This window comes from Engraulis encrasicolus, chromosome 16 (genome assembly GCF_034702125.1).
Source record: "Engraulis encrasicolus isolate BLACKSEA-1 chromosome 16, IST_EnEncr_1.0, whole genome shotgun sequence".
Taxonomy (NCBI): Eukaryota; Metazoa; Chordata; class Actinopteri; order Clupeiformes; family Engraulidae; genus Engraulis; species Engraulis encrasicolus.
The window spans coordinates 23,748,148-23,812,001 of NC_085872.1; the positions used below are offsets into that span (position 1 = coordinate 23,748,148).

The 63,854-nt window shown below is 41.6% G+C and overlaps 3 protein-coding genes across 5 annotated transcripts; 1 reads left to right on the plus strand and 2 right to left on the minus strand.

Moving 5' to 3' along the window:
* Positions 1-853: 853 nt before the first annotated feature.
* urod (uroporphyrinogen decarboxylase) lies at positions 854-8,977 on the minus strand. Its single transcript, XM_063219049.1, has 10 exons — positions 8,814-8,977; positions 7,789-7,901; positions 7,497-7,576; positions 7,274-7,336; positions 6,692-6,889; positions 4,548-4,709; positions 3,472-3,609; positions 2,712-2,812; positions 2,435-2,501; positions 854-1,428 (listed from the first exon to the last, which is right to left on the minus strand). The coding sequence occupies exons 1-10, from the start codon at positions 8,834-8,836 to the stop codon at positions 1,270-1,272; spliced, it is 1,104 nt and encodes a 367-aa protein (XP_063075119.1). The 5' UTR covers positions 8,837-8,977; the 3' UTR covers positions 854-1,269.
* Positions 8,978-14,716: 5,739 nt separating this feature from the next.
* Positions 14,717-27,627, minus strand: lyn (LYN proto-oncogene, Src family tyrosine kinase). 3 transcript variants are annotated; one of them, XM_063219047.1, is made up of 13 exons: positions 27,468-27,627; positions 24,622-24,695; positions 24,198-24,249; positions 23,700-23,805; positions 23,257-23,355; positions 23,065-23,168; positions 22,056-22,205; positions 21,776-21,928; positions 18,864-19,046; positions 18,227-18,303; positions 17,510-17,663; positions 16,724-16,855; positions 14,717-15,977 (listed from the first exon to the last, which is right to left on the minus strand). In XM_063219047.1, the coding sequence occupies exons 2-13, from the start codon at positions 24,688-24,690 to the stop codon at positions 15,775-15,777; spliced, it is 1,482 nt and encodes a 493-aa protein (XP_063075117.1). In that variant the 5' UTR covers positions 24,691-24,695; positions 27,468-27,627; the 3' UTR covers positions 14,717-15,774. The 3 variants fall into 3 exon arrangements, with proteins under 3 accessions (XP_063075117.1, XP_063075115.1, XP_063075116.1); XM_063219045.1 differs by having other exon boundaries at positions 24,565-24,695; XM_063219046.1 differs by lacking the exon at positions 27,468-27,627 and having other exon boundaries at positions 24,565-24,746.
* A 22,702-nt stretch (positions 27,628-50,329) lies between these two features.
* On the plus strand, positions 50,330-57,905 carry tmem68 (transmembrane protein 68). The gene is made up of 8 exons (XM_063219050.1): positions 50,330-50,427; positions 51,058-51,114; positions 51,845-52,245; positions 52,561-52,728; positions 53,557-53,750; positions 56,578-56,638; positions 56,760-56,899; positions 57,626-57,905. The coding sequence occupies exons 3-8, from the start codon at positions 51,918-51,920 to the stop codon at positions 57,728-57,730; spliced, it is 996 nt and encodes a 331-aa protein (XP_063075120.1). The 5' UTR covers positions 50,330-50,427; positions 51,058-51,114; positions 51,845-51,917; the 3' UTR covers positions 57,731-57,905.
* Positions 57,906-63,854: the final 5,949 nt, after the last annotated feature.

A 63,854-nucleotide genomic window follows, 5' to 3' on the forward strand; every position in this document is an offset into this window, starting at 1 on the left:
AGACAGACAGACAGAAAGAAAGAAAGAAAGAAAGAAAGAAAGAAAGAAAGAAAGAAAGAAAGAAAGAAAGAAAGAAAGAAAGAAAGAAAGAAAAGAAAGAAAGAAAGAAAGAAAGAAAGAAAGAAAGAAAGAAAGAAAGAAAGAAAGAAAGAAAGAAAGAAAGAAAGAAAGAAAGAAAGAAAGAAAGAAAGAAAGAAAGATGGTGGTGTGGTGAGGAAATGACATTACTTTGATGCTGCTTTTGATGAGAACTGTTGAACAAAACAAAAAAACATTGGGAAGGGGACACTTAAAGTAAGTACTGTCATATGGCTCGACACAGATAAGACAAGGTGACTAACCAAACCTTGCTTTTCCCAGAACAAACACCCTGGTGCTGTTGTAAATATGAACCAATTCCATCTGTGGCAGAGGATTTTGGATATTACCGGTGCCAAAAACCATCGCAAGCACACAGAAAATCAATCTGTAATTCCACATGATCTGTTTTTGTGGCATTCCGTTCAATTTGTAATGTAATGAGGGAAACGGCACAAAAACAACTGGATTTCGAGATGTGCTTATCTAGGATGCTTAGTGCCTTCAGGGAAAACCACCGATTTGGGATTAATGTCTCTGGAGTCCTCTTATGGAGGACTAGAGAAATGGGAATAATCTTTATTAAAAATATTCCCCTCAAAGCACATGATAAAAGCTTACACCAGTAACCCCCACATCTCATTTTAAAATGGTTTTCCCTCAACTCAAAAAATCCATAAACTGTAACATGATAGATAGAATATGATAGCTTATAGTTTACTGGGAAATGTTTTTCTTTTTAGGAACATCAGCCAACAGTCCAAAAAACAGCCCATAAAATAACAGCTCTTTATTAGGTTATACAAATCCTCCAGCCTTACACACACGTACACATGATCACATACCCTCAGTGCTGAGATATAGTTGTAGCCAATACTCAATACATAAAAGCCATGAAACAAAAACATACATCAATAACACATCCGATCCAAAACACCTTTTCGCCTTTTTTCTTCCTCATTTCACAGGCAATGCACAAAAATGCAGCAAAAAGACGAGTTGTGTAGAGATAGATTACCACATGTAAAACTAATCTTATTTATATGCATTTTATGTCCCTTGGTATTAGAGAAGAGGCCCCCAAGCCTGGTGTGAACTCATTAGCCTTGTGTGTGTGTGTATTTTTTTTTTGTCAAGTGCTAAACTTTGCATGATGAGTGAACATTATTGGACGGAGAGAGGTTGAGGAGTTCACTTGAGAAGCTGACGGGAATGGGTATGGACGGCCTCCACGAAGGCACCCACACTCTCAGGGTCCATGTCTGGGTACAGGCCGTGACCCAGGTTGGCGATGTATCCTCTTGTGCCAAACCCTTCCAGCATCTTCTTCACAATCTCCGATATACGCTCCTGTGCAAGAAAAGCACATTTAGCCTGACTCAGATCACCATAACCAGACACAAATGAAATGCACATGGCCAGCTAAAACTCATATCTTGACTCATAGCCGAGCGCTATGGCTTCACTAGACTGTAAAAAAAACCCCTCTCCTGTCTCCATCGGAAAACGACTAGTACGACTATGTGGCTGGCCTCACAGTGAGTGCAGCACATAAAATGTCTGATGGGTAAGGCGAGGGGAGGGGGGGGGCACTATCCTTCATGTATGAGGCATGAGCAGTAGACAAAGCGTGTAAGCGGCGGTGAGACATTCCTCCTCCAGCCACTGGGGGCCTTGCAGGCCCAGTCAAGTTCCCGGAATCCCAGAGTGCGTTGCAATATGCGACCTTGCCTCCTCCACTTGCCTCCTCCCCTTGCTTCTCTCCTCGTACCAGGAAGTAATATGTCTCTATATCACTGACAACAGCATTATATTTCAATATCTTGCAAAAGCTCAATTGTAGAGTCTTATTCTCATTTGCAATTGGGATGGTGAATGAAAAACAGTCCCTCAAAAGTTGTTGTGGCTAGGCAGACAGCTGGTAAACTGTGCCAGGAGGCGGGACGAGGAGACAAGCGCAAGTGGAGGAGGCAAGGTCGCATATTGCAATGCACTCCCAGTGTAACTACCGGGTGGGAAGGGAAGGGAAGGCTCTGGAACTCCAGACTCTTGAGCTGTGCCCTGACGTAGTCTGAATCAAGCCACAGTCACCCATGAGCAGATGTGTTTCATTCAGAGGTCTCCTCAGCTACGCCACGCTCTCTTCCCAACACAATAAATATATCGACAGATTTACGAACGGCTCCCAGCGGCGCCTGTTACTCATTTCACTCCAGCAACACTGAATTTTCATGATGACTCAAGTCAGTGCTGTATTGTACTGTATAGCGTGTGTGTGTGTGTGTGTGTGTGTGTGTGTGTGTGTGTGTGTGTGTGTGTGTGGCAATCAAAAAACGGCGGCGGCACCACTTCTCACCTTTGGGGCATAGAGAGCACAGGGGTCCATGTTGCCTTGGAGACTGACTCTGCCTTCGGTTCTCGCCCTGCAGTAGAAACAGGAAGTGCTCATTAGCAGATGCTAATGCTCCGAGCGGACTCCATGAGAAACAATGAGGAGGCGATGGGAAGCGTTCATCACTGCCCCGGAGGGGAAATGAACCCATCCCTCATGACTGCATGGCTGCCCAGGAGCTTGAAAGAGGCTCCATCTATTACAGTTAGGCTGCCGGGATAAAGGGGGTGGGAAAGCTTACCGCGCAGACCGAGGCTCGATGGTCCAGTCCAGACCCACAACCTCATAATGAGACTGGGAAAGGTCCTCTAAGCCGTAATGTCCATCCTTCGCAAAAACAATCTGCCGGAAGTCAAGATGGGACACAGACCGAGTTGTCAGGGGCAAATACAGGGTTAGAAACTTCACAGAAAAAACCCTAGATTTGTACATTTCAAATAGGGCTAATATGTCAGAATTAAGTATACCTCTGATAAATGAGGGTAAGGGTTAAGTCACTGAGACAAAGACTGACAGAAATGTATCAGTTGCTACTTTTACACGACGTTTTTAATTCCGAATAAATAATTCAGAATTACATAGTTCCGTCGAGTTTACTTTGTTCTTTCATTTAATTCCAAATTGTTAAGTGTTTACATGATGTTTTAAAAGTGAAATAAAGCTTCATTCAGAATTGACATGAGTTAATTCCGAATTAAATGTCATGTAAACGTAGCCAGTGACAATTCATGCTCTGTGAATATGGAGAGACTGTAGTTTCAGGGGAAACATTTATTTTCCAGTAAACATCAGGTAAATATCGCCACCTATTGGGAACATTAAAAAACTACAAGAAATAGCTTCAGCCCAATTCAAGCACTGTGGCACGGAACACTTTCTTGTCATTGTCACTCAAAGCACAGGATTTGAAATTTCTCATTACATCTTTTTATACTTTTTAAACACTTTTCTGAGTTTGGTTGTCTTGTAATTGCTTTCCTTTGCCATGAGAACTTTCTTACCATGGGCACTTCCTCCAGGCCGCCGGCCTTGAGACACTTCTTCACCCTCTTTGAGATATCTCTGAGATACGGCAGCGAAAACTCACGGAACTCCACTGGCCCCAGGCAACCGGCGTGTGACTCAAATACTTGCAAAGCCTAAAGCAATACAAGAAAAATGTCCTCGGAGGTTAGTATGATTGCTAAGGAGTCTACAAAATTATACCATTATTTATAAGAATAATTTATTCAAATTGTACACCACTGGCAAAAGGTTATGACACAAAAAATATTTCAAGTCTGACTTTATTAAATGGTAGGTGTTCCCTTGAAAGTCACATAAAAGCCAGGTGTTCCCTTAAAAGTCATATGAAAGCCATGATGAATTTCATAAATTATTTAGTGCAATAACCATGTCCAGTAGCATCTAAAAGCTAATAACACTGTATGTCTCTGCTAAGAAAAAAACAAAGGTGATACTATTCATGCTAAGCAACAGTAACCGGAGTCTAAATATCGCAATTGGTATGACTGATTCCAAAAGCATTATGGTGCATTGTAAGATGGCTACTAACTTAAATCATATTTTTGTGGAATTCATGCATGTACACTGTGTAAAACAAACTTCAACACCACCTGCTGTTCTCACTCTCACTCTGCTGCACAGAGCACTAGTAACAACATGGTTTGGGACATCTGAAATGGCGTAACACACACACACACACAAAGCTACAAGAGAAAAACACAGAAAACTGTGATAGACGGCCACCTGCAAGAAGACGTTTGGGAGTTCCCCTACTTGGTGCTGTGGTAAAGGAGTCCACCTCTCCTCTGTGTACTTAGCCTGATTATCATCGACGTTCAAATCTCTTCGAGACTTGGTCTGACCAAGAGCATAACAATGAACATTTCCCAAACGGCATGGTTGACCCGCCTCCCTTGGTTTGCTTATCGTTGTTTTCTTACCGACAAAGTGGGAGGAGTTCCCGTATTTTCGGGAACCGAGAAAGTACTTGCATAGCTCTTGACCTGACTAGTTGCAAGGCTGAAAGTGTTGCGTCACTAGGAAGGCACGGCCTGGCTAACTGTGTACTTGCCTGTGCCCCCGCCGCCACCTGTCCCACCAGGTACTCCACGATGACGTCTGTGAGCTGTTTGAGCAGCTGGTGGCTGGCCTCTGGGTGGCGGTACAGCCAGCGCTTGGCTTTGGAGTGCGTGGTGGAGCCTCCGCCCTCGATCATGTAGGCCATCAGAGTCCACTGCATCGACACAACATAAACAGAGTGTGTGTTTACATGGTGGCAATAAACTGATTATTGACAATAAACTGAATAATATAAACCGATTACTCCTAAAAAAAGGTTATGAATGGTTTATTGATGAGCATGTAAATGTGCTCAGAGGGAAGAAGCAGCAGCATGTAAATGTATGTCTATAGAAAGTTTCCCACCAGTTTATAACAATTTGGTTGTTTCCGTCGTGACTATTCGGGAGTTCAACCAGGAGGAGTTGCGCCGATTACATTAACTGATGGTTTTATATTAAAACTCAGTTCTTTTTTGTCCTGTAAATGATTGCAGCAGATTAACCCATTGATGCCTGATGTTGCGTTGCGCAACATTGGCTCTGGCACCTGGTGCTGCATTAAGTAACATTCAGGCTCGTGAGATTTGATTATTAAAAGATTTGATTTATTAAAAATATCTGTTTGTTTGAGATGAACACATTCTAATGAAAGATGAGGGTCTTAATATCTAAAGGCAACAAAGTGCATATTTTTATGTGCTTCAGAAGCTGAGATATTTAGGTTTTTATAGACTGAGGGAAGCGTGAGGGAAGCGTTTCTTAAAAAGGGGTCAGGCATTCAGCACCCTTTTTTGCAGGTGCCTTAGGCGTCAATGGGTTAACTGGTAGGTGTCTTCTTCATCATGTTTTCCTTTTTACGCATCATGTTTAATATGTGACAGATCCTGACTGGAAGCTGGTCATCTTATCATCTGATTACCCTTATGATGGAGCCACACTGTGGGACCATAAGTAGAGAATGCAATTTGCCATCATTATGTTAGCCTGATAAACCAGCCTAAATGCGAGATTGGATGTGTAATTTAGCCTGGCCCCGATGCATAGCACAGCCGAAGATTGTTGATGAGAACAACCCGTTGTCTTTCAAACCGTGCCTGTGTCTATAGGCCGGCGATCTGACCAATCAGCGCTATCGTTCTCGTTGATGTGCTTTCCCTTTGAGCTTCGTCGTCACTCCCTCAAAACCCTGCCCGCTTTGATTCCAAACAAATCTGTGCTGTGATTGGTTTGCCAGATTCTTGTGTGCTTCAGATACATGTGTGCATTCATGACAGCATTCTAGGGCTGCAAAGATTGGTTGACTAATCGACTATAAAAAGTTGTCGACTAGAATTTTCATTGTCAACTAATCGTTTCATTAATTCAATGCTTTTTTACTTGCTTTACTAATGCTTCATTACTTTATTGAAACCTAAAATTGCCCAGCACGAATGAATTGGACGTTGTATTTTGGAGTAAATAAGCTACTATCTGAAAAAAAGCTGATTGTCAGCTGTGAAAATGTTTACACTTCCCTGCCCTGGAGGCCGGGAAGTCTTTTTTTATAGCAACTAATCGTGACTACATCTATCGATTAGTCGACTACTAAAATAAACCTTAGTTGCAGCCCTCATTCCATAACTTATACGTACTGTAATTCATTACAAAAATGTTCTTCCTTATGCGAATTTTAACATTATTCAACAATATTACAACATTTTATTGGCCCTGTCCCAACTTTTGTTTAGATTTATTGCAGGGGTGAAATTTTGAATGAGCACAAATTTCCCCAAAAAATATAATTTTGTGTGACTTGAACAGTTGATATGTGGACTTTGCACAATTCTCCATAGTATGTATTGACTGAATGTTTTGAAAATGGAAGCATTTGTTTTTAAATGGAGGAATTGAAGGACAGCACTATTCAGATTTTTAGCCGACCAATAAACAAAGAAAAAAATTAAAAGTGTTGTCTTTCGTTTCTCTCATTCATTTATGTTTAATGTGGGATTCAGCACCCAGCTCATCATTAGTGAAAATGTAAGCGCATCCCCTCCACTTTTCAAACATTTTGTTTTCATTCACAAAATACCAAATGTCCCAACTTTTTTGGAATGCGGTTGTACATCCACCGTCTGTGGCTACAGAGGTGAGTGCTGAGAGAAGTCATGCTCACCGGAGCTCCAGTGAAGCCAATGAGGGGCACCTTTCCCTCCAAGCGATGGCGTGTTAGTGTGATTGCCTTGAACACGTAGCCCAACTCAGCCTGTACATCAACCTTACTTCTCAGGGTCTGCAGGTCCTCCGGCTCCTTCAGTGGCTCTGGGAAGGTAGGCCCTTTGCCCGGAACCATCTGAACGTCCATACCCAAGGCCTGGAAAATAAAAGATTACTGTACGGTATCTTAACTTTTACATATTATTATACTTAGAAGTAATTTCAACTACAAAACAGGGAAGCAAACAAATAACGGCATCGTAATGAAGATGGAAGAAGGCATTATAAAAATGAGTTATAATGACTGATGACAGTTACACACTGAATAATTGGTGATGGCCAGTGTTTACAAGTAATTGGATTCATTTTTCCCTGTAATATTTTTCCTAGATGTGCTATTAAGAAAGACACAGAAATCTTAGTCTTATTAGTAATATAGTATGTATTAGTTATGATTAGGTCAAAGAAGGGCCACGTAAGGGTGTAGCTTATTAACAATAACTAAATAAGAAAGCTGTTAACGTCCACCATCATGACTTACCTGGGGAATGACGAGGATATCAGAGAAGATAATTGCTGCATCGAATGGGAAACGTCTCAGGGGCTGAAACCAGGAAACAGGATATATGCATTACAGAGACCTGTGGTGCTAGCGACCATTAGCTCTTTTGTTCTACTTAGTCTCAAATATCTACCAGTTCAAACACAACAAAACAAATACTATTCATTCAACTACGAGGAAATAGAAACAATACTGCCCATACCTGTAGGGTAAGCTCACAGCAAGCCTCAGGTGAGCGGCATGTGTCGAAGAAGTCTTTCCCAGCTCGAGATTCCCTGAACTCTGTGGGAAAAAAGCATTGGCATCAAGAAAGAAAGTGCCAGTCGCACAAACTGTATCGACACTTCTAACAGGGCATCGGCAAGGCCATCTCACTGTACATTCATTTTACATTATGATCTGTCTTGCTATTGCCATATCACTGTATCTACCGGTAATCATTCACAACTGAACTTGGTGGTATGGAGGAAGATACGAACATGGACTATCTTTACCTGGTAAGTACCTGCCAGCTTGTCTCATACACCAAACAGGGACATGCTCAATCTCCTCCCCTCGTGCTGCACGCAGGAATGTGTCATTTTTCAACTCAGGAAAGTCTTTGGGTCTGTGAAACCAAACATAATCACCTACAAAGTTAAAGTGGGAAAATTGCATCAAGACCCAAGTGGTATAACAGTTTTGTATGGTTTTGAAGTCACTTCCGTTACAATTTCAATACCCCTCCCTTTCCTTTATCAACGCATTCCCTCTCTTTTGCAGCAAATGAACACAATAGATAAGGACTCTGGTCATGTGGAAAAGCAGACTAACGGTTCTCACTGCTTCACCCTTGATAATGCAATCAGTCTAACTATCGGGCAGTTCAGACAGAAGCTACACTGTATGTGGCAGTAAAGTAACATAATTGCAAGAATATGTGTCAAGGGTAGGGTAGAACATCAACCCCCCCCCCCCCCCCCCCCCCCCCCCCCCCCCCCAATGTCACTGTGGTAGACTGTGTAGGTTGAATAATTGGAAGGGGGGGGGGGGGGGAGATGGGTTGGCAGAAATGTGTCTGCTCTCTGAATATCTCATGCAAACAGCATCATAACCTCTGACATCTAATACAAATCTAACCATCAATACAAATAATATGACTATACTCCAGAAATCTGTAATGTTAGTCAGGTGTCAACATAAAGTGTAGTCGCCAGCCTGACGTTCTGTAATGGGGGAATTGCTGCGTTACCCAACTCAGTTGTTTCACAACAAGAGTGCAACATTAGCAGGCAAATTGGCATGTCAAATCAAACAGTTCCACACCTTACAACGCAGCTATAGCCAGTGAAAATAACAACACACTCACTTGTTCTACTGTGACCCTTAGCAGAGCCAGCTAAAGATACCAAACTGTTATTGAATCCGATGTGTTGTATAAAAATGCCTTTGCATTGACAGCTTGACAGCAGAGAAGCGACTTCACTGCGCATTCGCACGAAATGGACACACGATACATTAAAATGCAATATATACTCACAGAATGTGATTACTCATGACCATTGGAAAGCTGTAATAAAGCACACGCAGCAGTATGACTACTTCTCTGTAAACAGCCCTGACAACTGCCTTGACAGCTTGAATGAGCCTCTTCAGGACCAAGGAGCACAGACCACAGACTTCTTCAGGGCGCGGCCATCTTAGAAAGGTCACATGACAAGGATTGGACTAAAGTGGGCGGGCTTCAGGAGAAAGCCAACATAGGCCTTGAGCCAGGACACAAAAATTGACCTCTCGCAATCGAACGGGTGGGCAAGTTCTAAGCTGTTTTTTTGACTTCTTGGACATCTCAAGTAAACAGTTTGGCATGATAACCATTGCAAACAGGTAGCTTTTTGGTAGTTATCATGCGTTGAAATGGTGGACCAGTAAAATGAAAATGTGAAAATCGGTATTGTGGTTCTTTGCTATTATGTAGTTTGTTGACCACACAAGGTGCTTCAATTACCTCAGGGATGCTTCCCCTTCTATTAAGACCCTACAGGGGTTGTTAGACCACACTAAGAGGCCTAATAGAATCACCTCATAGACAAAATGTGATAAAAAGGATAACATATGAAAAACGTTTTTTTTTTTTTTTTTTTTTACTTTACTTTTCCCCCAACAGCAAAGCAACACCAAAAAACATAATGAATTAACACATACTAACATGTGACAACCATGTACATTAATATGGCATGATAACCATTGCAAAGAGGTAGTTAGTGAAAGATCATGCGTTGAAATGGTGGACCAGTAAAACGGAAATGTGAAAACTGTATTGTTGTTCTTTGTTATTATGCAGTTTGTTGACCACACAGGGTGCTTACATTTCCTCAGGGATGCTTTCCCTTCAATCAAGACCCTAAAATGGTTGTTAGACCATACCAATAAGATCTAATAGAATCACCTAAGCAATATATGAATGACAAAATGTGATAAAAATGACAACATATTAAATCGTTTTTTTTATTATTATTAATTTGTCCCGCAACAGCAAGAGTAACATTAACAAACACCATGAACAAATACACATTAACCATATTAAAATAAACTAAAGAGCATTATTTCAGTCCTCAAGATCTGACTGAGTCCAGTAAGCATCTGGAAATATGTCAACATGATTATCCTCTTCATGCTGATATGCGCATGTCTGAAGTTTTTAGAGGGTTGTGCATTTTGAGCTACTTCTCAGACATTGGCAATCCGACAGTTTACATTGATGGCTGCACTTGCAAGACATCAGTTGTAGCACTGCCTCGGGGGCTGGAGATTGCCGCATCCACTGTATAGTGAGCTGGTCATTTTCATAGTTGGCCCAGCCATGGTCAAGTGGGATTGGGATTTGTGGATGCTGCTGAATACTTGCTCTCAAGATGCCAGCCTGATAGTTGGCAAACATAGCATGCATGAGGAGGCAGTCCTCACATGGTGGAAGTTGTCTTGATTCACACTCTCCATGCTGAGTGCAGAAAAACTGGTAGCAGGTTGTATTTATGTTCTACGTATTTGTCGATGTTATGTTTAGTTTAGTTAAGTTTAGTTTATTTAGTTTAGTTGAACCAGGGACCATGCACAACACACATTGATTACAGAAGTAAAAAGATGGCTTGTGCCAGATTATAGCTATATAGCTAATTTCCATCTGCAGTCCCTGGACAGGTAAAACAACATGTAGAGTTGGCACCTAAATGTTTCATCAATACATCCATGGACAGCTCCAAGTCCTGTCCTAGCTTATGAAAAACAGCTTGAAAGAGCTCTGATCTCATCGTGAGCTTTAAGGCTCTAAGCTTTCCACGGCCTGCACTGTCCTTTTGTGTTTTTATGATTATTTTTTGTATTTACCTTTACATTATTTTTCTATTGTAGCCCTAGCCTCTTCCCCCTTACATTAGATAATGTGTATTTCATGTTAAGATATTCCCTATCAAATAACCTGGTGGCTCGGTGGTACTCGCACTGGGTACAAAGTAGTTCAAGAAAACTGTCGTAGTGTACCCCGGCTGTCAGGTGGTGCACTCCGGCCGGCTGGCTTTAACGTTGTAACGCAGTCCCTCTGTTATAACCTTATTGTCACCAAATGGTGATGGCCAAGTCTCAATCGGTTACCCAAGACTTCCTGCATTGTTAGCAATGTTGTTATAATGTAGTTGAGCGTTTTCAGCCAAGAGTGAATTGGCCTGTCGCCAGGCCCATTTGCAGTAGGAGGCTATCAGAGGTGGAAAGAATTACCATACTTGGTTCAAATTCTACTCAAAGTAGAAGTAAAATTACCTCTTTAAAAATGTAATTTGAGGAAAAGTTAGTTTTCAGTTTGTCTGTCTATTGCTTTCCTTAAATAGCACCCTTCGTGACCTCTGTCTATCTCTACACAAGTCATCTTCCAATAACCTGGCAATCGTGACAGCAAAATTCTGTGTGCCCTGGTGTGGCAAAATTGCAGGCCTAGGGTCAGCTCATTGATACAATAGCCCATTACTCTGAATTTAGGAGTCTGGATTTCATTGTGTTTGGGTCTGGGACCTTCCATTTCAAAGGCTGGGACGCCTACCAAAGGAAATAGTCTGATGCATTTCATTTAATTCCCTGTTGTGGGATTACATTCATGAATAAGTTTTGTTAATAAATAATAAGTCTTGTATATCTTCTAAAAAAGGCTTTCAGGCTGCGTTGCTACTCCCTCAGATCTAGTCCCTGGTGTGTGCTCTACTATTCTCAGCCAGTCGCTTGCAACTCTATTGTGTCCCACCGTCTGTGGGCTGTCGGACTAATGGTATGGGGCCGGTGGGCCCTAGATAGTAATCCAATAGATTAGTCCAAAATAGATAATTTATGGTAAATGGTAATAACACACAATTTCCCTTCATGTCTGACAGATTTTCCCCTTTATTTCAATTTTGCCTTCCTCAGTACTCAAGGTAGATGTAAGTAAAATACTTGGGCCAAATTGTAATTTGAGTAAAAATAAAATCACCCATTCTAATAACTACCTTGGAAACTACAAGTTACACATCAAAGTACTCAATTACAGTAATTTGAGCAAATGCAATTGCTGGAGGTTATAGAACTTAAGTATGAGGTGGCCCCTTGTCAGTATATCAGGAATATTCACATCGCAATTAAAAGTGTATAGGCCTTTTCCTCAAACATGTGTTATGTTTAAGCATGCATGTACAAGAAAAGGTATTGTACTTGAATTGATGTCTATCTCTGATATTGTCTAAAGAGTGCCTCATACTTAAGTACTACTTATTACTACTTAAGTGTTTTTGGGAAACTCAGCCGAAGACAATATTATAAGAGTTACCAGCAGGGACAGCCAGATGAAGGTAGATATTTGAGCAGAAGGAGACAAATGCAAGCAGATAAAGCTCATAGAGTCAACTCCATCTGTCAGGCACAGACACACAACCACTGCCACACCAACACGCATGCACATTATGTGTTTTCTCTGGGTTATGTGTGGAATGATCAAAATTTGAGAATAGCATAACATATGAATCTAGAAACCACCACTTATCTTCACATAGTAAATGTACTTTCATTACCAGACACTGAAGCAGTAACTGTAAGGGAATGCAACTTTTAAATGTTTTGATTGTTAATAATCGTCAAACATGTAATCTGTTATTCCCTGTTACTGGCCTGCTCTCTGGACTCTTCATACAGTATGTTGCTTTGAAGGTGGGGTGATCCCTCACCCCCACTGCTTTCCAGAGCGGGTCAGTCTGTTGTTTTGGGACTTTACTTTTATGGTTAGATTTCCAAACCCCAGTGATTGTATCATAGGCATGCACAGATATAGGAACGGACTTTGTGGTGCTAAAGCACCTGCCCCTTCACAGTATTGGACGAAAAAAAGGCCCTTTTTGAACGTTCCATTTTTATTTTGCCACAATGTGTTCCATATTGGCATGATCATCTACGGTAGAAATTCTTGAGATCAAAAGCATGTGACAATTCCCCCTGATATAATATAGTTTATAATAAAAGGGTGAATAACTTATGTCTCAAGGCCCTGATGTAATTTTAATCGTATGCAGTTTCACATGGAATTTGACATGCTTTGTAAAGAACTCCTAGAAATTTAATTTGCAATACAATTAAGTTGTTTTCAGGGGACCTAGTGGAGGTGGGGGTCTGGTTGTGAAGGTGCCCACCTTGCAATATAGGCCTAAACTGCTGGGGGGAAATCCTGATCTGTGTTCATAGTGCAGCCTTTTATAAAATTTGAAGTGGCCCACGAATGAAAACGCTCTAACCTAGCAAGGCAACTGGAAGTTCCACACGCCCCCCGCCCCCACCTTGAGCACCTGCCCCCAAAAATGTCTGTGCATGCCACTGGATTGTATAGTGTAGTACACTCTCAACAACAGCATGGTACAAAAAGTTACTTTATCCTCTCCAAACACCCTGTTGATGTAAAAAGTGAAGTCTCTGCTTCATCAAATAGGTCTTTGTCTACATATCAAATTCGAGTGCGTCTCTAAATTAGTTTACATTTAAGTACAGTACACTTTGTTTGGATAATGAAACTTTTTTTAAGGAAATTTTTAAGAAAACTTATAATACAAAACCCACCTGTATTGTAATGTACTGGCAAAATTGTGTGGTGAGGCATAGATGATTTATTTTTCTTACCCAATCTACCAGTATTTTCACTGTTGAGAAATAAACCCTCATTTTTAAACGAAAAGTCAGTGAAAATGGAGGCCTGAACTAAATTAAGTGGGAAATATGTGTAATGTGCCCTTTGAACTATCCAAGAATGTTGTATACCATCTTTTCCTATAAATATATTTATCTAACAGTCATTTTTATGTTCAATTTATCAAGATATTAGCAAATTAGCCTAGGCGTTTTTAGTGTAAAATGGTTCAAATAAGAAATGCATGATAAATATGATAAAGCTACTGTTCTGCAAAGGTTATCATACCAATTCATAAACTAGACATATATAGCAATAATAAAATACCAACAAGACTTTGCCCACCCTTTCGATTGCGATCGGTGGTCTGGCTCATGGACTAAGTGTAAAAGTGGAATGATAGGCCTACTCATTTATTTTCACAGGATTAACATGTAGGCTATCTGCTGACTCTGCAGTAGATTCTGCGCCACTTACAATCTTATCTGCTGTTCTTTGGTCTACTGTCCACCTCAGTATATTCTTTCTTTTTTTTCTTTTCTTTTTGTTGAAAAAAATAATGCACTCAGAGAGTGCAGACCTCCGCCAATAAAGCTGAATTTGTTCTAATACCGGTATTTCTAATATCTAATATTTGTTCCTAATTTTTGTGACATGGTGTGGTGTAATCCATGCAAGCCTATAGGCTAGGCCTACATACCATTTTGTTCAAAGAAGTGAACCTTCAATGTTAACCAAATTATATGTGCCTGTTTTATAGCTAGGGCGTATGTCACTCACCTGGTTAGCTTTGGTAGGCTATAAATTCACCTGTCATTGTGGGATTGGCAAATGTGATTGGTCATGCCATATAGGAACTACTGTAAATTATTGGATCCCATCGCTATAGCCTTGGCAACATTGTTCATTCATTATGTTGTAAACATGACTAAACGTTTGATGACTGGCAGCAGGCCTTATTGTTTTGCCACAATATTAATTGGCACAGCTATTATAGCCAGGACCCCCCTTACATGGGACTCAGCATTTTTTCTATGTCCCACTGTATAGAAACTAAAAATGATAGTATAATGTTCACAGATAAAATAGAGGTTAAAACAGAGCGCCATACCAGAGCACATCTCTCCTCCCGTAGGTTTTATATAACGCAGAAAACCAATAACACATAGGCCTATCTATATTATACATCACTTCAGTGCATTTGAGTGTATGTTATAAATATAGGGACAATATGAAGTCATTTTGTAGTGCATTTTAATTTCAAAAAGACTTAGTAGTACATTGACTTTACAAAACAAATGTTAAAATGTCAACACAAGTCTGACAACTGAATGGAAATGAAGGTATAAAATTAAACAGAGTCATTAGCTAAAGACCTAAAACCAGGTCAACTAATGTGTGTTATTTAATTTCTCACAATAGGCTAAATATTATCACAGTATTACAGTACTCTGTACAGTTAACATTGAAAGTGGGACATGACATCCGGAGTTCAGTTCTCTCTTCTCCCTATACAATAAGGCTGTGTACCAAAACATAAGTTGAAAGCATTTTAGCACACTTGCGATATTATGCAAACGTCATTAAACACATCCAAGTAAAAAAAAATCCAAAGTTTACAAAGTGCTACTGATCCATATATGTTATAACAATGGAATATGAAATGTATTAAAGAATAGTGAAGTTTTATTGTTATAGCTTTTTAAGTTTGTTTGAAATGACAGTTTGAGAATGAAAACATTCAAACATTGATTTCAAGATTAACTCAAGTAGGCCTATACATTACATGCACAATGCTCAGATGATTGATTTACAATTTCATTTACAACGCCACAGTGCCCCTGACTTTGCATACCATTCACAGTATTGAGGTTTTTAAAAAGAGGCTTGGTATAATAACATGACAAAACCCCTAAAGGTTTTCCGTCACATCAAAATGTACCAATGCATATTATGTTCTGTTTTCTGATAGTTTTGTTCGCCATCATGATGATGATGCCAGTGATCCACAATCTTCCAAGTCATATGTTGAAGAGCATTTGAGTCCAGTCTTTAACAAGGCATTATTTTTCACTTATGTCTTGAGGGCACCACCTCAGAAACTCAAGAAAGAAAAAACTTCAATTTGAAGTACAAGAAAAAAATCATATTCAAGCTTGCCTTTTTAAAGCAAGCAGTTGTATTGGCACCCACATACAGTACAAATGCTTAGAGAACTCTCATCCTCATGTTCCGACCATATTTTTCAGTATTCCGTCTTGGTATATTTTTTTCTCGTCCCTCGCTGGAGTAATGATCTTATGGTCCCTTTCTATGGCTGCTGCTGGTACTGCCCCTCAGTGGCCGTGTAGAAGTCACCCAGAACACTTTGCATGAAGTCAAAAGTGGGCCGGTCGTCCGGTTTGTCCTTCCAACAGCTCGTCATGATCTCGTAGAGCTCACCGGGACAGTTTTCCGGCTTGGGCATGCGGTAACCCCTCTGAACTGATGTCATCACCTCACCGTTGCTCATGCCTTTAGATGCAATGTGATAGAATTAATACACTGCGTACAAGTCAAACTCCATACATGCAGTGCAGGTTTAAAGGTAAATACAGGGAGTAAGGCACAGACAAAACAACACACGCTGCACGCACGCACACACTCACACGCACACAAACACAAACCCACAAACACAAACCCACAAACACACACGCACACACACGCACACACACACACACACACACACACACACACACACACACACACACACACACACACACACACACACACACACACACACACACACACACACACACACACACACACACACACACACACAGACACGTACACTTTTAACAGTTTGTTCCAAAACAGTAGTATTCAGTGCTCCTGATCAATCACATGTTCTCTTGCATACCATGGGAAAAGAGGTGAGCTACAGTGCAGGTCAAACGTTTAACCACTAGGTGTTGCCATTTCCCTCTTGAGAATAAGCAGAAAAAGTACAAAACACTCTTCTGTGCATTTAGGCAAAAGACCACAAAAGTATGTCACAAGATGACAGTGACACGAGGGGGCCCAAACGGTTCATACAACTAAAGACTGTATATTGCAATCATAAGACTTGAGTTCACAATTGTCACATAGAGCGTTAGCTCAGAATCTGTATTGAACATCTTTCGATCAGGGGTAGAAGAAAATCATACAGTTAACACAGGTTTAAGGAGAAAAGCACACATCCATACTCTATGATGTCGTCAAATAATTGCATGTTTTACCTGGGTATGGAATCTTTCCATATGTTATGATTTCATAAAGAAGGACGCCAAAGGACCACATGTCAGACTTGATTGTGAAGAAGCCATAGTTGATGGCTTCGGGTGCTGTCCACTTAATGGGGAACTTGGCTCCTAACAGGGGATAAAACGTTCTTATTTGTGTATATTGCTTATCGTACCTGTTATTTCTGCCTTTCCTCTCTACCTCTCCTTTTAAATCCATCTCTAACAATGATGTTTTTTTCCCATTTGTTAAGCACTTTGAGTTACATGCCTTGTATGATACAGTGCTATACAAATACAATTATTATTATTATTAATAATATTCAGTACATTAATCTTCGTGCAAAAACAACTGAGTCAATTTAATTAGCCTACAACATAAAACTAGACAAGCACTCAGGGAGTGCAGACCTCCGCCAAGGAAGCTGTTTGATTTAACATTTCACTATGTTACACCCCTTCATTTTTTTCAAGGCTGTCTGATTAATTTTTGTGGACTTGAAAATTGTAATGTCAAAATGTTGACCTATCTTGCAATGGTAAAATAATCTTTTACAAAATTCCTGGATCCGGATAGTGATCTGTATCACCACCGAAATTTAATCAATTGTGCCTTTTCTCAACTCCACAAAATTTAGTCAAATAAGTTCAGAACTTTTTGAATTATTCTGCAGACAGACAAACAAACAGACAAACATAACCTCCTTGACGGAGGTAATGAACACAAAAAGACCCATACAGTATATCATTGAGGGCATTTAAGACGACATTGACAGATGATACCTTCTCTAGCAGTGTACTGGTCATCTTCGATTACTCTGGCAAGACCAAAATCGGCGATCTTACAGAGTAGGCTTTCTGACACCAACACATTGGCAGCCCTCAGGTCCCGATGGATGTAGTTCTTATGTTCAATATAAGCCATGCCCTCAGCAATCTGTTGTAAAAAGACAAGTGCCAGTATCGCATTATTATGACCCCACATCCAATATCTACTTTGCTAACCTAGGGTTAATGGGACAACTGCAAATAAAAATGCACTTTCACTGTCATTTAACAATCACTTTGGTATAATCTTGCCAATCTAGGCTACCTTTCAATTTCAGGGACATGTACATCAGCTTTCTATTTGTAGTTTGTGTGATTCATTACTACATTACTTCAACACATTACTACCAGTAGGAGACATTTACTGTCATACAGCATAACTAATATAATAAGAATCGTAACTTTTGCATAGATAACATTACATGCAAAATTGTGCACAAACATCATAAAATGTGTAAATCAAAGAAGGTGTTACAACTGTTTGCACATCACTGACTTGTCTCGAAACTATTGTGTCAGCATGGTTTGGTTGACTTAATCTGTTGCACAACAACTTAATTCAAACAAATGCCAGTTACGGTTCCTCTTCTGGGGAAAATAGACATGGCTGTGTCAGATATAGACAAGACTTTATTGTTTAACGTCTAATATTTAACTTTAACGTTATTGTACCTGAGCAGAGAAGTCTATAAGTTTAGGCAGCTGCAATCGGCACCCAGTGTCACTTTTTAAGAAATCCAGGAGACTCCCTTGAGAAACAAAAACAAAAAGGAGAATAAAAGGCCATCCGAAGTCAACAATGTAATAAAGACACAAATGAATAAGCTTACAAAAATCCGAAGGCATCTACTATCAACAATTGGCTGACTGGAAAAGCAATGGTGAATTAATTAATCCCATAGTTGCGTTTATTTTTTATTTTTATTGTCTTTTCCTTCTTCTTTACGATTTTATTTGGTTGTAATAAGTAATATTTCCTAGCAAGGTATTCAAGATGTGTGGCTAACTGAATGTGTTCGTCTGGGTTGAGTGGAGAGTGAGGGGGGTGGGGATTGTAAATGTGTTAGGGTAGGCTGAGTACAGCTGGGTACACTTTTATTTTTGTCCCCTTCCACGCAGAAATTAGACAATTAAAAGGTCCAAAAAAGAAAGTTGTTTTGGACAGAACATATTTTCAGGATGTAGGCAAATATATAATCATGGAATTATATCTCTAGGATGTTTAATGTTTATGTAATTAATCAAACAAAAAAGGTGCACTTTTGTCCCAACTGTACCCTAGCTAAAAAACGGTGGCCATATACTCTACCATTGGACATATACTCTGTGATGATGTATATTGGTTCAATTTTGGTTACGACGGCGTAGAGTCGCACTAGGCGGTCGTGTTGTAGAGTCTTCATGAGGTTGGCCTCCTCCAGGAAGGCCTCCACAGACATGGTGCCTGGCTTCAGGGTCTTCACTGCCACCTTGGTGCTGTTATTGTAATACGCTGCAAATATAATTTAAAAAAAAAGACTCGTCAGCATATCTCAAGTTTGTCTGCAATGGGATGGCATCTTATACATTAGTTTAACCAGTAAAATCACATGATTTAAAAAATAGATTATCAGCCTATGCAGGGGACTGCACTGCATCTGCCTTTCATCATCAGCCTACAGCATTTCTGAAATGCATCATGAACAACACGTAGCACCAAATTGACTTTATACCACCATTCAGAAATTCCTTGTTCCATATAAACTTGCCCTCGCCCTGTCTATATTTAGCTAATCTACCTGTCTCTCACCATAAAAACTTCTACAGGCCTTATTATGTCCAGCAAGCCTTGTGTTTATTATCTTCTTACAAACATCTTCCTATAATGATAATGGGTGTGGCAGTTGACCTAAACGCCTTTGACCAAAATAAAACCCACAGTACTGAGGAAACAAAATCTGAAGTCGTCACTTCGGAGAAATATTTCTCAAACCCTAGCTGTAACAAACGGGAATTTTTGAGATGACAAGTATTTGCAGACAAAGGAATTCATGATGTAAGAGCTCACTTCTCATTTTGCATACACGTCATGTAAAGTGTGGCTCTCTGGGACATCTACCATGGCAACATCCCAGTGAAAGCTCAGCACAGTTGAAAACCAAAACAGTGCTTTACATTTCAGTGCTCTCAGTTCTTTACATTTGAATCATCATTCAAAAAAGCCTTCAATATTTTCAGTCATTTTTGAGTTATTAACCTGAAGATAACAAAAGCCATTTGACACACCTTCATCATTGTCATACTAATAATCTTTCTGTTTACTCGTCAACCAAGTGCTCAAACCACAATCTAGGCCAGTGATTCTCAACCTTTTTTTATGCGAGGCACCCTTTCAATTCGTGAAAAATTTCAAGGCACCCCAAACCAACAAGCCGTAACATGGCATTGCATCCAATACCACAAAGGCTTAGGAAAGTAATACATTTGGAGACGTCACACGACCTACGTTCAAAGTTGCAGCTGACTGGGGTGACCTAAATTTAGGCTACTTTATTGTGTGTAAATGGCAGATGAAAGATTCCACTGACTAGCATTAACATATCAATTTAGACAAATATGTATCATATTACATAATTTATTTATCAGCCACGTTTCCGCGGCACCCCTGAGGGGGGCCCCCGGCACCCCTGTTGAGAAACACTGATCTAGGCTTCTGTAGTGGCACAGTACAGCGCAAACCGTGTTTATGAGCAAGCAAAGAAATACATGGCTGAAGATGTACAGAGCTAGCTGCACAGCATCGACACTGCTTCAGGGAGGACAACTCCCTTGTTCATGACAACTCGGCAGTTTGCATGCCACTGGCACAGGGGAACAGGAACAAGGGCACAGCAGGCCTCACGATAACCAGAGGAGATCCAGACAAGAACAAAAAAAAATATATGAAAGTAAAACCACATGGGACCATCGTTCAACAGATTCATTTCTCCTTTCCTGTCCAATCATTGCCGTAGTTTGTGGCTCGATGAGCTGTGAGAGTTTTAGTGAAACTAAGTGCAAGGACATATCATGCACATATAACCGAGGTGTTTCCGCGCAGTCCACCCCTCGGGTCTCCAACTCGCCACCGCATGAGAGGCACAGCACGATACCGCTGAGCTACCGCTGGAGGTTTACTACTGCAAGTTCTTGCACAATTGCCTCTTTATTTTTTCTGTAGTTTTTTATTTTGTTCCCTCCCTGACTATTACCTGTGCTACATGTGTCTTGAAATGTCCATTATAAATGGCCATTATATTTATGTAAGCTACAGGACACCTTAATTTGCCCCCCGAGGATCAATACAGCTACTCTACTCTACTTTACTCTACTCTACTCTACTTTACTCTACTCTACGTTCCATGCCACACTCTGCTAGTTGGCCTCCGTTACACACAACACAACAAGTGATGCAGTAGTTCAACCCCCTATAGTTCCAGCTGCAGAGGACACAGTTCACCTCAGCAATTCCAGCGTGGGATTTTCCAAGCATATTCCAAGCTCCCCATGTGATTTCGCTTTTCCCCTTGGTTTGTGATAGGCAAAACAGTCTGAGACTATTAAACACAGGCAAGGGGGAACCAGGGGAGAGCCATAACAAGCAACTCAGGGCCTCAATGGAAGGAAATGTTTACTGGCGATTGGAGCGTCTTGGTTACTACTACCCCCGCTCTTCGCCTCTTGAGCAGTCCACTTACTATCAGCCGGGTCAGAGGACGCTGAAGGAAACGGTTTGAATGTGCGGGGCCTCCCACAACATTTGTATATTTGCAAAAAAGCCTGACAGCTTCCTGCAATTCATCAGTCCTCGCCGCAGCGTAAAGGTAGCGAGGAGAGCGGCAGAATCGCATGCAAATCGGGCCTTAGATGCGCCATTATTTCCTCCACTGATCTCCCTCGATAAGGCCCATGGACAGTGCTATCATCCCTCATCATAAGGTGGCCATTGATGCCAGCAAATCCAGACTGCAGCAGGAAGAAGGAGCATTTGACTATGGTTGTCTGTGCGCCCTATTGGGCGATGGCAAGTTCAAAGCGCAAGGTGTGAGCTTGCGGTTTGGGCCAGCCATTGTGGCCTTTTCAGTAAACGCTTCACGTTCACGCACGATTTCAGGACTTGTGAATAAAGAAGCCAACTGTGAATGAAATCCTGACAAAGATCAATTGAAAAAAGCCAATGATTTGTGATTCCTGATTTCTTACCCATCCACACCTCTCCAAATTGCCCAGCTCCAAGTTTCTTCACCATCTTGATGGATTCTTTGGAGATTTCCCATGCATCTTTGTCCCATGGTTTCTGAGCTTTGGGCTTGTCACAGGGCTTTTCCAGTTTCCGACACAGGCCATCTGCTTGCTCTGTAATGGGAGGGCAGAAACATCCTCAAACTCCTGAATACCTCTCCGCCAGCTTGACAAATATTGATTAAACATTACACAGTGCATAAGGTGGCACTGATTGTGTTTGTTTACTGCGTTCTCTTACTGTGATAATGTTTTATCATGCTGCTGATATCCGTGAAGGTGATTTTAGGAGAAATGTAAAACCCTCCGTTGTCTAGGCTACGGATCTTATAGTGCTTGACAACGTCCATGCCCTGGGTGTCCACATCTCTGATGGATAGGGAATAACTTCCTGCGTGAAAGGGAAAGAGAACAGTAAATCATTATGCGAAGTTAGATCCAAATCAAGGTTATTTAGTAAAATAAGTAGATAATCCATTAAGAGATTATATCAATCCTAAGTAACACCATACAACTATTATCAGTGCTATTACAGCGATGGGGATTTGTGTGATTTGTTTAGACCCATCCTAGTCCTCCACTTGTGACATGGAAGCTAACCCTGGGCAAGCCAATGTTTTTTTTTTTTAATGCTTTTATTTCTGACAGGACAGGAGGATAGACAGGAAACGAGTGGGGAGAGAGAGAGACGGGGAAGGATCGACAAATGACCCAGGGCCGGAATCGAACCTGGGTCGCCGGCGCAGTAACACAGTGCCCTACCGTTGGGACACGGCAGGGCCGGCCACGCCGATCTGTATGTGAACTGTTCTGCATTCCATATGAGTAGGGATGCACCGATACCAGTTTTTTGAAAACCGATACAAGTACGAGTACATTAATGTGTGTACTTGCCGATACCGAGTACCGATACAGATACCTTTTACCACTGACATACAATGAAAATAAATGTATGGCCTTGTTTTTTTCCACCTGCGATATTTTTTATTGTCCATTTCCATGTAGATTTAAATGTTAGTGAATGTATGAGGTAGCACTTTTTTCCATGCTGCTTTCAAGTCCACAGAACGTGACAAGATTTTGCATTGTTTCGTGTAATAGCAGTATCATGCCTGGTATCGGCAAGTGTTTGACGAGTACGAGTACGAGTACGAGTACAATGTACAGTGTCTGTGCCGATACTCGATACCAGTATAGGTATCGGTGCACTCCATATGAGAGGTCATAAACATTTAGTGCAAACAGCTTACCCTTCTGGGTTTCACTTTCACGGATGAGATATGCGCCTGGTTTGTTGGCTGGTGCCAAAAGTTGCCTTTCCGCGTCCTTCCTTGTGATATCCTTAAAGAACCATCTAAAATATGGGACAAAACAACCACTGTTATCAGATCCCACGGGTAGGACAACTGTGGCTAAATAAAAGCCATCAGCAACACACTTACTCTTCTGTTTCCATGGTATCAGCTTGTGCAACGTAATTGGAAGGAATGAAGCCCTCTTTTCTGGTTGTTAAAGAGCAAGCCTTCCACCATTCTCCGTGTCTGAAAAAATAAACAAAACCAATGGATTGATGATTAGCCCTTTACATTAACCATTGTGTAGTCACACACATGTACTCTGGATTGTTTTTTTGTGTGCTAATTACGTGACATCAGTGGTGTAGTGTACTTTTTTGTAGTGGGTATACTGTATACTGTATTTTTTTTTAAGTGGGTATACTGTTTACATTTGTGCCATTCTAAATAATGGATCAATCAATTTTAAGTGGGTATACTGAAATCCCTGAAATTTGGAAGTGGGTATACTCCGTATACCTGCGTTCTACGTAGACTACACCACTGCGTGACATATAAAGGCTGAGTGTTTGCCGGTAGTGTGTACTCACTCCTCCAGTACTCTCATCTTTTCTCCCTTTTTAAAGCCCAGGTCATCGGCGTGAATAGCCTCGTAGGGATACAGGGCTATGACAATTTTATCCCTCTCCTTCTGTTCTGTTGGAGGCAAAGGAAGACATGTTATGTGTGTGACAGTTTAAGTGTGTGTGCGTGTGTGTGTGTGTGTGTGTGTGTGTGTGTGTGTGTGTGTGTGTGTGTGTGTGTGTGTGTGTGTGTGTGTGTGTGTGTGTGTGTGTGTGTGTGTGTGTGTGTGTGTGTGTGTGTACGTTCCTGTCTGTCTGTCTGTCTGTCTCTGTCTCTGTCTCTCTCTGTCTCTCTCTCTCTCTCTCTCTCTCTCTCTCTCTCTCTCTCTCTCTCTCTCTCTGTCTCTCTCTCTCTCTGTCTCTCTCTCTCTCTCTCTATCTCTCTCTCTCTCTCTCTCTTTTCTCTCTGCTCAGTACGGCGCAGGAAAAGGGAAATCATGGGATGCATTTAAAATGGGAATTCACCTTCCATCTGGAAAACCTGACCAGGTAGCAAGCCTGGTGGAGGAGGATCATTCTGGAACACAAGGCAACCAGTTAGATGACACATACACAAGGCTGTCTGTATCTCCTACTGCTGTTACTGTAAAAGTATATGGCAGCATTTTAAACAAGGCACTGATTTATTTAAAATTGTTTTCAGACAGCACGAGAGTTACACAGAATATCGGTGTACAACTTTGTGACACTTGCGACACACTGACACACAGTACTACACACAACGCTCATACTGAAACAGTGTGTTATAGTCATTGGCTGGTTCAAAAGCAGCACAAGGGTACAGATGGGAGCATCCTGATATGATGGCTCATGCTGATGGCTCACTACTTACTATAGGTGGCTTACTGGACGTGGGATCTCTCACATATACAGTTTGGTCAGTACGTACTGGCGGTTGTGTCTTATCAAGCTTGCCAGCATTCTCGCCTTCTGTCAGCTTGGATTTTTTACAACCCATATCTCCTGTGAAGAGGGAGAAGCCACAACAGAATCAGAATAGGAAGATTCAGCTGCAGTCTCTGGCCATATACAAGAAAGAAAGATTCAATTGCAGTCTCTGAATATACACATGTAAGTAGGATGTAATCTGCAATGGCACATAGACATGTTTACTTTCAGTTCAGTTCAGTTATGTTCAACTTTATTGGTAACCCGGAGGTAAACTGGGTTTGCAGTTTAAAAAGAAAGATGGCTGTCCTTACGTAGAAACCATAAGACACATGATCCATAACATCTAAAAACACATATGGTCTAAAAACACATATGGGCTACACAAAGAATAAATAAATAATACAAGGACATTTGACTTATAGCATACAACATACAAACACACAAAGGGGCGGAACTGCAGTGGTGGACCACAGCACTCCATACAACCACTGCCTGACCATGGCAGAAGTGACACCACAATCCTGGCGCAGCCAAAGTGCAAAAGCCATTGTTACAAATAAATAAGTAAACCTGCAAGTTATACAGTACTTTTAGTTTACTTTGAGCTTCAATTCGGTTGTTGTCAGTTCCGTTTCGCTTTTAACCAGACAATCAATTCATTTGACAGAAAGACACCTCTTTTCCACCGAATTTTACTGTAGCCATATAATGGGGAGCAATGGAAAATGTGTCAGAGGTGTTGCTCATGTGTCGGTGAGTGCACTATCAGAGGAAGAATGAAACCCTTATCCGCAACATGATACTTGTAATCATAGCCTTTACAAACTGCCATCACGTGAATTTGTAGAGTGGGGTAAATAATTACTATGCAATACAGATCAGCTCATATCTCTACATGCTGTTGCCGTATTGATTTTACAACCTGTTAATCTCGCTCTACTCTAGCTGTAGGGAAATTTCACGGCCATTGTTTCCTCATACTGTAATGTTTAACAGTTAAATGCTCAGGACAATTAGGAGCCAAAGGTTCATAACGGCAACTTCCTGGTAGGGACACAATCTGCGCCGCTCACAAATGCAAACAGCACAGAGAGAGAGAGAGAGAGAGAGAGAGAGAGAGAGAGAGAGAGAGAGAGAGAGAGAGAGAGAGAGAGAGAGAGAGAGAGAGAATGGCCATTCAATTCATTTTTATTCCAGGACTATAGTTTCATTATTCAATGATTTCACCCGACATCCTCATGGGCCTCCTTCATTCTTAACCAAAAACAAATCCCTATCCCTGTCATGTGGGGACACAGCCAGATAAGCATCCACCACTAACAGTCTGCAACATTGTGGCTGAAGTGTGGAAACAGAAAGTGCTTTTCAAACAGCAGAGAGCCACTATTCAGACAGACTCTAGCTGTTGGATCACACACCATCTGTATTTTTATATGAAGCTCAAGAAAGTGGGCCCTGCCGTAGCCAACCGGTAGGGCACTCGTCTACCATGTGGCCAACCTGGGTTCGATTCCTGGCCCGGGTCATTTGCCGACCCCTCCCCATCTCTCTCCCCATTCGCTTCCTGTCCATCTCTCACACCATCCTGACATCAAAAAAATATCTTTGGAAAAAAAAGAAGCTCAAGAAAGTGGGGCTATGGCTAGGCAGGCCTGTTTAGGGAAATGAAAAGTGGGCTTCTGTGTCTGCACACTTCCTCCTCTGACCAGTCAGAGGTCTTAACCAACACAGGAAGCCGAGGAGCAGGGGCAAAGAGTTTGACAATGCAGTTGTCTGCAATTGTATGTGGTATACACTGGGAGAGAACAAAGCTGTGGCTGAAAATCCGACTACCAAAACGAAAGCTCAGCTACCATGAGTTTATTACACATAGACATAGTTTATTAATCCATTTTGTCCTAAGCCCTTTTTGGGAAAGGGTGCCCTCTGCCTATTAAATCCTAAATATCTCAGCCTCCGAAGCACATACAAACATGAAACGAGTTACATTTAAAAGCTAGGACCCTCGTTTTCCCTTAGAATGTGTACATTCAGCTCTAACTTACCCACATTTTTCATAAAACAGCTCAAATCTCAATGCAGCGCATATGTGTCTCCAGGACACAATGGGTTAAAAGAGCAGCATTACTATTACTATTATTATATCCTGGATAGCTAGTGGAGCTGGCTATGTTACCTTGAGAGATGTTGATAACCAAGGGTAAGCAAGTAAATTAATATATAACTTTTTTAGAGTTGGTTAGCTCATGCTGGAAAACAAAAGTATAGTCTTCCCCCAATTTGGCATGAAAATGTAGCCTACACCGAGTCCTGTAACCTAAATCTGATATAGGGCCTACCATTAGTATACTACTTATTCTGTAAGCATATTTGCAGAACAGTCCAGGCTTTAATTTGAATCATCTAATCTATAAGGGCAACTGGGAATAGCACAGAACAGTTGTTGCCCAGAGGATAGGGTACACTACTTTTGGTAAACATTTGGGATGCCGGTCTGGCTATCCAATAAGGCGCACGGCAGATTCGGGCATATTTGCCCACATATGTGACTAGCAATACAGCTTTACTCATTGGCTATAATTTGTCAGTTGAATATCTGGTTATCGATTGTAGGTATATACTAGTTGACAGATTCGTGTTGACTCTGGATGAACTTCACATTCTTACTTAGTAAGAACTTCACATTCTTACTGTAGTATCACTATTAAAACGCACACGCCAAAGTTGTTTTACGCGTGGAAGTTGGCAGTCTTAAAAACGTTTTACTACGCTTGCTGAACAACATTTAAATTGGGAGCATAAAAGTTATCAGCATATAAGCACGAGGTTTGTGATGTTACTTACCTGTCAGATGTTACCGTACAGCGTGAGTTACAGCACACTATTTGAGAGGATAATTCCCGTTACACTGCTGTCAGCCTCATTTGTCTCTCGATACCTCACCCAAGCCACAGAATGAGGAACCAGACTCTTTGGCAGGACTGTTCTCTCGGTTCAGCAACTACTTCCTGGTACAATGTTCAATACGTCTAACATTTTCTTTGCATAATACACTACTCCCACAGTCGGAGCGAGGTGTGTGACGGTCATTGAATAGAATTGCTTTTATTTGCCTGTAACGCGGATGCCTCATTGTGTGTAGAGTTAGGATTTGAACTTGCAGCCAGCAAGATGGTGCGAGTGAGCAGCTTATAATAGGACACTGACCGTATGACCATGCCATGACACAAATAGCCTTAAAAAGATTTGCAGCAAGACTGGAAAATCAGGATGTCCTGTTATTCGCAAAAGTCCCTGGTGTATTTCTACTGAATAGCCTGCCAGTAGGCTATATGAGGCAAACCTATAGCCTGCATTAATATTAATAACCTAGGCTACATTATATTAGGCCTATAGTCAAACAATGCCCTTATCCCTAAATAATTAAAACAATGCAAAAATTCATCATTTAAATTCTTGGTCATACAAAATACCATCAAGACAAGGTTTGTAGCCTAGGTTTACTGGTAATTAAACAAAGGGTCACTGTAGGCCTGTGGGAAATGACACTGGGTGCACATTGAAATAACAGACAAATTAAAAATGCACATTTATTTTGAATTGAATTATCATAAAGTCTTCACATCTGATTCGGTAGTCAACGTAAGTTATCACTGTTAATTATGCTTCTTCCTAGGGCTGCACAATTAATCGAATTTTAATCAAAATCGCGATTTTGGCCGCCACGATCATAAAACATGAAAATCGCGATTTTATGGGAGGAAATTCAGTGTTCCATCTAAGCTGCGCGCACCTGCAGACTTGTGCACTGCTCGCACGTTCTCAACACAAAGACATTTCAGCCAATAGTAATATTGTTGACAACTGTCTCTGGTTGGAGGATAAGTCTGTGAACCAATAAGCAGACAGTACTGAGAGGGGGCGGGCGGCAGCATTTTGGCAGGCTGGCTGGGAGGAGTCGGAGACAGCAATCTCCGTGTCAGTGAGTGCCACAGACCTGTATTAATACAGGTCTGTGGTGAGTGCACTCACTGCTGGGCAGTGGAGGGGAGTTGTTTCATCCTAATGGTGGATATATGAGACGTTCAAACATTAAACCAGCCATTGCATGATGCTGGAGTCTCTGAAGGTGTTTTGAAACTATGTGCTTTGACCAGAAACTGTTTGTGATTATGGAAAACCAAGAGAAATAGCTTTTATTCTGGTCTAAAAAAAATCGCTAGTTAGCATGCTAACACAAACGAAATAAGCTATTTTGTTGTCTACAACAATTAGAGTGGCTGTTACTCACTACTCATTAACACCAACCTGCGTGTAGATACCATAGCTGTTTTGGTGGACAAGTAATGTAAAGTTAAACTGGTGCAGTGAGTTAAATTACAATGAGTGAAATTCAACACAATTTGTAGCTGCCATAGTTGCTTCTGCTTCCTACATTCTCAAATGTGTTAGCTTGCTAGCTTGACAAATGCACTGCAGTCCAAATTGGCAGAACCTAACAGAACCCTAGGCAATAATACACATCATGAAGCTATGTTTTATTTAAATGGTTATGTTTCCATGCCAAGTCATGAAGTATTACTTTACAGACCAGAGCATATTAAATTCAAAAGTGACAGCTCTTCATCACAGCCCTTTTATTTCTCAACTCACTCTCTCTTTCCCTAGTTAAAACACAGAGATAACCTCCTTCTAACTCTCCTACTCACAGGTGCACTACCTCCAGTCCAGAATTGAAATTAGCTGGGAATCATACAATAGACAGCACAAACGTTAAGCTTATCAAGTTGGTTATGCAGCCTTGCTTTGTGAGTGTAGACACCATCATGCAGACCACAGCTTCTTGGTGGCCTAGGTACACACATGTTCTGGTCTTCACTCACCCTGCCCTGCCAATGTCATATTACAAATCAAACGCAGTGATTACCCCCACTTCCTTTAATAGGCCCTACTTGTGTTTTTGCAAGTGATTTGGGAAAATACAGTGTGATGCCACTCAGTTGGCCTGTTGAGGAGCCAATAAGATCTTGCCACTGTAGGCCTATGGCATATTTTATCATATTCACTACACAACTTTAGCCTACTGAAATTTTAAGAAACAGATAAAAAAAAAAAAATTGGCTTTATTTTTTTGATAGGCTACTCTGGAATGGGAGGGGGTGGGGGGCAGGGGTGTAATCGTGATTATAATCGAAATCGCAATTTTGATCAAAATAATCGTGATTATGATTTTTTCCATAATCGTGCAGCCCTACTTCTTCCTACAACCAGCTGCAAAAAAAGTGTATTAACATAATACAACACAATAGAATAGTACACCTGTTGGCCTGTCAGGTAGGCCTTGTGTTTTATCTGAATCATCTGGCACAGGTCTACAATTGCAGTATACTATAGAGCTGTAAAGCAGTGTTGAAGTAAAACACTTCAATACTTAAGTATACTTTGGAACACTGTCCATTATTTGAGATTTAAAAATTCTGACTTTCACTTTCTTCAGTATATTTCTGAACTTACCGGTAATTGCATAGGCAATACATTTTGAATTTGCCAAATAGTCATTCGTTACAAAAAACATGAATAGTTTTCTCCTTATTTTTTTGTCTTTTGTCTTTCCCTCTTTAATATTCTAATATCAGTAGTCAAGACGTCTGCCTGCGATGTAAGCACCATTTTTCACCTTGACTTGCAATTCACCTAGTTATAAACTACTGTACCATATTATGCCGAATAAACGATAGGCCCCATGATTTAACCCCTTAGCGCAGAGCCTGTTATAACCTTACTGTCACCAAAATAGTAATGGCTATGTCTTAATCTGTTACTTAAGGCTCTCCGCAATATCATAGCAATGTTGATATGATGTAGTTGAGTATTTTCAGCAAATAGTGAATAGGCCCGCTGGCGACCCCATCTGCATTAAGGCTACGGTGCCAGTGACGCAGCCTTTCTTTATACTGTATGTACAGCAGTAGCCATCCTGTTCAAAACCTTGTTTCTGCTTCTTTGCTTTCAACTTTGTCTTTTTCCAAGTTGTAAAATGCTTGAACATTTTTGGAATCTGACTAATTCTGACAGCATTTGAATATCAATTAGGGGTGTAACGGTACAAAAATCACGGTTCGGTATGCACCTCCATTTTGGGGTCACAATTCTGTACAACTTCGGTACAGTATATATAAAAGGAAAATACATTCAAACTGCTACTGGGTCGAAGATTCCATCAGTGTAAGAAATAGCACTTTTCTCAAGGTCTCACAAAGAACAAGCCTCTACACCTGTTTTTTTTCTTGCATTCTCTCTCAGCGTTTTGCATGAGGAGCCACAGCATGTAGTGGCAGCAAAATGTAAAAAAATTAACAGAGTAGCCTGTCACTCTATCTTTCGGTACAGCACTGTTCGGTTCGGTACATGTCTGTTCGGTTCGGTACAAATACAATACATTGTACATTTGCAGTCCTAATATACCGTACACAATAGAAATCCCAGATACTTTAATACCGGTAGTTTAACTTATATTTGTGTCAGAGACTTGACCTTTTAGCAAAGTCATATGTTGGTAGGATACCCATACTTTTACTTGAGTGTGATTTTCCAGTACTTTATAAAATTCTACAAGACCAGCAGAGACTGCAACAAATAACACAATTGTTGTGTTTGCGTGGCAGAGCCATCTGTTATTTCTAATGATCTCAGTCTCCAACTGAGGTAAACCTTCTTGGTTCTCTCACCTCGCACAGACACAGGTGGCCGGAATCAATCCAACCACAACAGTAGATGGCCTACAATAGACTGGGCCGAAGCTCACCACCACAAAAGTCAGCTGACCAAACCGCGGAAGACTAAACGGCACTTCAGAAATGCACAGCCCCAGCACCGTGCTGCATCACCTGCAAATGGCCACACGCATGCTGCATATGCATTCATGCACACACAACAACACACTCACACGCTGTGAGAATCACATGTGAGAGTTTGGAAGCCGTTGAAAGCCTCAGCTAAAGTGGCTGAGGAGCTAAATCACAGTACAGTACAATGCAAAAAAGAAACGGTAATTGGCTGTAAGATGTAACTACATACACAACATTGGTGAACACATATCTATGCGTTACAAAGTGATACCGTCCCATTTTTTGGAAATAAGCTCATATTAAACCTCCCCTTGAGTTAAATAGTTGAGTTTTACCTTTCTCCTGTACTTTGAACCGTTCTCTGAGTATGGCAATGCAAATTTTACCCCCATGCTAGCAGTTAACATGGAGTCCTATGAGACCAGCTGGTGGCTAACTGGTCTCATAGGACTCAATGTTAACTGGTAGCTTGGAGGTAAAATTTGCACTGCCGTACCCAGAGAACGGTTGAAAGTATAGGACAACGGTAAAAGCCTACTATTTAACTCAAGGGGAGGTGTAAAATAAGCTTATTTCTAAAAATGGGACAGTATCACTGTTACAATTCAACATTAAAACATCAACAAACCCATTTACTGCAGCACAGATCTATTACCAAGCTACATTTTACAACTAGGCCTATGCTGTCTGTCACAACTGGTGGTCTCTAATGGTAAGCCTAAGGAGCTGTAATGAACAGGAACAGAAACACTGCCAGACTTGACAGCACAGACCTGCTAAATACAGGTGCAGGAAGTTCCATGGCCACAGTCAAAATCCACTTTTATTCTAAGAGGGAAAAAAACAACACATTCACACACGCAAATGCAGGCCAGAATGCAGAACCGCATGCACTGCAGGCACACACACCTCACCCAACACGGCCACCACCAACCCCCCCCCCCCACACACACACACGCGTATCTGGCTCTCTCACACACACAGCTCGCTCTCGCTCTCTCTCTCTCTGTCTCTCTCTCTCTCGCTCTCTCTCTCTCTCTCTCTCTCTCTCTCACACACACACACACACACACACACACACACACACACACACACACACACACACACACACACACACACACACACACCGCCTTGCATTTTTATTTTTATTGAACTGAGCGACTCCCAACACAGGACAATAACCCAGGACTTTTTACAGCTCAGTTTTACACCTGTGTGTGTGTGTGTGTGTGTGTGTGTGTGTGTGTGTGTGTGTGTGTGTGTGTGTGTGTGTGTGTGTGTGTGTGTGTGTGTGTGTGTGTGTGTGAGAGAGAGAGAGAGAGAGAGAGAGAGAGAGAGAGAGAGAGAGAGAGAGAGAGAGAGAGAGAGAGAAAGGGAAAGCATGTGTGTATGTGAACTGCTATGGCTGATGACTGTTACTTGTTTATTGTAAAAACTGCCCTGTCTCTGTATGCTGTGGGAAGAGGAGTGGGAGTGCAGCCCCAAGCCCCATGGTGATTGTGTACTGTCTGTTACAAATTACAGAAGCATCACTAAAGCTTTGGATCCACAATCTTGTCTGGAGTCTTTATTACATCTCAACTTACACAACGCAGAGTGAAACTCCAACCGGTTACATTGGAGTACTCAAGTACTCAAGTGTGTGCTATATTTTTACTGTAATGTTCAATAATGTCTAAGATCTTTGTGCATGTTTTGCATTTGTGAATGTCCAGTATGTAAGCTCACAGACATCTTAATTTCCTACGGGATTAATAACAGTGCTCTACTCTACACACACACACACACACACACACACACACACACACACACACACACACACACACACACACACACACACACACACACACACACACACACACACACACACACACACACACACACACACACCAAAACAATTCCAATGAGCGTATTACACAGAATTCCCAAAACCAATAGTATCCAAAGGTTGTTCAATTTCAATGTGAATATACAGAACCTTTTACATCTGTGATGTGTTGTTTGTGCTGTCTAGAATGAGGTGAGGTATTTAGAGTCAACACGTGGTTTACAGTGTCAGACCACATCGGCCCGAGGGCTGCATGGGGGCCATCTGCAGGGAGGGAGGCGGCTTGCAGGAACTCAACTGCGGTCAGCAGCAGCCGCTCCGCGCAGCACACACGTGCTTGCAGAGCCAGGGCCTGGTGGCCTGCACCCGTGTCACAGGCTGTCACTATGACCAGGGTGCGATTTGTAAGGGGGGGGGGGGGGGGGGCTTCTGGTTTTGATATTGCCCCTTTATCTACATGATATTTGCAAGGGCCAATTTTCTAACCAAACTTTTCCTTGGCCACGTGAGACAGAGTATGGCGTTTCAGACGTGCATTCCTGAGTAAGCACGCCCGGAGAGTGACATTAAAGTTGAGATGTTGTTTCCATTTATTGTCTACAATCCGATTGACTTTCCATTTCATCAAATAAACAAAGAAATAAGCAGTAAAGCTTTGATAACGCTATTCTTTGCGGTCGAAAACTGTTTCCTGACCCACACTCTGTCTGCCAGCCACCTGTGAGTGTACCAATTAATTAAAGTTCTGTGACTCGCGCCACCAATGCGCGTCGGAGGGAGTGGTTCTCAGTGCCAAATCACTTCACAGGTGTGTAGGCGAGACGGAGTGTGTTCAGGTCCAGGTAAGTAAATAAGAACTAAGTATACAAACGCAGGGTGATTCCAAACATAAAAGGTAAGTATATAAAACATAAACAAACATCAGGTAAGAATTTAACTAACTAAAAGTCTTAATTTACAGGTCAACAGAAAATAAGGCAAAAGTTGCATGAATCACAAATATGGCTCCAACAATATTAATCACTTTTAATGTAATTCCAGTAATGTTGCTTAAAATCTGAAACATATTCCCCCTTCTGGTTTTCTGACAAATCGCACCCTGACTATGACCAACACAAATGGAAAATAGAAAGGAAGGAAAAAAGAGAGAGACAAAGAAATAGACAGTACAACAACAGAGACAGAGAGTGAGACAGTGGCAGACAAAGATAGTGGTAGAAACAGAAATACAATTTGCAGGTTGAATGACAACACGTCTGTCACACTCAGGCCCTATTTGCTTGCAGAGCCAGGGCCAGGTGGCCTGCACCAGTGTCAGAGGCTATCGCTATGACCAACAGAAACCGATAATAGAAAAATAGAAAAGAAGTTAGAAAGAGGGAGACAGTACAGAAAGAAATAGACAACAGTACAACAGAGACAGAAAGTGAGACAGTGGCAGACAAAGATAGTGGTAGAAACAGAAATACAATTTGCAGGTCGAATGACAACACGTCTGTCATTTACGTCCTATCCTATTTATGTCCTATTTGCTGTGTAAGAGTTGTTTTAGACAAATCCACCGTGCTGTCAAGGCCTGAAGCTTGAATGATGCAGACAGCAAACCAGCAACTCTGCCAGGAGAAAGCATTATGTCCGATTACCAACATGCTCCATCTATAAGTTTATAGAGTATGGCGTGCTCTTATCCAGGTTGTTTGTTGGCTTCTTGGGTTTGGGTGCTCTTTAGTCCAAAGTATAGTACTTCCAGGTTAAAAATTGAAAATAAATTCTCTGATTAAGGCACTCCAAATTAAAATGTCAAGTATTGAAACACTCCCTCTATAGCTGCACATGGTCATGCATATGGTCCAGATGATTTGGATGCTACCTATCAGTCTGGCTACCTGAAGTGTCTAAAGAGTGACAGAATAACTGTTACGCAGAACCCTAATGTGATGCTTACAATGACCAGCAGGGGGCAGTGCCCTTCTGCATTCCGATGTGCCACAAAAGGAGGATAGCAATTACCTCATCTTTTTCACACTGTCCCCCTTGGCCCCTCCCCACTTTTGGGGTACTGTAAATTGCGTCAGTGTTTTGGCAGAGTGAGGGCAGCCACCAAGTAGTCTAGACTGATTTCATCATTTTCCATGTCTACAGAGCTATTTGAACCAAAAAAAGCAGCATTTTATATCACACCTCAATAGCCATGTTGTTTTCCACATACAGACATCGTATTGAGCAATGATTCAGTATGCTTAATAAACTCAAAACCCACCACCTCACTGTTAAAAATGTATTACACTTGATATTAAACTGTAAATATTGGGAAATCTTTTTGCCCTTCATCCCCCTCCCACCACCACCGCCGCCACCTCCCTCTGACACTTTGTGCATGCTTCTCTGCAGACTTAACAGACCATATCTTCCTTTACTCTGTTGGGATCTTCGCCATCTGCTGCAGGATACACCAACTTTCACTTCTTTTTACGCCTCTTGTATTTCGCTGTCCTCTGAGAATAAAACACCTGCCCAAGTAACGCTCACTGGGTCAGACCAGAAACCAAACTATAAAGTACAGCATCTAAGATCCATGGTGTGGTTGTTGGATGGTTGCAGCATCCAACACCTCCGGAGTAAAAATGAGAGACAGATGGAAAAAGAGCATATGGGGTAGAGTATTACCCTCCTCATCCATCATCATCATCGTGTTCATCCTTCTGAAAAATCACAACCCTTGAAATGAAATTTTACAGATTCCATTTGAGCTATGCCCCGTATACAGATGTGGAAACTTAATGAAAGATTAGTTCCAAACTTGCTTCCACTGATATAGCGGAGTACCATGGTGCCTATACTGTATCACAATGGACATATTGTCTATGGTGTCTTCTAGAGCAGTGTTTCCCAACCAGGGTTACGTGTACCACCAGGGGTACGCGAGCACACTGCAGGGGGTACTTGGAAAAATGTTACTACAATAACGAATGTATGGACACTGGGATAGAGAAAGCGATATAGAACATGAATTAGTCTTAGGGGGTACGCGAGACAAAAAAGGTTGGGAAAACATGAATTAGGGGGTACTCATGGCACAACTTAGAGGCTTAGGGGGTACGCAAGACAAAAAAGGTTGGGAAACATTGTTCTAGAGGGAAACAGTGGGCCTTTTTTATGTTTGACTAAGATGAAGTAAACAAAACTCATCCAAAACAAACACAGAAATACCCAGAATACAGAAATTGTAACATATTTGCAGGTTTTAGTTGAACCACAATGTCACAGGTAGTTTTATGTGGAGATTGAGAATTGCTGTGGATGTCTGGGCGTCTGGAGCCGTCATTAACGTCACAGTGGTCTAACAGCTACACTAGTGTTTCTCAACCGGGGCGTCTAGGTGGGCGTTGAGAAGCATACAGCTGAAAGGGGGCGGAGCTTAGTTGCCATCGAGGGCCATTAGTCTGTTTACTTTTAATACTGAAAGGGGCGTTGTAAGGTTTATGATGAGGTCAAGGGGGCGTTGGCAGGCTAAGGGGGCGTCTATCCGTTGGCAGGCCAAGGGGGCGTCTATTCAAAGAAGTAGAACCACTGAGCTACATTATCTCAGCTTGGCCAACACAACTGCAAAACTCAGCTACCACTATCTGGCACTAGCCATACTGCTCGCTGCTACCTCTTCACAAGGACGCCAGGGCTTCAGCTTGGAATTAGTAGGGGTGCTCCTGCATGGGTGTTGGTATTGAGCAGGACTGACAAGCATGCCCTGATTGTTTTCCACAGTGGAAGACTGGTGAGAGTTGGAAAGTCACAAAATCAATACAAACACAGGTCTGTTTCCTCACTGAGAAGATGAACATAACTTGCAGAGTCATGTTGCATGCACACAACTCTATAACCTGAAAAAACCTTTGTTGAAAACCTAGTTTTTTGATGAAACAGCTCCCATTTCCAATTACATCCATCTGCTGCTCACAGATTAATCTCAGTCTGAGGCTTTGCAAGTGCACCTGCTGTAGACATGCTCTCTCTTGCTTTAACGTTGTACTTCAATTTACTTAGAAGGCACAATGCTGGAATTCCATGGGCACAAAGAAGCAAATGTGCTGAATTACAGATATGGAGGTTGGGGGTTCGAACCCCAGTCCAAGCCATGTTGATTTTCAAAATTATATCATATGCAGTGTTCCTTAGCCAACTTCAAATATCATGTATTGTATGTCATTTAATTCAAGATTCAAGATTCAAGAGATTCAAGGAGTTTATTATATCCCCGAAACGCGGAGCGTCGGGGATGTAATGGTTTTGCGTGCGCCGCCGCCGCGTCCGCGTCCGCCGCCGCGTCCGCGTCCGCCGCCGCGTCCGCGTCCGTCGCGTCCGCGTCCGCGTCCGCCGCGTCCGCCGCCGCGTCCGCCGCGTAAGGTCTTTCGTGTTAACACGATAACTTTTGAACGGATGTTTGGATTTGTCCCAGATTTTTTGGGTGAATGCTCTAGGGCAGGTTCATGAACTGATTCGAGTTTGGAGGTCAACACTTTCAAGATGGCTGAATTCAAGATGGCCGAATTTTTATTTGGTCCATAACTTCTGACCGGGTGGATGGATTTGTCCCAGATTTGGTGTGTGAATGCTCTAGGGTAGGTTCATGAACTGCGTCGAGTTGGGAGGTCAACACTTTCAAGATGGCTGAATTCAAGATGGCCGAATTTTTGTTTGGTCCATAACTTCTGACCGGGTGGATGGATTTGTCCCAGACTTGGTGTGTGAATGCTCTAGGGTAGGTTCATGAACTGATTCGAGTTTGGAGGTCAACACTTTCAAGATGGCTGAATTCAAGATGGCCGAATTATTGTTAGGGCCATAACTACTGACCGGATGGATGGATTTGTCCCAGATTTTGTGTGTGAATGCTCTAGGGTAGGTTCATGAACTGATTCGAGTTTGGAAGACAACACTTTCAAAATGGCGGAATTTTCATTTGGCCCATAACTTCTGGGTGGATTGATTTGCCCGGTAACACCTTATTTTAATGGTTCACCATTTCAGTGAATCTACCATATTAGGTACAGTGTAATAGCCAATGTAACAATATTTAATACAATGTAATACTAGTGTAATACCAGTGTAACAATATGCAATATCAGGTACAGTGTAATAACGAGTGTAACAGTATGCAATACCATGTAATATAGTGTAATACCAGTGTAACAATATGCAATACCATGTAATACCACTTACACACAAACACATGATGTAAGTAAAAAAATGACGATGTTACACTGGTATTACATTGTATTAAATATTGTTACACTGGTTATTACACGGTACCTAATGTGGTATAGGCCTATCCACTGAACCATTAAAACAGTATTACCATTTGCCCCATTTTTTGCTTCATTTTCACAATAGTCGTTTGGTTTTAAGCCTATGCACGTCATATCATGTCTGTATGTATATTATACGTTTACGAAATGGTGGACGGGAGTGGTAGGAATGATGGGGGACTGGAAGCGTCGCGTTTCGGGGATATACCTTAAGCAGTCGAAGGCGACTGCACAGGCAGTCTAGTTGTCATTGTCAATGAAGTCAACGAAATTGTGGGTGGAGCAACAACACTGCGTAGTTTGAAGGCCTATAGAAGTAACCAAAAAGAAGTAGGCCTAGTCAAATAAAGTTTAAATTCATGAAGTATATCATGAAGTATAATAAATTAAAGTAAATAATAGTAATAATATGAGTATTAACAAATTAATCAAGTAAATCAAAAACAGTAAAATATAAAAATGTGATCCTCTCCCCACAATTCAAAGTTAATAACCCAGTGCTGTTGATATTTTTAAGGTGCACACAACACACACACACACACACACACACACGCACACACACACACACACACACACACACACACACACACACACACACACACACACACACACACACACACACACACACACACACACACACACACACACACACATGCACACATGTATGAATACACAAAATCAATAGGATGTTACAGTAGGCCTAAGTGCCATCCCTTAAAAGGAAAAAAAAACACAGAACAACATGACCAGAGACCTATGTAAGAGCACTAGAATTAAGCAGTCTAATGGCTTCAGGGTACAGGCTATTAGAAAGTCTTGTAGTTCGTGCCTGTAATGACCTGTATCTTCTGCCTGAGGGAAGCAGTTGGAACAGGTGGTAAGCAGGGTGGTGACAGTCTTGCAAGATGTTTTGCACTCTTCGTAGACAGCGTGTGGTGTAGATTGTACCTATCTCTGGGAGAGGTGTCCCAGTGATTCTCTGTGCTGTTTTTACCACACGCTGGAGTGCCTGCTGGTCTGCTTTTGTGGAGCCCGAGTACCACACCAAAGACCCATACATCAGAACGCTGCTGATCGCACAGTTATAAAAGTTCACCAGCAGCGGTCTGGGGATGTGATAGCCTCTTAACTTCCTCAAGAAGTAAAGTCTTTGCTGGGCCTTACCCACGGCTGAGGCTATCTGTGTACCCCAGGACAGATCATCAGCCACAGTCACCCCCAGGAATTTAAAGCTGTTGACCCTCTCCACCACCTCTGAGCCGATGGAGAGGGGTCTGTGAGGGGTCTTGTTCCTCCGAAAGTCTACAATAATTTCCTTGGTCTTTTTGGTGTTTAGGGCCAGGTTATTGTTGTCACACCATGATGCCAGATGTTGTACCTCCTTCCTGTAGTCCGTCTCATCGTTGTTTGTTATCAGTCCAAGAACGGTGGTGTCATCAGCGAACTTGACTATGAGGTTGGAGGGGAAAGAGGCAGAGCAGTCATGGGTGAACAGGGTGTAGAGCAGAGGGCTTAGAACACATCCTTGGGGCGCGCCGGTGTTGATGGTAATAGTGGATGACATGTGATCACCTACTCTGACCCTCTGTGTGCGATCAGTCAGAAAATCCACAATCCAGTTGCACAAGGTGGTGTTTAGTCCCAGCTGGTGTATTTTGGAACGAAGACTGTAAGGCCGGATGGTATTGAAGGCCGAGCTGTAGTCCACAAAGAGGAGACGTGCATAGGTGTTCTTTTGCTCCAGATGTTCCAGGAGTGTGTGAAGCACAATGGCGATGGCGTCCTCTGTGGAGCGGTTTTCCCTGTATGCGAACTGAAAGGGGTCTTGTGATGGTGTAGTGGCCGCTTTAATATGTTTCATGACCAGTCTCTCCATGCATTTAGCAGGAATAGGGGTGAGAGCAACAGGCCTGTAGTCATTGAGACCTGTGATGTGGGACTGTTTGGGAAGGGGAACTACTGTGGCGGCTTTGAAACAGGCTGGGACCCAACCAGTGGACAGTGAGGTGTTAAAAATGGAGGTAAAAATGTCTGTGAGTTCTGCAGCACAGTCTTTGAGAACCCGGCCCAGCACTCCATCTGGTCCAGGTGCCTTCCTGGTGTTAATGCTGCTAAGTGCACATCTCACCTCATGTGTGGTCAGGACAGGAGCTGGATCTGTACTAGGTAGGGTGGGCAGGACAGGGTCTGTGTTCTCCCTGTCAAAACGGGCGCAAAAAACATTTAATTCCTCAGCCAATGTAGGAGAATTAGCAGAGGGGGGATGAATATTGCTTTTGTTTCCTGTTATGGCCCTGATGCCTTCCCACACCTGCCTGGTATTTGTGGTGTCAGCAAATCTGGCTTCGATGCGCCTTCTGTGTTGTTGCTTTGCAGTGTTGATGCCCCTCCGCAGCGCAGTCCTGGCACTCCTGTACGCCCCCTGGTCACCAGACCTAAATGCAGTATTCCTATGTCGAAGCAGCTGTTGAACTTCTTGTGTCATCCATGGTGGTGTGTTGGGGAAGACACGAACTTGTTTCCATGTTGTTACACTGTCCACACAGAAAGTAATGTAATCTAGAACAGCGGAGGTGTAATTGTCCAAAGCGGCATGAGTGACTGTGCCCTGTTCTCTAAAAACATCCCAGTCTGTGTGGTGAAAACAGTCCTGAAGCATAGGAATAGCATCCTCTGGCCACACTCTCACATTTTTAACAGCAGTCTCAGCGCTCCTGATCTTGGGAATATAACGCGGAAGTAACAGTATGGAGAGGTGGTCTGACTGACCCAGGTGGGGGTGTGTCTGAGCCCTATAGGCATTTGCTACATTTGTATACACTTAATATCAATGGCAAAGGGGCTGGATTACAGATATGGAGGTTGTGAGTTCGAATCCCGCTCGAAGCCATGTTGATTTTCAAAATTATATCATATGCAGTGTTCCTTAGCCAACTTAAAATACCATGTATGTCATTTAGTATATCCCCAAAACGCAGAGCTAAAACACTTTCAAGATGGCTGAATCCAAGATGGCTGAATTGTTTGGCCCATAACTTCTGACTGGGTGGATGGATTTTTTCCAACATTTCTTTTAGCTTTGTTTTCTCAATAGTACTTTGTTTCATCTCTGCCCCAAAAGGCAAGCCCGCTTCCAGCATTTTCTGTGAGAATGCAATCTAGTTTTTTTTTTAAAGAAATCTTTTATGTATGTGATGTAATGTTGCAAATGTTTGCAAATGGAGGAAAGTGTCATTTTTCAAAACAAGCCAAGGCTGAAAATCCAAGCCTTTATAGACATAAAACATCAATACAAAAGCTGTAATGTGCAAATGTTCATTCCGATCTAAAAGCCCACTTAGTAAAGAGTTACTGTACAACTGGCCTTCCTGTATTACGGTATAATAATATTCCTGATAGAGCATGAATTACTCTTGGCCGCTTGTTTAGATATTACTGAACTCTGGCTGTGTGTTTTCTCATTCCACTGGGTTTAAGTGCTTTAGACCTCATGATTATAAAACGGCTGTTTAAAGCCACTCATGCGGCACACCCAGTGGTGCCCAAAAATTAATGAGGGTACCCTTTGCCAGCGTAGCCCTGCTACAGCCTGTGAAAAAAAAAACAGCTGTGGTAGAAAAGAGGGGTAGCATCCTGAAAACGAAGTCTGAAAACGACTGCCGTCTATGTTTGTATGAATAAGGGAGTAGTTTTGAAAGCTCAGATCTGTTTTTCAAACAGAATTTCAAATGAGAATGACTTATGCTGTGTGTTTGAGAGACATGGGCAGAGAGAGAGAGAGAGAGAGAGAGAGAGAGAGAGAGAGAGAGAGAGAACTTCTAAAAAGTCAAAACAGAAGCGGATCCGGACAGATATTTGTGGAAGGGTATTTTGTCCGATTTGCATAAAAATCTGTCTGTCTATGTGTTTTGCTGACAGTTTCCACTTTCTCTAATCTCTGAGAAAAGGAAAAAAAAACACCCACAATGAAATTGTATTATTGCTTGTTCCATTACCAGGCGGGCACATTGGGTTATCACGGACCACCACCACTTTGCACACCAGCTGTTCTGCCACTTCCAGTCAGGCAAGTGACACGGGAGCTTGGCAGCACAGCCACGGAGACTCATGACATGCTTTCATCGTTAAGGTCATCAGGCTCCTCGGGCTGACACACAGCACCAGCCAACAACACTTTAGTTGCACATGGAAGTAGGTAACAGTGTTGTGTGCAAATAAAGTGAGGTTAGCTGATGAGCAAATAATGCTCGCTGTCTTGCTTGCTGCCACCATCCCCATCGACATCTTATGCTTGTTATTTTCTTTCTGCTGGGAACATTACAATATTTGTTTTTGCTAAATCAAATGTAACAAAATGTGCATTTAAAGTGTTTCTGAAAGCGTAAAGTGTACCTGCTTGCAATAACACTTCTTTACATACCCATAAGTTTTATGCAGACTTGTAAGGGAGCATTTGACTACTTTTAGTCACAACAAAAGACACGTTCTGGCCAATGCCAAAGTCACCATTTGCACATTATCTCTAGACAAGCCAACAACCTAAGACCCGCCCTGTGAAGGTCACTGGCCATGATGGAAGAGAGTCAGGCGAGAACACCTGAGGATATCTGGAAACGGGAAGCAGACGCCAGCAGGAGAGTACCATCACACCGAGGCCAGAGAACCAAATGTTTGCCTATGTCAGCACTTCTCGTCCCACAGACAACGAGACAAGTCCAGCATGCCACTTTAACATGCCCACTCCACTGCTCTCCTGCCCGCGCGTCCACATTTCTTTCAGCCTGCCTCTGAACCCACCCGCCTGCCAGCCAGCCTGAGACCTGACCCAGCAGCACTTACAGCTGCTGTGGGCCTACCCTGACAACAACATTATGTAGCGCCTCCTCTCAGAGAAGGCATTATTTGCATTTACCTTGACATAACCTTCAGAGATTTTGTTCACAGACAGATACAATGTTATGGGTGCAACTGAATAAACAAGAAAAAATAATTCATCAAGTATACTGTATACTGGACAGGAAAGAGAGGAGTGGGGTTGAATGTGCGATATCAGCGGGTTATTTTTAGGCTACAGATTCTCACCCCATCCTTTTCGCGCCTACACCATTGTTGTCAACAGGAATGTCAAAAGGGTCAATGCTCACTGCTTAATCACTGCGGAATCAAATTCTGACAAATAGAATGGGAATGCTAAATCAAAATAGACTCTAGTTCCCAGAAATGAACTGCACTGCAAGGCCATGTGTTTAATACAGTGTTTCTCAGCCTTATTTTAGGCGAGGCACCCTTTCAATTCATTAAAAATGTCAAGGCCCCCTAAACCAACAAGCCGCAACATGGCATAGCATCCGATACCACACAAGCTTAGAAAAGTAACACATTTGGAGACGTCAAACAACCTACGTTCGAAGTTACAGCTTACTAGGGCAACCTAAATTAACTTAATTGTGCGTAAATGACAGATGACAGATTCCACTGACTTAGCATTAATTTATTAGACAAGTATGTATAATAGTACATAATTTATTTATCAGCCATGTTTCCGTGGCACCCCTGAAGGGGGCCTGCGGCACCCCAGGGTGCCCCGGCACCCTGGTTGAGAAACACTGGTTTAATACATCAACTGAGGACCTGCTGTGGCCTAATGGTAGGGCACTGGATTACTTACTACGCTGGTGATCCGGGTTCGATTCCAGCGCGGGTTATTTGCCGATCCTTCCCCATCTCTTTCTCCCCACTCGTTTCCTGTCTCTCCTTCACTATCCTGTCAGAAATAATGGCAAAAAATCCCTAAGAAAATATTTTGTATAAATCTACTACACCACACAGCATTTCTATTATTCTCGAATTAGTTTTTATCATCAATGAACTCTTAAGGTTGGTAGATCTTGAGTTCACCTTGAAACAACTCACTCAACACCTTGATGACCTAGTCAAACCTAGAATGTCCCATACCTGGCCAGCTAGGGTTCTGATACAATCTGAAGAGGTATCTTTACTATCAGACCTTTTTCCCTTGTATTCTTCTTCCTTTTTCACTGCTTCCATTCATGTCTGGAGCTGTAAAAAATACATATATAACATATAGTATAAGTATAGACCTATAAAATAAAATACCTTATTCTAAAACCTCTTAGATGAACTTGCAGGACTTTGCAAGGGGACATGATATATAGTGTCTCCAAACACTCCAAAAGTAATTCAATGGAAACAGTGTTGAGATTGGCTGCAATTTCACAGTACAGACAAAGAAAGCCTCCGACTCTAAGATAACCAGCCCAACCCTTCCACAGGCATTAGCAAGCTCTTCAATAATGTGCACTGCACAGCATTACAGTGTAGGAGTAAACTGACCACCTCCAGAACCAGCACCTCTTCATCACTTTTGGCAGCAGGATCAGCGAACACATAGTCCAACATTTCCAGGCTACAGAGCTCTCCCATGAGATGAGTGTTTTCATTCCTCTCCATCCTGTCTTCCACCACCCACACCTCCTCTGCTCCATCCTTGTACTCATCTTCCTCTACCTGTTCCTCCTCCTCCTCTTTCTCCTCCTCCTCCTCTTGTTCTGCTTCAGTGGAGTCCTGAATGCTCCTGTGAAGACATGGGTCAGAGTGGCCGTCTTCCAGACTTGAGCTACAGGGGCACTGTGCTGCTGCACCTACCCATGATGTGGAGCTGCAAGGGGGCAGGGGGCGGGGACAGGGGCAGGGTGCTGCTGGAGCTCCCCGGGCCGAGCCTCAGGAACTGAGACAACTTCCCTGTTGCCTTCAGTTCCACTATGAACTAGTTTCAAGAAGCTCTGAACCTGAAAAGCGTGACATGAAGACATACTGTAGATAGATTGGTAAATACAGGTAGAAGCAAAGGATTAGGAGGTAAATTACCGTGAGATACAGTGTGAGTGGGAAATGGGTAAAAAAACGTGAACATTCAACTTTACATGAGTTTCTATGAGGAAAAGAATATAGACAACAGCTCTGTGGCTCTCTTCTTACACCTTAGGATTTGTAATGCCCATTATCCTGACAAATATAGTTTCAGTTGTTCTAATAGTTATTGAGATTATAGGTCTTCTAAGGTCAAATTTTATTCTGCATTTCAGGTGAGCTGAATAATACCTTTGATATTAAAAGTTTGCTATACCCAGCTCTGTCTTAACAAATAGGAAAACCTTTGTTAAGATTATCAAACATTTGATGAAACTTCACCTAAAAAAAACAAACACAAACCTCTTCTGAGAGTGAACATAACCATGGTCCATGGGCCATCAGTTAGAGCAGATGCAGGGTGACAGGCTGTGGGAGGGACAGTGGGCGAACAGATGTGTAAGTACAGAAGGAGTCTCCTTGACAGCTGGCTCTCCTCTCACACTGCCAGCCATTCACTCTTCACATACACACCCAAGAGCTTAATATCGCTAACGCCACCCTACGCCTCTGCAGTTCACTTCTCTTTAAGGCACGTCCTCCTGGGACACAACTGGATGCTGAAGTGCAGATAAAATGATTAAAACTATGATAATATGAGAACAACACACAAGTCAAGTCAAGTCAGGTCAAGTCAAGTCAAGTTTATTGTCAATTTCTTTACATGCACTGGTCATACAAAGAATTTGAAATTGCGTTTCTTGCTCTCCCATGCAGACATAGACTAATCTAGTTAAGGACATAGACAGTATAGACATAGACAGTACTCATACATGGACATAGACAGTATGGACGTAGACATTGCTCATACAGACATTTAAAGTGCAAGACTGGACAACAGAAGACTTGTAGAGAACATACATTAAGAGGAGGTATTTTGTTGTGCTTTTTCTAAAAGTCTTTTATAGCGTTCTGACATAGTAATAGTAAGAAAATAAATAATTTAAAAAAAGGTTTTATTAAATACACCAGCAGCAGTATGTGTGTGTGTGTGTGTTTGTATGTGTTTTGTGTGCGTGTGTGTGTGTGTGTGTGTGTGTGTGTGTGTGTGTGTGTGTGTGTGTGTGTGTGTGTGTGTGTGTGTGGGTGTGGGTGTGTGTGTGTGTGTGTGTGTGTTTAGTGCAGGTAGAAAGTGCGGTGTGCGTCTGTGTGTGTGTACCTGTGTATGTGTGTGTGTGTGTGTGTGTATGTGTGTGAGTATGAGTTGTGTGTCAGTGTGTGTATGTTTGGGTTTAGTGCAGAAAGTGCAGTGTGCTTGTGTGTGTGTGTGTGTGTGTGTGTGTGTGTGTGTGTGTGTGTGTGTGTGTGTGTGTGTGTGTGTGTGTGTGTGTGTGTGTGTATGTTTTGAGTTAGTGCAGGTTGAAAGTTCAGTCACAGATGTAGTAGTGCAGGTGGAATGTTCAGTCGCAGATATGGTGGTGGGGATGAGGGGGGGGAGCGTTGTCAGTGGCCTGGCTGGCTAGAGGCTGACAGTGAAGGGAGAGTGGGTTGAGTGTTCAGTATCTTGATTGCTTGATGCATCGTGCTGCTTGCAAGCCTGGTGGTACGGGAACGGAGGCGCCTGTACCTCTTTCCAGACGGCAGGAGGCTGAACAGTTTGTGTGCAGGGTGGCTTGTGTCTTTGATGATCATCAGTGCTTTTCGGGTGAGGCATGCGGTGTAGATGTCCTACAGGGAGGGGAGTGGTACACGCATTTGTAATACACATGCAAGCTAATGCGACATTCTCAGAGAGAGAGAGAGAGAGAGAGAGAGAGAGAGAGAGAGAGAGAGAGAGAGAGAGAGAGAGAGAGGGAGAGAGAGAGGGAGAGAGCTAAATACAGTGAGGGAGGTGGTTACACAGACAATATATTTTACAGACAGAGGAATCACTAGGCTAGTGCAAATATTTAATTGAACATGAGCAATAATTGGTATAATGGAAAAGATATGATTACTCCCTAAGTTACAACAGGACGTACTTCCTGGACTGGATGACATCACCTACGGCTGTAGGGTTCTGTTAGACATTATGCATCATATGCAGCTGCAGCCGTCATGGAGGGACTCTAATCAGCAACCGTTTCATGGCTGTGGGAGGAGGATGTCCCATTATGTCACCATGGATTAGACAAGGTTACACACATCACATCAAACAAGTCCCTGATCAAATCAAGGGAAATTGTAAAGGGAGGGAAGCTAAGTGTGTGGGTGAATAAGTACTTGTCCTTAATGAGTCGACAGAATTTAAACATGCAGTCAATTGAGCATCACAGCAATGTGTGCCTGGGCAATTAAGACTATGCACCATCAAAGAAAAAGAAATCTCATAAAATGCATACAGTCTGTTCTCCAGCCAACACAATCTCCTCTTCACTGCCCATTGCAGTCCACCGCCTCCCCATCGCATTTGCAATCATTCAGTGGATGATATGCAGCTTAGTGGCTCGCTGTGTTGAGTTGATGAAGAAAGAGAGAGAGAGAGAGAGAGAGAGAGAGAGAGAGAGAGAGAGAGAAGCAGAGAGAGAAGCAGAGAGAGACAGACAAACAGAGCGAGAGAGAGAGACACAGACAGAGAGCATGTTAATGGACTTGGATTGGACAAACCGGACAGCCAAAATATACTAAAACTGGAAGGAGGGGAATGCAAGGGAAGACCGTGGTGAGCAGACTTGTACGAAATTCCCAATTGAAATTCACAGTGATGAATTTAAATTCACAGTAATTCCATTATATGAACACTAGGTGGTGGTGTTCTATGTAGGCCTAGGCTACTCTCAATGGGTGGTGTAGGCTAGATTAAATTCAAAGAAATTCAAGGTAATGATAAAATAAAATGGGAACGCAGCTAGCTAAGCCCTGCAGCCTTAAGAAATAAAATTGCCCCTTTTTGTGGACCATCCGAGACTGCCTGCAAAAGGAGTCAAGCCTGCAGAGCTCCCACCCAGGATTGCAACAAGACAACATAGAAAAGTACAGGTGGCAGCTGCTGGTGGCCTTGGAATGACATTCAATTTCTTAGGGTTAGTTAGGGTTAAGGATAGGATGCAGTTTTCAATGTATTGCATGGTGTTTTTTTTTCATTAGCCTACGGTGCATCACCATGATATATGATGTCCAGATGAGCTGTTAAAAAACAAAACAGATTACACAAAAGGGCCTAGTTTTATAACAGTTTTTTTTTAATTTTTTAAAACGTTTTTTTTAAAAAAAATCCCTTCTAGAGACGGGCATTGGGAATTAGCTCTAATTGCTATGATGCCTGTTCTGTTAGTCTGCTGTCTAGCCTTCATGTAGCCTATCTCTTGTCCCTATCAAATAAACCATAAACTAAATGTTCCAAGAAAGAAGGTGAACTTAAGCCCGAATTTGTTTACCAACGCACGTTTCTGTAATGTTAGTAAATAATTATTCGTTACAACCACTCATTTCAGCAAATGCATGGCCACTTTGTAACCAGAAGAAAATCCTCTTCTTCTTCTTCTTAATGCTGTTTATTGGCGGTTGGCAAGCAACTGATTGGTGTGCATTACCGCCACCTTCTGAAATGGAGTGTGGGTCTGGAATGCTAAACTACTCTATCAAAGGAAAGAGACAAAAGAAAAGGAAAGAAAAAAGACAAGGAAAAGAAAAGAAAAGGAAAAGGAAAAAGAAAAAAAACAAACAAAAAAAAAAAAGTTAGACTATATTCTCCATAGGAGACCTGTTTCCCTTAGGAAATGAAACAAGTGCTGAAAGCATGGCTCTCCAGTTTGCCTTTGTAGAATTTCATTCAGCTTTAGAGGTACTTTATGCTTGTCTCCCTCAAGGCTTCTGCTCAGCTCCAGTCTGGCCCATTGATATTTCGCACATTCCTCTATGACATGCTCAGGGGTTTCCAGGGTGTTACACTCACTGCATTTTCCATCCACATGCTTCTTCATTAAAAACAAAGTGCTATTTAAGCCTGTGTGGCCTACTCTCATTCTAGAAACAACGTCCTCATCTTTTGTGCTTCTGAACGTATTTCTGCCTCGACCCACTGTTTCCTGAATACTGTAAAGGTGTCTGCCAGTTAGTCCATTATTCCAGATGTGCTGCCACTTTTCCCTAGTTCTGCACTTGATAATACTTTTAAATTCAGTTTTACTGTACTTAATATTCATGTCTACTGTAGGATGATCAGTTGCTTTCTTGGCATGCTGGTCTGCCAGCTCGTTCCCTGTAACTCCAATGTGCGCAGGCACCCACAACATAGTTACACTGATACCAGATCTCTGCAGACTGCTTGCCAGTTGAACAATTTCATAAACAATATCAAGTCTTGACTGAGACTGCACATTCTTGATGCTGCACAATGCTGAAGAAGAGTCTGATGCAATAACAACATTCCCTGGAAGCCTGTTGCTTTCCACCCAAGTTAAAGCCAATAGTATGGCCACTAGTTCCGCTGTGTACACAGCCAAGTCATCGCTTAGTCTTTTCAAAACAGCCACTTTTAATTTGGGAATAACAAATGCTGCCCCCACTCGTGTATCATCCCTCTTGGATGCATCTGTAAATAAAACAGACCTGTCCCCATAGAAATTCTGTATAAACCAATGCACATAGTCCTTATCTATTTCCATCTCCTCTTTCACTTCCAGGATGCCAAGGTCAACTGAAGGCAGTTCTAGGGTCCACAAAGGTACAGTAGGGTATGGTACTGTAGGGCAAACGTCTAGGTTGTGAATCTCCATTTCTCTTGCTTTCTCTTCAATGATCCACCCAAAACTTCTAATTTTGTCATTCAAGAAAATCCTCAACGGAAATTGCGTGGTAACATAGTTGCGGATTTTCCTGTTTGTGTCACATGCAAAGAGACCCAAGGAAATAGCAGAACACCGCCGTTTGCGTCCGTATCCGTAAACGAGGAAGGACTTTACCACGACAACAATGTATGTAAATTCTGCGCGAAAAATAGTATAATTAGTTACTGCTCTAAATGTCAGGTGATGCAAATAATACCACTGCAGTAGACAGGAAATTGTCTTTCTTTGGATTTATTTCATGCATAGAGGTTGACATAGTAGGTGTGTTGGCTAATTTAGAAGACAGCATTCAATGTTTTTGAGTTCTCTAACGGTTAGCAGCGTTAGCTGTGGGTAATGTTATCGTACGGCATAGTATTAGAGCTCTTTTCCTCTTAGCATAGCTGGCTAACATTGTTATGAAGTCATGAAATGCTATTCGTTAGCACAGGATAGGTCACTGGCAAAAGACAAGTAGTTCTAGTCACGCCAAAGTCCACTAACAAAACCATCTGCAAACAGTGATCAGAATGTCAACATACCGCTGATGTTCATTGAACAAATGTGTTTAAATAGTTGGCGGTAGAGTGGGCTATCAGATTCCCTTGCAACCACCAGATAGGCTGTATCGTTTAAGTCAATGATAGCAGTACATTGCAAAAGCATAATACAAGGCGACTTCATAATTCTTCTGAAACATACATTCTGACAGTTCGCATCGCCATAGATGTCAAGGTGCCTTTGATACTGAACCATGTTTCATGTCCGTCTTTAAAGGGTCAAGGTGTGAAAGACTGGCATGTATTGTTTAACAACACACTCAGTCCGCAAAAGGTTGGTAACTTTTCTATGACTAAACGTTATTGAAATACTGTATGCTGCTCATTGAGATATCTATCAAAACATGCATAGCCTATATGGCTTGGAGGATCTATTGAAATGCTGTTCCATCCATAGGCCTACTGTGCATTATGTTTTTTATTAATTCATATTTATCGCTGAACCGACAACTCAAGACCTGTAAGCTTAACCTTCTGGACACATAAACCAACCCTATAAGTTTATGACAAGCAGCTGGCTCGTACACACTAGTGTTGAGGCCAAGTAGGCGATCATCTTGCGTTTCCCATGCCTTAAAATGAACACTATCAGTGTTGTGCACTACACTGGCACTGCTCTTTAGGCTACATGTGTGGTGTTTATTTTAAACTTGGCAGAGAAGACCTAGATAATTATTGGATATATTTTTTGTAGAATACGTTGCAACACCCAACTATAGCCCTTTAGGAATTACTGTTTTATCCATGTGTCATTTTACCCAGTTGCACAGTTAGTGGCCTAAATATTCAAATTCAAATTAAGAGTGCAACATAGCACCCTTGAAACTGAGACTGAGTGTGCAAATTCCTTTGTGTTGGTGTTATCGACCGCAAGTTCAACTTGTCTTGTTTTATGAAATGTGAGTAAAGTGTGTAATATGATTTCTAATAACTCTGGCATCAGACCCAATGCCTTGTGCACGCTTTGTAGAATAACTGTCTCTCTATTCAACATGAATTTTCAGGTCTGCCTGGCGGCAGATGGTAATCTCGCTCAACCCGGCATCTATTGGGAGTGCCGGCGAACACTGACGCAGCATGACCAATGGGAATGAGTCCTGTCTGTCGGGGGACGGCTCCATCAGCTTCATATCATGTCTGATTCTCGCCTGGGAGGAGTGGGCCGGCCTGGGACACCTGGAGGACTACCTGAGTTACCTGGAGTACCTACTGTGGGTCTTCACGCCTCTGGCCATCGTCTTCCTGCTGCCCTTCCTCATCGTCATCCTCCTGTACCTCTCTATACTCTTCCTGCATGTGTACAAGCATAAGAATCAACTCAGGGAGGCCTATTCCAACAACCTGTGGGACGGTGCAAGGAAAACCCTGGCAACTCTGTGGGATGGACATGGATTCATATGGCATGGTGTTGACTCTCTCTCTCTCTCTCTCTCTCTCTCTCTCTCTCTCTCTCTCTCTCTCTCTCTCTCTCTCTCTCTCTCTCTCTGTGCGTGCTTGCGTGAGTGCGTGTATGCAGACAATTATGATAAGGGTATGTAAAATATGATATACCCAGTAGGTGATTTGTTTTAAAATGATAAAGAACAAAAACATTATTACAGTTTGTAACAGTTTGCACTTTATGCACATGTATGGCCAGCAGGTGTGGGCCTAATCATTTCTGTGATGTCTTCTGGGTATCTGATTTTAATTGGTAGCATTTGTGTATTTGATAATCCAGGTTATGAGATACACGGGTTGGAAAAGATTCCAGACGAAGGACCTGCCCTCATAGTTTATTACCACGGAGCTATACCAATCGATTATTATTACTTCCTGGCAAATGTTATTATTCAGAAAGGACGAACCTGTCATTCTGTGGCAGATCATTTCCTGTTCAAAGTTCCTGGTAAGTATTGAACTGAGTATTTGATTTTGTTTTTTAAAAAAAGCAATGTCTCCATTTGGCAATTGACTTGAAGGATAACTTCTGCCAATTTCAATATGCTGTTGTATTGCTGACGCTACCCTTGACTTGTCAGTACCCGGTGATGCTGCATTTGTCGACTCTGCCCTTTCCGAGATCTGAGCTATTCTAATGGGGGCAGACTTTGCTTACATTAAAAACTTTCTTAACATAGGCCTACTCCAAATATTATCCCAAAAGGTATCGCTGTTTGCTAGTTGTCTGCTAATGTAGCATAACCTTTTAGATGTTATTGGGAATAAATCGAGATGTTTTTTTGAAATGTAAACAAACGCCTGCCCCCATTACAATGACCAGGATCTTAGAAAAGGCTGAAGAAAAGGGAGAAAAATCTCAGGTATTGACAAGTCCAGGGTAGTGTGAGCATTACAACTGCATGTCGAAATTGGCAGAAGTTATCCGTACATGCTTCTTATAGAGTTTTAGTAGTACTACAAGCTAGTCATGAAGACCTACAGTAATTATGTAATGTTTATACTAGACAAAGTGGCCTGCTGAATTGAAGTCTACCTATACACTGATTATTAATCGACAAGCATGGCCAGGTTAAAGCTATGAGAAATGCCCTGCTACAGCCATGTTATTTTGCTATTTAATGTGTAAAAACTCTGAAAGCAGCCTCAGCTTTTGGCCTCTAAGTGAATCAAGTGCTTTGAGTACTTTGCTGTTGGTACACACACAAACACACACTCGGTCACAAATGCATGCTTGGTCACTCTCACACACGCGGCGTGTCTGTTACTTTTGCAGGTTTTAAGCTGCTGCTGGAGGTGTTCAGTGTGATGCACGGACCCCAGGAAGAGTGCGTGAAGGCCCTGCAAAGTGGCCATCTCCTGGCCATCTCCCCTGGCGGGGTACGGGAGGCACTCTTTAGCGACGAGACCTACCCACTGCTCTGGGGCAGACGCAAGGGTTTCGCGCAAGTGGCCATCGACGCCAAAGTGGTAGGTCTGATCTGGAGCTGTACACCGCATCTTGATTTACATCTTGAATGGTGTATTTTGGTGCTCTGGGATGCCATATGCAGTGTTAAGTTGAATGCCACCGTTTTTACAGCCACTCCTGTGAGGTTGAAGCAGATGGTAACACCTCATTTTAATGGTTCACTATTACAGTGGATCTACCACATCAGGTACAGTGTAATAACCAGTGTAACAATATTTCATACCATGTAATACCAGTGTAACACCATCCATCAACCCTAATCCTGACCCTAACCCTAGATGTAAGTACAAAATTGGTAATAGTGAACCATTAAAATGAAGTGTAACCAAGCAGATGTATTAAATGTGTTGCAGCTAATAATAGCTAAAAAGGATTGATGAGCTGATGGGATGGGGTCCAAATAGAATATCATGTGCAATTAACCGCCGTTAAAGGTCTATAATTGCAGTGATTTTCAAACTGTGGGCCTTGAAGGTAATCCATGTGGCTCTTGAAATAATTTTCTACAAATTCAAATAATAAATTCATTTCACTACAATTACCATGTACGTGACAAATAAAAGTACTTGAACTTGAACTTGAACTTGAACTAATATTTGTGTGTGTGTGTGTGTTGCTGTTGACTATTTGAGTTGTGTTGGTTATTGAGTCAGAGGTAGGTCCTGAAAATTAGTAACAATTTAAAGTAGGCTCCAAGTTGGAAAAGGTTGGGAACCCCTTGGGGATAAAGTGAATTGCAGGTTTTTATATGTACAGTATGCAGCTGTACAGAGATAATTCTGTTTAACTTTGGTGTGTACGTCTGGCATCTTCACTGAAAGTGTCATGCACAGCCTAAATCACTGCACTTGTAGCCCATAATGAGTTTCAGACAGTGTCACAAATGGAAGACTGCTTGATGTGATTTTTTTATATAGGTCATTGGGCCAAAGGTGAAAGTCACATCTTGTTCATAACATTCAGTTTTATGGCAAGCAGAGACATGCCCACTCATGCTCTGGGCCAAGGTTGCTTAAGCTATACTGTATGTGCTATGCACTAACAATAGACAGAGAAGCTATTCTGGTTGTCCGTCTGCCTGCACATGGCTCTCCTTACAGGCTTTTATATCCATAATCTGAAGGAACACATCAAAAGCATTTGATTCAGATTTGATACAGAGTTTGTTTCCCTTTTGCTACAGTAACACAGTGAGTTGAAGATGCTTGCCGGCAGTGAATTTGCTGAATTTACAGCTTCCGCGAAGATGCTTTAAAGGTGTTGGATTTATAACTGGTCAGAGTTCCTTGATGTTCCTTAATTATATTGAATTATGATATTAAATACAAATTATGTTGAATTGAAATCTTCCCTCCCAGTAGTACCCCCTATTCAAAGCACTTAATTTCTCTCTGTAGACCTAAATATATTTTAAGAGCCAGGTGTGTGGACTGTATTGCAGTCAACCCAATATAAAAAATATATATAATTTGATATGTGCTGATTTATTTGGCAGCATTGTTCATGCATCTGGAAGCAATTCAGCTTTTACTGAAATAGCATTGTTAGTACATTTATGTTGACATCAATTTGACACTACACAACATGAGGATAGGTTTTTATCCAGAAGCCCTTTCAGGGGACTTCGTGTTGCAGAGGGATAGTTTATCTGAAATTGGCGGTCATGGTACATTGCATCAAAATTAAAGATGATAGCTAGAACTGCTAGCATCTGAATATTAACATGCATAATCCTTACACTGCTGTACACTTTTTTAATTGTGAATGCATTTTCACAGGCTGAATTGGTAATGCTGTCTTTGTCTGTTCGTCTCGGCTTGTCATGCTGCTAACATGACAAGGAATATCTATTCTGTTATTGAATTATTGTTTGGTTTATGAGGATGCCATAGTCTATACCGGTAGGTTTCCTTTCGTACATTCGATTACTCTTGTCAACAGAAATCGTAGCATTCCGTTCACACAGCCAGAATGGCAGTTCATTGCACCGGCAGCCAGATTTGTTTCTTTAGTTCAGTTATTTGAACTAAAAGGGTGGACTAAAAGGGCAAAACTAAATATTGAACAGCAGATGGTTGTCAGAGGTTAAAACCTCAAGGACATTGTGGCTGAAAGGATCAAAGTTCTGTTTCGAATGTTCATGTGTTCTCAAAACATACTGTATTCTGATGAAGAATTTGCAAAAACCTAGCATCTCTGACTCTTTTAACCCATTTTAGCCTTATGACTCGTATAAGTTGTTTGACCTTTGGTGCCTGGAGACACATATACGCTGCATTCAGGCTCTTGAGATTTTGGCTTTTTTAATAAAAATGTGTGTGTGTAACAGCTGAATGAACACATTCTAATACAAGATGGGGGTCTTAGGGTTTAAATGCAACTCATTTCATGTTTTTTATGTGCATTAGAGGCTAATATATTAAGGTTTTTATAGGCTGAGGGCAACTTTCCCAACAAGGGACTTGGGCATTCAGCGGGCGTTTTTTGCAGGTGCTTTAGGGTTAATGGTGTTTGAGACCAAATGTCAAAGTTCAATGCCATTGTGACCATCTCAGTCTTTTTCCTGTGAGCACTTGCTCGAGAATGCATCATTATGTCCTTCAAATATAAACAGTTCAATAGCACTGCAATATTGACTGAGGGTCAAAGGTTAAAGTTCAAGGTCTTTATGACCATGAAAGTGTCATCTTGTGTGCTGTATCTTTTTGTGAGTGTGTTCATTGCACTTGCTGTAGATATGCAATGTATACGTATAAGCTGAAATGTGATCTATCTAGTTTAATTCACGCTGTCCTTTTCTCCCTCTCTCTTTCTCTGTCTCTCCAGCCAATAATTCCTATGTTTACACAGAATGTCCGAGAAGGATTTCGTTCTCTTGGAACACTAAGTGAGTAAATTATCTTGCCGTCAACCACAATGGCTTTTTATAATGTGCAGTCAACCACACTTTCTCACATAAATAGATGTGTTCTGGACCTAATCTCTCTCTCCTATGTGTGTCTTTGTAGAATTTTTCAGATGGATATACGAAAGGTTCCGCATTCCAGTGGCGCCGGTCTATGGAGGTTTCCCTGTAAAATTCCGAACCTTTCTGGGTGACCCCATTCCTTATGATCCCAAACTTAGCGCGGCAGAGTTGGCAGAAAAGGTAAATGGTTAACTTATTCATGTATTCTAACGTAAATTGGTCCGGGAGTTGGTTTTTGAATCAGATGGTTCCAGGATCAAATCCCACCTTTATCTCTCCCTACCCCCTTATGCATGGCTAAATTGTCCTTGTATTGATCAAAGCACCTAACCCCACATTGCTCCAGGCAATGTAGCTAATTCACTTTACCTTAGGGACACTGTGCAGGAAATGGTCGAAAAGGGTACTGCAACTATGCTGCTCATTGAAACTGGGCTGCCAATTGCCAAATTGTATCTTTACATGAAAGTTTCTAAGTAATAAACAAAATTTTTCTAGTATGGTTCAAGTAGAGTCATTTTTGCAGCTAAAAATGACTATTTTTGGAAATTCAAAATGGCGGACCATGGACAAGATCCCCCTTTTCATGTATGAAAAGTGCAATTTTCCCAGTCATAATGAATACTTAGAATTTGATGGTGGTGGTAAGTATTCATGAAAAAGGTAACAGTAGTGAATGGGCAGCATGAATTCTGGAAACAAACAACTAAAAATCTCACACAGTGTCCCTTTTTTGACCATTTCCTGCACAGTGTCCCTTTAATAACTGCAAGATGCTTTGGATAAAAACATCAGCCAAGTGTAATGTAAAGTATTCCATCAATTCACTATTTGTTTATATGCATACAGTTTGTGTGAATCACCATTTATTCGTGTTTTCCATTTTGCTGAATGTTTCTCTTGTAGGTGCAGGATGCTGTGCAGGCACTTATCGATCAGCACCAAAAAATCCCTGGTAACGTCCTCAGAGCTCTTCTTGAGCGGTTTCACAGACGACCTAAAGAAGCCTAGTCACTTCCAATGAATCAAATTGTGCTCATTCCTGAGAGTGTGGATTGGCGGGAAGGATTAAAACAAGTTACTGATATGATGACACATTGGCACTAAATACACAGTTGTCTGTGTCACGAATGCACATATCTAAATAAGATGTGTCTGTTGCACCATAAAGACATTTGAGCTGGTAGTATGTATTGTGTGTGTGTGTGTGTGTGTGTGTGTGTGTGTGTGTGTGTGTGTGTGTGTGTGTGTGTGTGTGTGTGTGTGTGTGTGTGTGTGAGAGAGAGAGACAGAGTGTGTGTTTCAACATTTTGAGATCAGTCTTTGTTTCATTTGCACACTTTGATTTCTTCAAAGGACCACTGCCAAATTAATTTATTTTGTGAAGAGCCTTATCTTTATTTTTTAAAATGTCCAATTGCAAAAGAGGTCAGTATGTCATGTGACTTATCTACGTAACTGCATTGGAGGAACTGTATTGTACCTTTGTGAAATATCCTTCAGTGTACTGTGTCATCATGTTGACATTGAAATTAATTAATGCTAAGTTATTATGTAGTAAGTACATGATTTTATATCTATTGAAAACATTCAGTCTCTGATTCACTGTCAGAAGTTTTGGAATAGAAATCATTTATATTTTACCAAGAGTCAGTTGTTACGGTTGCATGTGGCCTATTTGTAAATTCTCCTTATATGTAAAAAGAAAAGAAAAGAAAGAAACGCTAACCTTTTGTATATTTTGACTTCAATAATGTCTCATTTGTTGATGCCATGATAAGAAACTGTTGTGAAACTCATTTCTCACAGAATTTGACTTTTTTATTATTATGATGGTGGTGAGTCATTCAACTGCCATGAACGAGGCACTTCCTTGGCCCCAGAGGTGCCAGACTGTTGCTTATCAATAGCCAATAAGTGTGTTCAGCTTTGCTGTTGTAAATTTGCATTCCTACCAAACACTAATAATCAGTCCTTAAAGGGGCTCTATGTAGGATTCAAAGGTTAATTAATCACTGTCCCGAGTCAGCTGATGCTTATTTGAGTCACTAGTAAGCGACGGTCCGCTGTCAGAAAACCCCTAATGTAACTTTTATGAGAGCGGTCTGCTATGATTGTCGTGGTGGGAAACACCGCATTCAGATTTGTATCAACTGCTGGCATTCCGTGATGGAAAACATTCTCAAAGCGGGTTAATTTGAACAGCATTTTTCATGACTGTGTAGATTTTGAAACGGGCATGCCATGGGCACCGTGCAATCCAACGCCATCCTACATTGTGCTCCTTTAAAGAAATGTATTCAAATTGTTATAACCTGGTTTTTGAACCGCCCAATGGTAATGGTAACGGAGTTTGGAAGTGTAACATGAGCCCTCTTTGCCAGCAGATCCTGATCCTGACACTGTTTGGCCTTGTGTGGCAAGCATATCTGTCATCACACTTGAACAGAATATTTGTGATGTCATGGTGACTATACATATGTTAATCTAAAGCACACATCTCACTGTGTAAATGTTCGCACTTGGATATGCATATTGCAGGTTTAATTACGTCTTTGTATGGTGAGAAGTTAGTGTTGGCCCTCATGATTCTCTGCTAATTACTGTAAACCTCAGTGCATTAACTGTAAACCATTCAAAACTTAAAGAATAAAAACAAATATTTTTCTACAAATATTCTTTGTGTGTTGGCTCATTGTTATATACTTTAGTAGCAGATAAAACTATGAGTGATGATGAATGTCATTTGAACCATATTGAAGAAATTATATTGTTTGAACATAAGGCTTTGTTCTTTTCGTTTAGCTGCCACTCAGTTGTGGGTTGTTAAGGCCCTCATTTAGAGCCTGAATTTACAGATGAATGTATGGAACAGATGCTTAACAATCTTGTGGTTGGCCTTCAGACTGGAAGTATTGCAGTGGGAGAATGTAAATGCAACACATCATAGGTGCATTACATTTTAGCAGACTCGTTCATAGAGACTTGCAGTTTAGAATGGAATAGAATTGGTCCATAATATTAAGCTCATAAACAGTCACCTCACAAGAAACTAGGATAGTACTTGTTCAAGGGCCACCTGCGTATTGATGTTGAGTTGGGAGAACCGTTACTAATCAGTCTTCCTATTGGTACAGGAGGAATTGTGCCGTAATAATGCTGGTGGATGAGGAATAGCCCCTCATTCGAGTCTGTGTGTGTTGGTCAATGTCTCCAGGACTTTACATTGTGTGTGGTGTAGCACACCTGGCGGTAGAATCCAACCCATATTAATGTCAGTCCCAATAGATTGCAAGCTGGAAGTAAAGTGATATGTAATGGAGACTTTCATCACTGGTGACTAGGCATCTATACTCACCGGCCACTACATTAAGAACACCTGTTACAACTGCACATTGAGGCAAATTTCTCATCAACCAATCACATAGTGGCAACTCTTTTGTGCATGTAGACATGGTCGAGATGATCTAATGCAGTTCAAACCGAGCATCATAATGAGGAAGAAAGGTGACTTTGAACATGGCATGGCTGTCAAGCCGATATTACTTGATTTGAGTATTTCAGAAAATACTGATCTACTGGGATTTTCACACACAACCATCTCTAGGGTTTACAAAGAATGGTACGAAAAAGAAAAAAAAACGCAATGAGCAGCGATTCTGTGGGCAAAAATGCCTTGTTGATGGCAGCGGTCAGAGGAAAATGGCCAGACCAGGTTTGAGCTGATAAAAAGGCAACATTTAAGTCAAATAACTACTAATTACAACCGAGGTATCCATAAGAGAATCCCTGATTACACAGCACATCAAATCTTGAGGCAAATGGGCTATAGCAGCAGAAAACCACATTTGGTGCCACTCCTGTCAACTAAGAACAGGAAAATGAGTCAACAATTTGGACAGGCTCACCATAAACGAGACTAGAAGATCAGAAAAATGTTGCATGGTCTGATATCTGAGTCTTGATATCTACTGCAACACTCAGGTGGAATGGTCAGAATTTGGCGTCAACAACATGAAAACATGAGTCAACCTTGCCTTACATCAACGTTTCAGGTTGGGGATATAATGGCATAAGGATATTTTCTTTGCACAATTTGGGCCAATTAGTACCAATTTATCTTTGTCTGAATGCCACAGCCTACCTGAGTATTGTTGCAGACAGTTCAGTCAGTGCTGAAGGCAAAAGGGGGTCCAACCCAGCACTAGAGAGGTGTTCCTAATGAAGTGTCTGGTGAGTGTACGTATACTGCAAAGAAGAAAGAAAATCAGCACACTGTTACTGCCCATCGATTTATTCAACACATCTATACTGCAAAGCACATCCATATCTATCACTATCCTGGTGCTGGCCATGCATTGGCCTACTGTCAGCATCACACCTTTAACTGACCCTGATCTATAAGTATAATGATGTACTAGTTCAAACTCCATCACAGCATTGTTGTGTTCATTGATACTGTACGTCAGTGGTTGTGTTGTGCTGCAGTGAATGCGTCAGCTAAGTGTAATGTAATGTGTTGCAATAATGTAGTGCCCTATGGTATTGGAGGTAATTTTCACCTACTCTCTATGTGTGTGTGTGTGTGTGTGTGTGTGTGTGTGTGTGTGTGTGTGTGTGTGTGTGTGTGTGTGTGTGTGTGTGTGAGAGAGAGAGAGAGAGAGAGAGAGAGAGAGAGAGAGAGAGAGAGAGAGAGAGAGAGAGAGAGAGAGAGAGAGAGAGAGAGAGAGAGAAAGAGAGCATTCGGTGTGTGTGTGTGTGTGTGTGTGTGATTCTTGGGGTTTTTCTCTCCCAAGCTAGTGCCTGAGGTGAGCAGTCCCATCTGACCTTCTGTCTCTCAAATTAAGTCTCTTTCTGCTCCATTGTCCAAGCATAGAACTCCACATGATGCAATGATGCACTCCACACACACCACACAGCAGTGTTGCACTGCAGACACATAGCACCACACTTCCACAGTCCCGTACAGGGTTACAATGAGTGTAACCCCGATGAACTTCACAACAGAGTCTGAGAAAATGACCACAGTGTACTTTATTCAATGAATTTTGGTACTTTGTGTTGCATTAGAATCAAATAAAAATTTACAAAAATCCAATATATACAAAAATGTCATGTTGTTTTTTTTATTTTTTACTCATTTAATTTACAATAAAATTCGATTAACATATTTGAATGCATTTGAAGCACTTCAGACTTTCATCACACAATGCAACTTACTTTAAAGACCGATAATAAACAGTTTTTTATATTTTTGCTTTTTTTTCGTCTTTTAGTACATCACATACACCACACTATTTTTAATCTGTATTACATCATATGTATCCGCCATCTTGTGGCTCTGACTTCTAGTCAATAGACACCCTTCACAATCAGGACTCAGAGAGGAATGTTCTTTTTTTTAACATGTACATTTGCATACATTTATTTACAGTTAAATAGCCATTTTCAATTTGTTATTGTGAGTTTCCATTGCAACTGAAATACCAAGTACATCTGTACATTATGCTATTACTGTAGATCAAAAGGTACAGAAAACCGTCACTCCCAAATTCATCAATTACTGTGCTTTTATACTAATTCTGTGTTTGGGCTGACATAGCCATTAGTAAACCATAATTGTATGTGGACGTTTGTAGAAATGATAATAAACCAATGTTGTCTCTAGGGGTTTCATAGATGAACGATCATTGTAGTCTCGTACCATTACAATCGAATACAAACTAAAAATTCAAATAGCCTGAATGGAAACAGCTTACTAACACAGAATGTGTAAATGGTGCATGGTTATTTTTCTAAACATACGTATGACTGTACTGTTGGTGACTGATGCCAAAATGTGACTAGAATCTGAAACTGGATCATAATTTGTGAGTACAGTCATAGCTGACTAAATTCTTACTATCTTAAGTGACGTGGCCATCGCACAAGCACAGTTAATAAACTATAACAAAAGTATCATCGAATAAAAAAAGCAAGAATGGACTGAGATGGGATATCCGACCTCCTCATCACCGCATCTCTTTGACCCTAATCCTACTGGCCTCAAAAGGTTGGTCATATAGTCCCTCCCTGTGAATCAGACACAACACAAGTGCAGACACATTTCTTAAGGCAAACAAAACTCAGATAAGCAGCTTGCATGGTCACAATGTCAATGGATGCTCTTCCTCCCGGCCCGACTGTAGGGTGGTCGTGATACAGGGGTTGGAATGGAATCTCCTCTCCTGCATGTTGCTTCTGCTGATGGACGCATGATTGTAAAACTAGGGTACCTCCCTCCCTACCACTGTGTGCTGAAAGACTCAACCATGTATCTCCTTAGAAGTGCACTATCCATTGCAGAAGAGAGATGTTATGACCACACACACACACACACACACACACACACACACACACACACTGAAGATGAACAGTGTTTATGTTGCACAAACCATACTGAGGTAGGTGTATACAAAGAATTTGCACCGGATTGAAAAAATTAAATGAATACACTGAGAACTACATTTAATAAAAAGAACAGCATGGACAGCATCAACTGAACCGATTAGTACACTTCCCAACATATGGAAATATCGATTGGGTTTTAAAAAGGTCACCTAGTCAGTTATCAGAGTGCCATGCTATTTCAGTCATAAATAGCTCACTTCTCAGAGTGACTACTGCCTTGCAGGCTCACACAGGCTTGCTCACATACCCCTGTGACTGACGATGCGTCACTTTCTTGTTTACATCATGAGTGGATATGACACCCGAGATTGACCATGAGCACACAGTCTCACAAACACTTGAGCACATTTTTTTTTACCATCCACCCGTGATTATATTTGACTACTTGAAGTCAACAAGCTGACATCACAAATTGGTTGCAAAAGGCTGAATTCACAGAACACTGAATACGCTGCATTAGAAACGATCTGAAACGAGAGCCGGGCCTATCGTTTTGCCTTGGCGTCGTGACACAGTGCGGTAGAATCAGGATGAGTCTTCACGAGATGACACTGGAAATGAAATGTCGGTGCATTATGTATGATACGCTGTGCACAGAGGCAATGTCACGATCACAGTAGTGACATTTAGGTGCAATCCAGAATTCCATGGTTAAAAACTAAGGCTTCCAGCACGACCACACCAC

Coding starts and splice junctions, on each gene's coding strand:
- urod (XM_063219049.1), bottom strand. CDS start 8,836: ATGGTCATGAGTAATCACATTCT. Junction 7,337..7,496: donor GCTGTGAGCTTACCCTACAG/GTATGGGCAGTA, acceptor TCCTGGTTTCAG/CCCCTGAGACGTTTCCCATT. Junction 4,710..6,691: donor TTGGCTTCACTGGAGCTCCG/GTGAGCATGACT, acceptor GTGTCGATGCAG/TGGACTCTGATGGCCTACAT.
- lyn (XM_063219045.1), bottom strand. CDS start 24,690: ATGGGTTGTAAAAAATCCAAGCTGACAGAAGGCGAGAATGCTGGCAAG. Junction 22,206..23,064: donor TGAAAGTGAAACCCAGAAGG/GTAAGCTGTTTG, acceptor CCTTTCACGCAG/GAAGTTATTCCCTATCCATC. Junction 19,047..21,775: donor ATTTGGAGAGGTGTGGATGG/GTAAGAAATCAG, acceptor TTATATTTGCAG/CGTATTACAATAACAGCACC.
- tmem68 (XM_063219050.1), top strand. CDS start 51,918: ATGACCAATGGGAATGAGTCCTGTCTGTCGGGGGACGGCTCCATCAGC. Junction 53,751..56,577: donor TGGCCATCGACGCCAAAGTG/GTAGGTCTGATC, acceptor CTGTCTCTCCAG/CCAATAATTCCTATGTTTAC. Junction 56,900..57,625: donor CGGCAGAGTTGGCAGAAAAG/GTAAATGGTTAA, acceptor TTTCTCTTGTAG/GTGCAGGATGCTGTGCAGGC.